The following is a 72,089-nucleotide window of genomic DNA, read 5'->3' as shown; positions in this document are numbered from 1 at the left end:
CGCTTGTGACATACCAGCGTACAATTCAGACCAATGGGGGGCTGTGTCATGACTGCCCTGCAGCCTCGGGTGCCTTACCATGCCTCCCGGGCTGTTCACAAACAGCCTTCCGGCATACAAGCCACACCCTGAGTGTCTGTGTGTATCTGCTGGCTCTCACCAAGCTTGATTATACTGCAGGTTGACCCCAACACACCCCCAGTCCCAGATTGTTCCCCAGAAATGTATGTCCTGTACTGCCCAGCCCTCTCCTGGACAGAACAAATAGATGAAGTCCATTATTCCTGTAAGGAAATCAGGGCCGGCTCTAGGTTTTTTGCCGCCCCAAGCAAAAAAAAATTTGGCTGCTCCCCGCCCCAGCCCTGGACTCTCCCCCACCACCCGCACTCCCCTGCCGCCCCAGCCTTGGGCTCTCACCCCCCGAACCGCATCCCCCTGCCGCCCCAGCCCTGGGCTCTCCCCCCCACACACACACCCTGCTGCCCCAGATCTGGGTTCCCCCTACCCCCCACCTGCACCCTCCTTCCGCCGCAGCCCTGTGTCACTGGTAACTCGCTCCCAGGGCAGGTCATTCAGCAGGAATTTTAGATGTGCACAGAACACAGACAGGATTGGTTCCCATATGGTTACAGAACTGCAGTAAAGTGGAACAATTTTCAGCTTGTGTGATTGGAGGATATCTGGATGCATATTATAAGACTGTCCTACATAAATGAGGAAAAGTTGAGGTGCATTTATTATTCTTTTGTTCCACTCTTCCTTTCTATGGGGAATTTCCCAATGCAATATCACTGTCTTCCTTTTAAACAAACAAACAAACAAACAAACAAACAAACAAACAAACAAACAAACAAACAAAAGGCAATGGCTGTTGAAAATAGCAATTCCAGTCCTAATAACCACTGGGAAGCATTTCTTGCTCAATTTTATCCTACTTTTTCTACAGCAAGTTACAGTGGATCAGTATATTTGATTTTGGAGAAATGAAGTAACAGCTGCCCATACTGAGCTTGAGCACTCCTGAATTTTGAGGTGTTCAAATCTGAAAGGCAGGTGCTGGGGGGGCGGGGGGGCCTGTGGCTCTGCAGGGGAGCACAGCAGCATGTATGCAGCAGCGTGTCTGGCGCTGCGTGAAGCCAGACACGCTGGTCTGAGTGGCACGGTAAGGAGGCTGGGGGGTTGGAGAAGGGGTAGGGGGTTCCGGGGGGGGGGGGCAGTCAAGGGACAGGGAGCAGGGGGGGTTGGATGGGGCGGAGGTTAGGGGGGGTAGTCAGGGGCAGGGAGAAGAGGGGGTTAGATGGGTCAGGGGTTTCAGGGGGGCAGTCAGGGGACAGTCAGCAGTTGGATAGGCATGGGAGTCCCAGGGGTTTGTCAGGGGACCGGTAGGGGGTGAGGTCCTAGGGGGGCAGTTGGGGGGGGGTCTCAGGAGGGGGCAGTTGGGGACAAGGACCAATGGGGCTTAGATAGGAGGTGGGGTCCTGGGGGGCAGTTGGGGCAGGGGTCCCAGGAAGGGGTGATCAGGGGACAGGGAGCAGGGGGGTTGGATGGGTTGGGGTTTCTGTGGGGGGCAGTCGGAGGGAGTGGATGGGGACTACCCTCCCTCCCCATGGAGTGTCCTATTTTTTGAATGTTAAAATATGGAATCCCTACTCACAGTGCAGCTCTCCATTCATAGCAGGCTGCAGCATGAGGTCTCAGCTTCCTCACTCCCTCCCCATCTTTCCTGTTGGTAGTGGCCAAGGCAATGCTGGAAAATGTAGTTCTTTCCCTGCTTCAGGGTTGGCTCTATAGGCAGGGAGCTAACCAAGGAACTACAGCTCCCAGGGCCCCCTGTTGGTTCTCAGCTCCCAGGCTGGATCCCTGCCGCCCCTGCAAATGGGCTGCCCCAAGCACGTGCTTGCTTTGCTGATGCCTAGAGCCGCCCCTGAAGGGAATAATAGGCCAGCTTGTTACCTTAAAACAGAGTTACCCAGACACATCAGCTTAAATACACTGGATTAGACAAAACTATAAATCAAGTTCATTAATTACAGAGGAATAGATTTTAAGTGAGTACAAATAATGAGGGATAAAATTTGGAAATGGTTACAAGAAAAATAAAGATAAAACACTTATTTGTGCCTAACTTAGCAACCTATATTAGATTTAAGCAAAGTTTGTTGCCACATGTTTCCATCAAGGCTACAGAAGAAATTCTTCAGTTCAGGAGCTCCCTGAGTCCAATGTTTGTATTCCTTTGTCTTCTTAAGTGCAGATGGAGGTGGGGGAGAGTTTCTTGGGGTGTTTGCACCTTCTTTTTTTAGTTTCAGTCCCACTCTTGAAAAACATTTTCAAATGGGAAGTAGCAGACAAAGATCTTGTGGGGAAGGATGTTCCCTGATTTTTTCCCCACCTGTTTGAGTTTACTTTTTTCCCCCTTCCTGCTTGATGACTCTATTTAGTGGTTAAATGAACATTAAGGCAAGCATACTTTCCTTTGTTTACAGCAGACCTGTTTGCTGACTTCTGCTTGGGCAGGGCTGTAGGGTGTGGAATGTGTGTTAATAACATCATACAGGGGAATCCTATAACCCTATGTAAAATGTTGTCATTCATATTTGATCAGGACAATATTTACCATCAAATTATGAGGGTTTTTTTTTCAAATGATACCTTACAAGGCCTGCCTTTTACTATTATTACAATAGTGTGTAGGGGATGAATCCAGGGGTGTATTCCATCACTGTGCAGTATAAGGGGTTCATGCAGCAGCCCTTTGTAGGCAGCTCTGTAGTCTGTGTACCCTGAAAACAGTGAGCACAGCAGTAAGGAACATCATCCCACTCCCGCCATGCATGCACACACTAATACATTTGAAAGAGACAGGATCCCGTATCAGGGAAAGGGGAGGAGAGTCAGCACTGCTGTTGACAGTCAAAGAAGCAGAGCTGTGGATTGGGAAACGGCAGGGGCTCATATATCAGGGTTTCAGGGTAGGAGTTCACTAGGTGGCTGGTAGCACACAGTGACAAAAGTGTCAAGAGGCAGCAGGTACAACATAGGAAAAGGAAGTAGCAGGAAAGGGAAGCCAAGGATCAAAAGAAGAGGCTCCCTCAGCCCATATCAAAATCTATGAACTTCAGAGTATCTGAGACTGTAATATCTTTCCTCACTGAGACACAGGTCATTCAAAGCTGCAGACTTGCCCCGAAGCCATCCAACACCATTGAAGAACTGGACCGGGAACATGAGAGACCAACACAGATTTGCTATGCCCTTTCCCTGACATTCAAAGCCTCAGCATCTATGTCACAGGGGGCTTTCAAAGGACCATCAGGGACATTAAGACGAGGCATTCCACTGCCTGCAGAGCCTAAAGGGCTTCTGAAACTGCTGTGATCTGCAGGGTCCCACTGGACCTCGACCTCTGTGCTAACTGCTCCATCATCTGCCCCAAATACTCCATATAAATATATGAAACTATGGAGAGAGAGAGAGAATCAAACATTTAAGGCCTCAGAATTCAGATCAGGAACTGAGTAAGTCCTGGAGTCTGCACTCCCCTCCAACACTTAGCAGGTGTCTCTCCAGGGCAGGTGAAAGCACATTGGTGGGCTGTGAGAGGGCAGCTCACATGGTCTCTACTCATGCTGCACATTTTCTGTGGATCAAAGAATGATTATTCCAATTCCATGGGTATCAATCTGGCACCCTCATGAGACAGCAATTTACAGAGTGAAATCTCAAATGTTGGTGCATTTCTGTAACTCTATTTCTGGACAGGGTCTGTGGGCAGGGACAGGCAGTTAGTAATGGGGAGGGATGGGGGAACTTGACTGGCAGTGTGTCAGGCAGAATGATTTATCACTCTAGGAAACTGAGCCATTATCTCAATTTGAACACTAAAATCAATTCCTATTTTAAAAAAAATTCACTTTTTTTTTTCCTTTTCAGATGAATTGCAGAGTCAAATAGGTAAGTACGCACTGATTTCTCACTCTGGGAAATTATTCTCTTAACTTGAGTGATTGTCTCAACTTGTACATTAAAATAAGTTCCTATGTTGAAAAGTTCACTTTTGTCTTTCTCAGATAAAGCACTGGGCCAAATGGGAAAATCCTCACTGATTTTTGTCTCTTCCACTCACACAGAATAACACCTTGGAAGTGATACTGTATTTAATTTCTAGTACTCCCTGTGCACTATTTCAAGTGCACACTGAATAACCTATGCTGGCTGTATGTCATGCTGACAGCAGCCCAACTTCTATAAGCCCCTTCAGTCTGTGCCTTGTGACCAAGAACTCCCAGTGGGGTTGGTGCTTGGGTGTACGTAGAACATAGATTCATAGATTCTAGGACTGGAAGGGACTTTGAGACGTCATTGAGTCCAGTCCCCTGCCCTCATGGCAGGACCAAATACTGTCTAGACCATCCCTGATAGACATTTATCTAACCTACTCTTAAATATCTCCAGAGATGGAGATTCCACCATCTCCCTAGGCAATTTATTCCAGCGCAGAGTAGAGCGGAAGAATGACTTCTCATGTCTTGCTCACAACACACCTGTTAATGCATCCCAGAATCATGTTAGCAGAGCTGGTCAGGGGAGTTGGGAAAAAGTGGAGCTGGGGAGTGCAGAAAAGATGTGTGGTGGATGGGCAGAGTTGATGGAGGATGGGACAGCTGTGCGGCTGGGAAACACAAAATGAATTGATGTGGGACTGGGAGGGAGCACAGAATTAATTATTTTGATTTTTGGGAGAAGCTGGACCATCTTTGCAGTCAGGCTGCACTTTACACCAAGTGTGAAATCTGATCTCATCTGGATATTCTGGCAAGCAGGGGACAAAATCTACTTACTCACTATAAATATATGAGAATTAACAACACTGATTGTCACCCACAAGGGTGATGGCAGGGGGAGTCCAGAAACCAGAAGACAGGCCAAAAAATGTGGTTGTTGTTTTAAACTCCTGTGAGGGTTTGGTTTTTCTTTGGTTTTTTGCCATAGGGGGTTGGAGGGTTGGTTGTGATTTTTTAATCTTTTGTGTTGGCAATGCTATATTACTTTGATATGCCTATATTATTGTGTGTAGTAATAGGGTAGCATACCTTTAAATTCTCTGTGAGCCCTCTGGTGTTTCTCACCATGTTCTATAATTTTGAAGCAACCACAGACCACTCAGAGCAGCAGTATGTATGCATCTAGACATTGCTTGCATTTTTATATTTCATAAACAGAGTTATTTGGGACCCAGCTGTGCCATGTGGTTTCTCCATACTGCAATTGTTATGCAAAGAGCAAGAGACACAGTAAATGGCAATGAGGCTGGGCTCCTAATCCAGGAACGCAGTGAAACAGAGAGTGACTGGAGAGGCCTAGTGGAAGTAGAAGTAAAAGGAAACTGGACCCACTGGGCATAAAACTGCTCAGTGGGGGGAAAACGATTAAAAATGCCTGGGTGTTTTGGGAAAAGGCAATTGTTACAGGCTCATTAAAGGACCGGTCCCCTTTATTGAAAGACTGGAAGTATATATAACGGTTAATGGTTCGAATGATGAGAAAGAGGTGGTGGTTGTACTGAGTGTCATGGGGGCTTAAGTTTATAACCTGCTGCCTACCCTAAGAGCTCATATTGAACCCAAAGACAAAACATCTGCTGCATGGAAATGTGTGAATCATGGTCAACCCAAATGTCAGTTCCAGCTAAAGAATTCATTGTTGTAAGAGGATAGATATACAGGCAAGAATATGTTGTTCACAGTTTACAGTATTTACCCAGCTCCAGTGAAGTGACAAGAAAACTATTCCTGGCTCTGACACACACTTTTTATATGACCACAGTCACATCTCTTCTGCTGTCTGTGCCTCAGTTTACACCTCTGTGAAATGAGGATATAATTTCTTACCCATCTTTATAAAAACACTATGACACTGGAAGAGCACTATTCACTGACCAAAAATTCTGTGAATGCACACAGTGTCTCGTACCATTCCATTCCATCCCATTGTCACGTGCAAACTATACTTAAACGTCTGAAAACCAGGAAATACATTTAAGGTTCACACAGAAGAACCATCCACATCATATATGGATTTTAGAGCACCTGGAAAAATCACCTTTTTTAAAAAAATTAGCTTATCTCAACCCTTAGCTATTTTGGAACCAGTGCACCTCCATAATAGGAGTGTATGGCGATAATGTTTTAATATTATTTAGTAAAAATCCCCCAAGTTCTGTAGCTTTTCATTTAGGACAATTTCTAGTTGACAAAATCAGGTTAAATTTTATAATGACATTGTTTGGATAAAGCAATGTGTTTTTTTATTTTTTTTCTAGGATCCGTCGAGAAGGAAATGAGTAAGTCTGCATGGATTTTTCAGCAGTTTAACTCAGAGAAGATCAACAGGATATGCATATATTTATTGTCTTTTTTTTAATTTTTACATCATCCTGTCCACATAAATGTCTGTAGCAGCTTACATTTGATACAGCCTAGAGTCTGATCCCATGAACAGAACCACATATGCCTTAATCGAACATAGTCGCATTGAATACAGCTCGACATTGGGTTTTAAAATCAATAACTGTGAATTTTGTTTAGAGGACTAAGGGTCAGTTTTTAAAGACATTTAGATACCTCACTCCCATTGAAATCAATGGGAGATAGGCAGTTTATTACCTTTAAAAATTTAGCCGTAAACTGCTGGTGAATCACAGGGACATATCAAACTATGGATTTTAGTGCAGCAAATCCTACAGTTTAATGAAGAAATGCTGTAAGCTTAACAATTGACAGTGTGTTATAATGGTTGATTGGGCTGGAGCTTATTTCTCAGGACATATGGATTGTAATAAAAATCATTTACATTTTGTAACTATGCAGTTTAGATAAAACAATGTGCACGTATTTAAAGAGCTGTTTTTCTTTTCCAGAATCTCTCAAGAAATTAATGAGTAAGTAACCAGGCTCTGTGTCACAATCCTCCAGAATCCCACATCGGCCAGGTTCTCCAGCCCCCTCACAGCCATCTCTTTGAGAGCATTAAGGCTGCCCCTTAATGCTCTCATGGGACAGTTGAAGAACCAAACACCACTCGTTAGAGTGGGATGAGGAGGGCATTAGCGGCAAGCGAAGTCCATGCCCCACCATCCACCCTTATCTGAGGTTATGCTCCCTCCATAAACAAATGATCAGTGAAAAGGTTCTTCACACCCTAGTACAGCCTTCATAGAGCCCAAGGCTAATCAGGATGCAGCCAGATGAGTAAGACAGTTTTTCTCTTCTCCTGTTCTCTGTCTGTTGGCTTTTTGTTGTTCCCTGGTCCCAGTGGAGGCGTGTAAGTAATGCAGTATCTCTCCCCATCCCCATTAACTTTAATTATGGATGTGCCATAGCAACTATTTAGATAAGAATGCATCAGGATTTTCCCTTTATCAGGATCTTTATGCTCCTTTCTTTTCAGGAAACACTTCCATGCAGAAAAAGAAGACCTAACTCAAGCTTAAAACGAGATATCCCAGTGTTTTTCCTGTACTTGATAGCTCATAGCAGGTTGCTTCCAATACTACTTTCCTTTGATTTTCCAAATAGCTTGTTCCATATCCAACTCCTACTTCCATAGAAAACCTTAGCTAAACCTTGTATGGACAAAAAAATTCACACACTGAAATGTTGCCTTCTTTTTGCAGAGAAAGTGAGAAAGAGAAAGAGTAAGTCTAAACTGATATTATTAAACATTATACACTGTGTTGTATAAGCCCTATACTATTTCATTTCGCCACCCATCCCTTTTTTCACATAGTACCCTGATACACCAGGATTGTTTCTAAATTTGCAATAGAATAACTGATGAATTATTTGACTGCTAGAAGAGTTAGAAGGCTGTATTTCTCAATCTTTGCAAAGGATTAGACAATAGAGAGGCCACAATTCATACCGTAATCTGAATCTACAGTTCTTGAAAGTAGATGTTTTTTTACATGGGTTAATTTTGTTACTAAGACAAACACAACCACTGTTGGACTGTAACTGTTGTTATTATTACTTTTCATTTTGACCTGAATGGTCAGCCAAAGCTTTTGGCTCTGGGGATGTACCAGATGGGAATAGAAATTGAGAATGGAGTCTGATATTTTCTTTGGTGGTATCTTGTTTATTTACAAGAAGTGCACAAAGTCCTGCTTCTCCGAATGGAGAGAGTAACAAAAAGAGGAGACAGTTCCTTTGTTTACTGTTGCCAGCCTGCCTTTCCATCCAGCACTCTGGATGGAAAAAAAGCCTTATCTCAGGGCCACTTTACTATGCTTCCGAGCTGCATTTCTTTGGCTTTCTCCCTCTGTTTTTGTCTTGCTTGCTGTGACTCTCTCTGCCTCTGCTTGTACTGTCTCTGGCTATATCTACATTAGACTTTTGTTCATCAGGAATGTGTTTTTTTCACACCCCTGACCAACAAAAGTTTTACAACAAAAAAGCGCCAGTGTGGACAGAGCTATTTCAGCGGGAGACGCTCTCCCACTGACAATGCTACTGCTGACAGTGGAGGGTAGGTTTATTTTGCTGGCAGAAAAGCTCTCTCCTGCCAGCAAAGAGTGGCTGCACTGGAGCCCTTACAGTGGCATGGCTGTAGCAGCACAGCTGTGCTGCTATAAGGTCCATAGTATACACAGAGCCTCTGTCTCACTGAGACTTGGTCTACACTGCAGAGTTAGGTCGTTATAAGGCAGCTTATGTTGCCTAACTATGTCAGTGTCTACAATAAGGCCTTCCTCCTGCCGATGTAAGTGCCCTACTCCAGCAACTAATAACTCCACCTGCACGAGAGGCATACAGCTTATGTCAGTGTAGTCAGAGAGATGCAGTGTCTGTGTAGACACTGTGTTCCTTACGATAGCTGTTGTCTGTCTTGTCAATTTCACGGCTCTGCTGGACAAGAAAACTGGCTCCCAGATCCTCAGCTGGGCTGCTGCTGGGTCTCCACTGCAAGCTGGTCTGACACCCAGGCTCCCCACTTCCTGCTGTGCTGCTCCCTGGGTCCCAGCTTCCCACTCTGGGCAAGGAGCACGACAGCTGACCAGACACTAGGTGCAAATCTACCCGCTGGGGGCAAGAAGCCCCAGCCAACTTGCCCCCCACTCTCAGCTGTGAGTGCGGAGGGGAAAACCCCCGGGGGGCAGCTGGGCTCCCAGTGGGGAGCTATGTGGAGCTGAGAGCCCTGGCTCTGAGCCCCCGCACTGCCCATCTTCAATCAGTGCAAGTGCTTCTGGTGAGGACATGCACCACTGACAGAAGGAGGGTAACGTGGACATCATGCTCTGCAGTAATTACTGTGGTGGCTGTAAGTCAACATCACATAGGTCCATTTAAGATTGTAGTGTAGACATGCCCAAAGACAGTGAATGCCCCTTCGAGGTCTCCGCCCATAAAGTCCAAATTACTGGGTAGGCTCTCATCCTCCCTTTGTTGTAGGTGGGGCTGTTTAGCTGTCTCTTGTGCCATTTTAAATGAGGGGTGCAGGTCGCACAGTTTAGAGCAGGTTTAACACAACCCACTGAACACTATGAAGCTGATAGCTTAGTACAATTTCATGTTATATAATTCTAGCCCACCTTTTGAACATTATTGGGTAATCAGACAGACACTGGAGCAAAAAAGGGACTGGAGCCTGGGTCTCCCCCTCCTAGATGAGTACTCTAACTACTGGGCTACAGAATCTTGTATTCTTGTTAGTTAACCTTTTCCTGTGTGCATAGAACCCTGGTCTGCAGATGCAGCAATTTCTAATCCAGTCAACATCCATTCTCCCTCCATGCTGTGTCTATGGCATTGCGGCCAGGCACAATAGTAACTGTCAAGACTGGAAGCCTATGATTCAGGAGGGATCTATTACTTTTTGCATGCCCTAGCCTCACCCTCAGGGACTGTACAGGATGGAGAGTGCTCAGGGGACTTTGAGAAACCTGACCCACTGCTTTGGAAAATCCCGCTCAGCACTCAACCCAGTCTTGCACCATACTGTGAGCGCACAGCTGAACATTTTTGCCCATGCAAAGTGCATTTATAAAAAGTTTGACTGTATGTATTTATTTTCCAGATAGTCCTGAGGAGGAAAAGGGTGAGTTCCTATTAATAACTGAAAGGTGGTCCATAGAGAGTGGAGTTCATGGGAAGAGTCCAGTTTATGCAGAAAAGTATTCAGCTCTCACATCAGATCCCAACCCACCACCACAACTGGCCATTTTTATATATGTAGCTATACATATACATTATATGTAAAGATAGTCAGTTACACGTAGACTCAACTCACAAGGAAGTCCAAGAGCTGAATGAGCCAGGGATTCTGTACTCCCTTCAAACTTGTTGCAGGTGTCCCCCAGGACAGGGCTAAGGCACTCCCTTGGTGGGACTGTGACAGGACAGCTTACATGTCTCTTCATTTTTGCGTTCAACTAGTTTCTCTGTAGAAAGTTAAACAGAAGCTACTAACATTAGAAAATTTCAATCAGTCAATCCAGGTAGCTTGTGTCAAAGAGTTTTAAAAGAGCTTGTTGGGAATCTCATTGGACAGTTAATGCTGATTCTGCAGCATTTCCAGTGAGGGGAGCTGGATCAGACCATGAATCAAGGGGTAAGGTAGAATGAGATGGTTAGGCAGTGGGGACTGAGAGATGCATATGCATCAATTTTTCACCCTGGGAATTGCATCTCAGTTGAAAGCAATGCTTGTGAGAAAACTGTAAATATGATTTGGTGATTTTTCTTTCAGACCCTGACCAAGAAGTGGAGGGTAAGTTTCCATTGCTTCCTGAACATTGACACCAAACAGAATAACACTCTAGGAGTGATCCTGTGTAGTTACTTTCCGTTGTCACTACTCCACACGCAGCAAGAGCCATTTGTTTTCTGCTGAGTTTTCTTTCAATCCTGATTAGTTCGCCTATAGTAAATTAGGAAGGGGTATGGCCTCCGGGATAATTATCCTGGCTGCACAGCCAGCTCTTACAACCAATGGTATAAAGGCTTTGTTGAGAGCAAGAGTGTGCATTGAGGGAGTGGCAGAGCTCACCTGTGCTCCAGCCCTATAGGGCCCCTCACCAGCTGGTGTAGGTTAGAGCAGCAATGGCTCTGAGCTAATACTGTGTAGGGTTTGACACATCATGGTCGATAAACCCAGTCTGGTTTTTGAGTCTCAGGCCTGGTCTACACTACCCGCCTGAATCGGCGGGTAGAAATCGACCTCTCGGGGATCGATTTATCGCGTCCCATCAGGACGCGACAATCGATCCCCGAATCGACGCTCTTACTCCACCAGCGAAGGTGGGAGTAAGAGCCGTCGACGGGAAGCCGCGGAGGTCGATTTTGCCGCCGTCCTCACAGCGGGGTAAGTCGGCTGCAATACGTCGAATTCAGCTACGCTATTCGCGTAGCTGAATTTGCGTATCTTAAATCGACCCCCCCCCCGTAGTGTAGATGTAGCCTCAGGTAGAGGTGCCTGGCATTTTTGGCATAGAAAAGTTGCATTTTTTCCATAGAAAAGTTCACCTCTATAGACTACATGTCCTCTGATGTATCATGGTCACCCCTCTTGGTAAGTGCAGCCTGTGCATCATGGTCTCACTGGCATCCTGGTAAATATAGTCCAGTTGGGGAATCTGGACCATATAAAAAAATGGCGACATGAGGTAACCGAATCACAACTCCCACCAATTTTCCTCCAAAATATTTCACTTTTCAGATACAACTAAATATTTTTGTTTGTTTTATGACAAATCATGTTTTCTGTGTTAAGCAGATACTCTCTGCAAAAAAAAAATAAATCATTTTGTTGGAAACCCAATCTTCCACTGGAAACCAGTTTCAAGAGAGAATTTTTGATCAACACTAATTTCAGGCTCTGGTTTCTAACTGATGCTTCCAAAATGTGTTGGAGTTCAGGAAACTGGGATGTGCATCCACCATCTATTTTGCCCCTTTCAGAACCTCCCAAAGACAGTAATTTTATTCTGTAGCATACATTTGAAAATAACAGTGTGTACAACTCTAAACATTTGGATGTTTTTTCTTTTTAAGAAATGTCTCAGATAGTTGACAGTAAGTCTGCTTTGATGTCGCACCGTTTTCTCTCACAGATGATTTTATCATTATGTCTTCCTTTTCCTGGGATAGTCTCCTTGGTCCTGCAGAGGAGACACAGTCCCATCCCTGAGGTGCTTTCAGCCTGAATTAGATGTACTGTATAGAAGACAATGTGTTTCACTTCCCCACCAGGTTGGCAAACTAGGGCTTGTCTGGATGAACAGTTAATGCATGGCAAGCTGGGGTGTAAATCGATAGTGCATTAGCTGTCCATGTGGACCCTGCTGGCACACACTAATGAGTCCCTAATATGCTTTGATGTGCTCTGCTTTGAAGCAGGAGCTGTTCAGTGTCCACTAGGGGACTGTTAGTGTGCGGCAGCAGAGTGTTACCGGACATTTAATACATGGCCGGCTATTGCACTGTGGATTTACATCCCAGCTTGCTGTGCACTAACTGTTCACCTAGACAGAACAACCATTACATGACCGAGCATGCGTCCTTCCTTCCTTCCCCCCTACACTGCATCCCCAGAGAGGACCAGGTGCATGAGTTAGCCCTTTCTTCTCCCATGGTCCCTTTGTTCTCCAAGACCTGCAGGTGTCACAAATGAGAGGGCAGTTCAGGGGTCACATTATTAGGGGCTTCTAGAACCCCCACCCTTCCCTGAGATAGTTCTTGTTTGAGGGTGGTGGGAGGGACATTACTGGAAGTAGGGGACTTTTTGTGGAGGTAGAGATGGCTTAGGGGTATGGCCGGGGAGGGTAAGAGGAGGTTGTCAACCAGTGATCTGTTAGAGGTTCACCAGATAAGGCAGCTGTGAAGCCAAATTACTAATGCCACCCCCTTGTGGTGTGGTGGACTATTTGCAACATTTGTGCATGTAGCTCCATACACATCAGCACTGAAACAATTCAGTCACAATAACTATTTTCCCCTGAAGACTGAAGGACAATTTGTGATGTTACCTAATGCACCCCACAGTGGATTGAAGCACTTTTGTGTGTGGATGTAGATCAATAGATTTGCAAGGAGACAAATTACAGTCTGGAGTCAAGCCATGGTATTGGTTTGTCTATGTTTTATTAGAAGTGATATGTGAATGTACTTAAACAGGAGGCTTTTTTGTTTTCTTTTCTAGAAGGAAAGGACAATAAGAAGAGTAAGTTTGATTTGGTATCGGGACAGTTACATTCGTAGAACTATGTGCCTTCACTATAACAATAACATTTTACTCACTTTAACAACTTGGGAGGTTTGTGACCTTTAATGGTGTCCTGTATGTAAAATGAAGGCAGGAACATACTAGGGACCTGCTAAGCATGTACCACAGGCATATGTACAGAAAAGGCTTAATGTGACTAATTGTGGCATAAGGGATCTGTGAAACTTACATGCTGGGTATACTGGAAGCAGGCAAGTTTCCATTCAGATACATAAAATAGAGTATTGCTCAGGTGAGAAGTTTTCAATCTATTGCCAAGGAAAACAATTAGTATTTGGACTTGTCTACATGGGGAGGATGACAGGCATAACTATTCCAGAACAACTCCCCATTTGGACACTTCTGTTCTGGAGGGGAAACATGCTTTTTTTCCAGGTTAGATTGCTCTATTTTGGAAGTGGATTAAGCTAAACTGGAAAAGGCCATTTTTTTCTGGAAAAGGAATGTCCATAGGGGGAGTTACCCCAGAATAGCTATAGAGCTTTAAATTCATACCTTATGTTATTCCAAGATAACTTCCATATGTAGGCAAGCCGTTATTTGGAAAGGTTTAGCCACAAGGTTTGGTAGCAAACCATTCTGCAGATGGTGCATGTGCAAGTTCTTCTTTGCTTTAGTTTCTGCCTGTTTTATTCACTTCTTTAGTGGAGGAGCTTGTAGAACATAATCCACACCCCTGAGCGACGTAGTTAAACTGACCTAGCCACTCCTGTGCACAGCACTATGTGGAGGGGAGGGATACTGCCCTCATAGGCTATGTCTACACTGACACAGCTACTGCCTGTCATAGGCTATGTCTACAATACCACTTAAGTCGGTATAACTTATGTCGCTCAGGGGTGTTGGTGTCCCCCAACATAGCTAGCACCGCTCTTTGGGGGCAGAATAATTACATCGATGGGAGAGCTCTCTCCTGTTGGCGTAGAGCGTCTACACTTGAGATCTTACAGCAGCGCAGCTGCATGGATACAGCTGAGAGCTGTAACATCTCTAGTGTAGACATAGCCTTAGGGAGGTGGATTAACTATACCCCTGTAAGAGCTCTCTGCCATCAGTCTAGAGCATCTTCATTAAAATGCTACAGCTGCAGCCTTTTAAGCGTAGACCTTTCCCTAGGCATGGAAGCTGTTTTTTGCAAGAAACACCACAGAAAGGGATGATAGCTGCTCCCTTATTACTTTTAGCCAAGTGGTTAGTGCACTCACCTGGGATGTGGGAGACCCAGGTTCAATTCTTGCTTCTGTCTAATGGTGAGAAAGGATCTTAACTGTGGACTTCTACCTTTCAGGTGAATGTTGTAACCACTGTTCTATGTGATAGTTTGCCATGGTGCTCTCTCAATCTCTCCTGAAGCAGCTGTTCCACTTTGGATAACCAATTAAATGGTCACTGAGCCACAGAGAGAGAAAATAAGACTTATTCCATAACCTGGTGGTTAGGAAAATGGGAGACCCAGAGACCAGTCCCCTTGTGCCACACAAAGAGGCTACAATAAGAAATAAACATCATGGCAGAAAAAAGGATTTCTGAATGGATTCCTCCTCAATATATTTTGCCATTGTTGTTTCTTTTTTATTGTTTTCTGTGTGTCCAAAACATTCAGCAAATGTACAGGAATCCATTTTAATTTCAGGTCTGTAAGAAATTTCCTCTGAAATCTGTGTCTCAAAGCCACCTTTCATATTCCCCTTGGTGGAAAGCCAGCCCCACCACACAACACCCCATGAAATATATGTATAAAGAGATATGAAGAACTTACTCTTAGAAATATGTTTTCTCTAATAATCTTTTTTTATTTATCTCACGGGATGTGTTTGGATTCCAGAAACAGGGAACATGTAGGATCTCTAAAGCAGTGGTAATGCTCAGGATTTCCTTTATTGTAGTAACAGGGAGTTTTACGGTTGGGAGCTGAGTCTGGTTGGGAATTTTTTAGAATGGACTTCACAAGGGTGTCAGATTGGAATTTGCCATTAATCTCTTGAATGGTTTCAAAATCAGGCACATTAGGAGAGTGTATGTGTGTGGGGATGGAGCTGAGAAGCACTTCTGTTTAACCAATGAGAAATGTTCTCTCTTTCTTTCTCTTCATATAGGTGGGAAAGAAAATGAAGAAGGTAAGGTTTCCCAGAATCTTATTTGCCCTTCAGCCAGGTCAAATCTCACTTGGTCATATGGAGACAAGAGAAAGGGGCAGGCAAATGGATATTTTGTATGCCAGTTGAAGACATCTGCCACTGCAGTGGAAGGAGGTGCTTTATGGAAATGCTGAGATTTTAACATAGTGAATCCCTCTGGAACTAGAGATTTGTCTGTTTTGCTAATTTTCAAACTATTTTGCTGGATTAGGTTGCTAATTGTAGAAAGTTGCTTTCTTCAAACACACACACAATTTAAACCTCTTTGTCAGCATTAATGTTGACAAATTGGAGAGAGTACAGGAGAGAACAACACAACTAATAGGTTTAGAAAACCTGACCCATGCGGAAAGGTTAAAAAAATTGGGTAGGTTTAGTCATGAGGGAGGACCTGATAACAGTCTTAAAATATATTATAGGTTTTTATAACGAGGACAATCTATTGTTCTCCCTGTCCACTGAAGGTAACACAAGAAGCAATGGGCTTACTTTGCAACAAGGGATATTTAGGTTCCGCATTAGGAGAAATTTTCTAACTACAAGGGTAATTAAGCTCTGGAGTAGGCTTCCAAGGGAGGTTGTGGAATTCCCATTGTTGAAGGTTTTTAAGAATAGGTTGGACAAGCACTTGTCAGGGATGGTCTAGGTTTACTTGGCCCTGCCTCAGCTGAGGGGAGCTGGACTAGATGCCCACTTGAGGTCCCTTTAAGCCCTACATTTCTATTATTCAATGATAAAATGTGGCATTAGCATGGCCTCCTATGTGACAGAGTCCTACTTTCAGGAGCACTAAGACCTCTAGGGATCTGCGGAAACTCCAGTTTATGTATCTGCTTTTTTTAAAGATAAGATCCAAATGGCTGAGGGCTGAAATCTGCAATTTGAAACTGCAGCATGTCAATATTAATTCCTTACTGTTGAGGATTGTACAGCCTTGCTCTAGAGAAGCCTGCTCTAGATTTAGCCAAGTTCTGAACTGTTGAAAATCACACACTGAGCATCCAGAGTGGGCTATTCTGTTAAAGAGAGATGCCCTGCATTGTGGGCCTCGCTTAGTTTTTAAGCGAATTAACTAGAGTAAGTGATTTACAGGATCTGTGCTATGACACAGTCTGCATACAGTCTCCTGGGAGCACCCCTTTAATGTGTCAGACCCCCCAAGGGACTATTCCACAAGGGCAGGCCACATGGCTTCGATGCCTCTGAGACTGAGCCTTCAGGCTCCAGCGCTCCTATTTCACACCGGGAGCTCTGACCACCAAGTTCAACTAAGACAGACCTCTGTCGGCACCTCAGCAGGTATTTGCAATCACACCCGCATCCTCTTCAAAACTGCATAGGGTTTATTAGTCAGCTGGAACACAACATCAGGAAATCATTAGATTAGCATAGAAAAGCAAAGGTTAAGACATCATCCAAACTGGCCAAGCCAGGGCTCCCTTGAATCATGCTGTGAAGGAATCATCTTGGTTTCCTCTCTGTATCTCTGTCCTGTTGTCTCCCAGTCTCAGATAAGCTCCTGTGTCTCTCTAAAGGTCAGGCCTTATCCTCACCTCCTGTCACCTCCTGGTTCATAGTCCTCCTCTGCAAAGCCATGCAGAGCTCACACGTACCATCTGCTGGAGTTTCCAGTTGTTAGGTGCCAGCTATTGAATCATTGGGGTTCCCCTTGTCTTCCCAGAGCCTCCATTGATATGGGTCAGTTTCAGACTGTTCTCAGTGATCCATTCATTACCACCCCAAACAGTTACATGAGACATACACCTCGCGTCTCCTGCTCTGCCCCAGGAGCAGCATGTTAACTCTTCTGCACACACTGGGTAGCAATCCGAAGTCAAATGAGGATTCCACACGTCACTTCCACACATATCAGTCATGAAAATATTACAGAAAATCCACATTAGTCACACATACTTGGCAGAATGCCTCCATACCGCCTCAGGATCATAGAATCATAAAATATCAGGGTTGGAAGGGACTTCAGGAGGTCATCTAGTCCAACCCCCTGCTCAAAGCAGGACCAATCCCCAGACAGATTTTTGCCCCAGATCCCTAAATGGCCCCCTCAAGGATTGAACTCACAACCTTGGGTTTAGCAGGCCAATGCTCAAACCACTGAGCTATCAAAAGAGATCCTCTTCCTTCATTTTCTCCCCCTATGTCCCCAATCCTGCAATGGGATCTCTGCTGTCAACATTCACACCTGTGCAGACTTCCACTGCCATCAGCTGGACTCTGCAGGGTTACAGGTCTCACCTACCTAGAACCAACTGCAGACTCAGGACCAAAACTGCCTCCCAGTGTTCTAGAGGACCATGCACAGGGCTGAGAGAGATGGGAGGACCTGCAGGACAGATGAGTTCCTGATTCAGTTGGTGGAATGATCTGGACCTAGTGAGACCACCTCTAAATCTAGTCAATGCCATGCTTCCTGCACATGCTTGTGCATCACGAGAATGAGTAAAAAGAATAAAGAGACAAGGTGGGTGAGGTAATAACTTTTATTCGACGAACCTCTATTGGGGAGAGAAACAAGCTTTTGAGCTTACACAGAGCTCTTCCTCAGGTCTGGGAAAACCACCCAGAGCGTCACAGCTAAATACAAGGTGGAACAAATTGTTTAGCATAAATGGTTAACACACACTGTAAGAGAACATTCAAAGTGAAATGGCCCATTAACATTTCTGCAGTCGATAAAAAGGGAGCTCATTAGTTTACAGATTCTTGTAATAACCCATAAATCCAGTGTCTTTATTAAGACCAGGACTTTTAGTGCCTAGTAAAGTTATGAATTTAAGCTCCCAGGCTCATCTTTTGAAAGTGTTGTGCAGGTTTCCTTTGAGGATGAGGACTGAGAGGTCAGATATGGAGGGATTGTTTAGTAAAAAATGTTCACCCACAGGTGGTAAGGTGTCTTTATGGTTATCATTTTCCTGTGTGAGAATGTAGTGATTGGTTTCACCCATACAGTTGTTGAGGCATTTAGCGCACTGGATGAGGTACCCCACATGTTGTGATAGGCATGTGTCAAAACCATTAATCTTGCTCACTCCATATCTGACCCCTCAGTCCTCAAAGGGGAGGCATAATATTCACTAACCCAAAAGAAATTAAAATGATGTCAGTATTAAAAAGTTATTTTTGCTTTGCAGATGAACTCCAGATAGAAATGGGTAAGTTTTGCACTGACTTTTCAAATGTAAATGTCAATTCAGTTCCATGCTCAAAAAAAGAGATGTAAATAGAAATTAAGTTCTCACAGTTACAAACACAGGAAGTGAATGATTTTTCTTGTTAGAATATTATATTTCTAGAATTTGCTAGGATATACATATATAGGTGCTACAGCCCTATTCCTGCTCTCATTGGGTGAAAAATCTCCCCTGTGGAATGGGTTATTCATCACTTAAATCCCAGCTAGCCCTTCAAAATAGGGCATAGGTGTGTACCTTGTGCTGCACAGGTCTAGTCCTTTTCTCTCTCCGGGGATGAATTTCACCCTAAATCATGTATTTCATAACATGTCTGTGAAACATGTCTATAGGTGGAGTGAGGTTCTGACAATGTGTCATCAATTATATGATTTGCAATTTGCCATTGACTTTAATACTGAAAGTAACAGCACATCCTTTGAGATAGTGAATGTGTGTGGGTGTCCTGCTGACAAAATATAGACCATCTAGTACTCTTTCTTGTTTTTGTTTTACTGTATCTCTCGGTTATCTCCTTTCAATCCTGCTTTGTGGTCTGGGGATGGCAAGACATATAAACATACACCTGCCAGACCTCAGGGGTGTTGGAGCCCCTGCAAGCCCTGTCACCCTGACCAGGGTGTTCCCCTGAAGGGTGCAGCAATGAATCTCTTCCTCCCACCCCCATGTGTTTGGGGGCTGGTAGTGAGAAGTGTTTCCATTACCACTCCCAGTCTATGGGGCTTGGTGGAGCAAGGGAGGGGAAATCGAGTAGCAGAGCCAACATGGATTGCCTCCTTCCTAGCATAGCACTGAGAGGAAAGGGCTGAAGGCATCATCACATTCCTTACGTGCATCATCAGAATGTGTAAAACCAGACACTCCTGCTCCTAACAAAAATGAAACGATGATGGTGGGTTGTGTTAGAAGGTGGGGACACATTCTTAACCTTTTCACCTCATGACCTCCATCCTCACCTTACAAGAGCTAGGACAAATGTTTTCAAACTTTATCAAAGTACAGCCCTTTATCAATGTATTCTCTTTTATTTTATTCTGTTAGTAGTACCGCTGGGTGGAAAATGGTTTTCCTGTCCCATTAGAATTTTCAACATTTCAAAACATTTTTCCATCCTGAATCAGGATGAACAGTTGAACTCTTGAAATGTTTCACAAACCAAAAGCCCTCTACCCCCACCCAGTTCACTTCAGGTTAATTGAAATGTCTTGTTTTGATAAATTTGAAATGATTTTTCTTTTCTTTTTTTTTAGATTTTGAAGTGTTTTCCTTTTTCAAAACCGTTTTAGTGTATATTTACTAAAATTTCTAAACAAAATAATTTTCTTTACTTTCAAATTAAAATTCAAAACTTCTCAGTACAAAAATGTTGAAATGGGATGTTTTTTAAATCTCCAACCTTCTTTTAAGATTTTTTTTTGATTGACAATTTCAGTGAACAGAACACTATTTCTCAAACAGTTTCAGTTTTGATGAATCAGCATTTTTCAACTAAAAAACATTTCATTGAAAAAATTCCCACTCAGCTCTAATTTCCTGTCTGAATTGTCCCAATTTCAACTTCAATTGGATCGTCTTATACATTTCTCTGCTAATCGGCTCTTCAATCTAATAGCGGAAGGTATAATATGGTCAGGTGGTTATAACCTGAAACTAGACAAATTCAGACTGGAAATAAGAAGTACATTTTAATGTTTAGCATAATTAAACATTGGAAACATTTACCAAGGGTTTCTAAGAATTATTTTAGGGAAGTTCTGTGGTCTGTCTTATCCCAGGGTTCAGACTATATAATCACAGTGGTCTCTTCTGGCATTGGAATCTAAGAATCCGCCGTGGTATCCAAGTATCATTTACTTTGATTCTTGCTATTTCTGTACTTACTGTATTTTATAAATTACCAAACTTTGTCTTGGTTCTGGATATTACATTATTTCTGTATGCTATGGAGACAAAACTGGAAGTACAGGGTTAAGCACGTGGTTTTCTATTTGTTTTTCTTTTTCAGGAAGACTCCAGAAAGAAAACAGTTAAGTCCCATTGACTTCTCTTGCTTTAAGGATGTCTGGATGGATAATATTTGTGGGAGATGTGGAACTATCAATACAGAAGAGATTGATGATTGTCAGTGTGTCGATGAAAAGGGACTAGCAGATGGGAGTGACGGGTTGTGAGAGCAATTTCCATGGGGAGAGAAGGAGTCAGTAGAGTTTCCCATGCTAAGAGAAGTTTGGGGATTTCCTCTTCATGGGGTGAGGTTTATTCAGAGGCCTGTCATGGCTGGGAGATAAATCTGGTTGGGTATTGGGCATAGGGACAACAGTTGGGAGTGTGTTTGACAGTGGAATATATGGGGTGTTTCATATTGAAGGCTGTGGGAGTTGTTAAAAAGTAACGTTTGTGAGTATTTGTTAACCCATTACACACACGCACTCACAAATGACTGCAAGAAGAGAAGACTATCAAAACAGAAAAAAAAGTAACTTTGAATTGGTTCTTCTTTAGTACAATTCTGTTAAACTGACTATACTGGTAAAACATCTATAAAGAGCTGTGCAGGTTCCCTGTTAGAGGTATGGGAGCAAAAATATTTTTCCTAATAATCTTTTAATTAGTCTCATGCATTGTGTTTGGACTCCAGAAAGAGGCAGTGTGCAGCACGTCTAAAGCCGTGACAATACTCAGGATTTCTTTTATTGCAGTGACAGGTTTTATTGGTACTTTTTACAGTAGGGGGATGAGTCTGGTTTGGATTCTTGCAACATAATTGGTGTGAGGTATCAGATTAGAAACTTCTGGGAAGAGGCATAATATCTGCTAGTTAACCCAACTGAAATTCACAAGGTGTGTGAATTAAAAGAATATTTTTTTCTTTGCAGATGAACTCCAAGTAGAACTGAGTAAGTGTGTGTTGATTCCTTGAATGTAAAAGTTAATTCAATTCCATGGTGGAAAAGTGATGCAAATAGAAACGAAGTTCTCACAGTTGGAAATAAGGGAACTGAAGGATCTTTGTTGTTGTTAGAATATTATTTTGATAACATTTGCTAGGATGGACAGATGAATGCTACAGACCAATTTCTGCTTCCATTGGGTGCAAATCTCACTTATGCAATGGGCTATGTGTCACTAAGTCCCTACCTATCCCTTCAAAATAGGGCATACATGAGTATCTTGTGCTGCATAATCCTAGCGCTTTCTCCATCCAGAGATTAATTTCACCCCAAATCAGTCCTTACATGTCTTTGAAAGGAGTTAGGCCCTGACAGTGTGTCTCCAATTATGTGATTTGGAATTTGCCAATGACATCAACGATGGAAGTAGAATCACACCCTTTGAGACAGTGACTGTTTGTGGGTATCCCACATTCAAAATATGAACTGTCTATTACCCTTGCTGATTTTTTGGTGTACCTGTCAATTGTGTCTTCTCCACCACCACCCTCCTGCCTCCCTTGAGGGCAAGACACACACTCCTGCCAATCTGAAGGATGTAGGAGCCCATCCAAAGCCTGTTACATTGGCCAGGCCTGAGGGGTGCACACACACATCTTTAGGGGCTGGTAGAGAGGGAATCTCTTCACTTCCACTCCTGACCTAAGGGGCTTGGTGGAGCTAGAGGGGAGAGAAGTAGCAGAGCCAATATGGATTGGCTTCTTCCTAGCAGGAACGGTGATCAAAGGGCTGAGGACTTCAGGAGCTCTTCCACCTTTTTGGTACAGGGAGATGGGAAGGGAGAAGGCTTCTTCATTTGCTGAGGGAAGAGGCTGTCTCTCAGTATGTGCATCAGGTTTGACTGGCTGCAAGCAAAGGAGTTGGGCTGGTAGCCAATCAGAGTGGGGTTACCAAACAGAAACATCTGAAAACCTATGGTTTATCGGGAAATCCCATAGACCTTGCAAATTAGGGGTCATCTGAAATCCCACAGAGCTGGCAGGTCTAAATCAATTAGACTTTGAAAGGTGACGCCCAGTTGAAATATCAGTAAGTACAGGTACAATATTATCACACAAACATCTGTTTAGTTTGGTTATCTTTGTGCAATGATATTTTTCTATCTCATCCACTCTTCCCCTCACCATCCTTAAACTCACTCCTCTCTTGGTTATTTGGAGGGAGCAGGGCTTTCTCTTGTATTCCTCTCCTATCCCCCTTGTTGCTGCAGCCCATTTTCATCTCTCTCATAGCAGGGAAGCCAGCAGCTCCAGGGAGAGACAGTGCAGTCCCCCACACTGCCAGCCTCATCGCACCTATTTCCTAGTGATCTGCTATCTCTGTCTTAAACTGAGGAGTGAGTGAAGCATGGAACAGACCTGGTGACTCCACAAGAGCCACAAATGATCCCCAAAACAGTACAATAACCACAGTGTGTGTCTGTGTGTACCATTAGTGTGCTTTACTTTCTCTTCTATGCACAAGTAAACCATTCTGTATTGTGTCTGACATCCTCAGTTATACTCAACCTGGGGCATTTCTGCTGCCCAAAGGTGGAAAATCAGCAGTATGTGCCTCTTTGAATTGAATGTCTGTTGTTTCTCACTTTCATTCCAGATTGGAGAAGGACTCACAAGTACGCAGGTAATAGAATACACATTTCTCCTGGTAACGAGAAATCATCTTCATAGTTTAAAAAAAAAACTAGAAACAGAACATATTACTATCATGGAGATGAAATCTGAGGCCCTACTCCATTTCATCTCAGGCTTTTCTCATTCAGTTTCTTCAACGAGTGTAACTTATATCAGAATCTGGCAAAATATATTTGAGTATCAATAAGATAAACATTCCAGGATCCCTTCCATTTTTGAGTCCAGTTCAATCAAATATCATATCTCTGAAATATTTCAGTGTAACCAAATTGTCAGAAAAGAACAAAACCCGTTATCAGTAGGCATTTTGCCTGAGTAAGGACAGCAGGAATTGGCCCAAAAGCCATAGCTCCCATGTTTCAGTTTATACTGAAATTAGAGATGGGTTTCTTAAATTCTGTTTTTGCAGATGACATCACTCTTAATCCAGACACAGCCCACCCCAATCTCTCCATTTCTGAGGATAAGAAGGAAATTACTCATGAAGCCCAACCTCAAAAAGTTCCACCAACTCCAGAGAGATTTGATTCGACTGTCTGTGTGCTGGGCTCTGAAGGATTCTCCTCTGAAAAGCATTACTGGGAGGTGGATGTCAGAAGCAGCAATGACTGGGACCTGGGAGTGGCCAGAAAAGTAATAGAGAGAAAAGGAAAACTTCCCTTGTCCCCTAAAGAGGGATTCTGGGTTCTGGGTTGGAGTGGGAGAGATTACTGGGCAAAAACTGATCCATGGACCCGAGTCACGGTGCAGAAAAAGCCCAAGAAAATCGGAATTTACCTTAGTTACCAAGAAAGGGGGGAGGTGACCTTTTTCAATGTAACTGACCTGTCTGTGTTGTTCACATTTAATGATTGTTCATTCTCAGGAGAGGTTTATCCATTCTTTAAAAATTCCCACAAAGAAACATCAATGAGAATTTGTTCTTTAAGAGAAGATGAATGAGTTTAAAGTGGCACTGCCACTCACTTATCCCACTGTAGCTTTGAAATCAAATTTCCCATCAATGAATTTGAATTACATTTTGCCTCTATATTAATTCGGTGGTGCCATCTCTAGAACAGCACTGTTATTCATTTTATGGCTGTGAACCTATGACACCAAGTTTCTCTCCAATAAAATGTGAACTGTAGTTTTTACTCTTTACTTTGTGAGCTGCCATTTTAATTACTTGCTTTCAACACCGATTATTTTGTTACTTCTGACAAATACTGTTATTTGACTAGGCTGTTAAGGAAAGGATATTTGTGTTGTAGATTTTTAATAGAAATCAGTTCCCATAATTAGGTTTTCAAGATTTTCAAGAGCTCAGCTGCCATTTACCCAGCATGAAAATCATTAGAAAATCTGACAAAAACTGTCACAGTGGGAGCTGCTGGGTGGATATTAATGGGAGAAAAATCCATCCTGTCTCACACATTCATTTTTCTCTTAGAGACACACCCCCACCAAACTTATAACTAATGTAGGGCTTGTGACTGGCCTGTGTAGCTACACAGCAGGGTAAGGGAATATAAAATACCCCCTATCCCTCTACACAGCCACGCAGGACTTACTGTCATAGTTACAAGGCAGTTGCACCTCTGACCCCTTCCCAGTCCCTCTGAGAGCTCCCACCCTGAGACCTCTTGCTCTCACCTGTCTCAGGGTGTCAAGTATCAGAGGGGTAGCCATGTTAGTCTGGATCTGTAAAAATCATAGAATATCAAGGTTGGAAGGGACCTGAGGAGGTCATCTAGTCCAACCTCCTGCTCAAAGCAGGACCAATCCCCAAACAGATTTTTGCCCTAGATCTCTAAGTGGCTCCCTCAAGAATTGAACTCACAACACTGGGTTTAGCAGGCCAATGCTTAAACCACTGAGCTATCCCTCCCCCCTTCGTTGGATGCACGTGGGCACCGACAAAAGCTTATGCTCCAATACATCTGTTAGTCTTAAAGGTGCCACAGGACTCTCTGTTGCTTGTCTCAGGGTGGAATCTCATGAGTCTTCAACACTTAGATGAGGATTTGACTATAGTAACTCAGCCATAAGATCCACTTACCATCCTTCAGTCCATTTTTAGACTGGGCACCTGCTTGATCCTCCATTCAGGAAACTGTGATCAATGAAACTGACCAAATACCTTTTAAAAACTAAGTGTTTTTATTTAACAGTTGTGTAGTTTGTAGAAACAGAGCAATATCCCTTTAAATAGTCTATGAGCCTTCTGTTTGTGGTCACCATAGTCTATGAACTAGAAGCTGCCAGAAACTGGTCAGAGCAGCAATATGTACATACCTAGGCTTGTGTAGATTTAGTAAACTCGTTTATTTGGAATCAGCTGTGCCTGTGTGGTTTCTTTATAGTCTTTGTAAGGAGCAGATGACACAATGACTGGTAACAAGGAGGGAAGCCCAATCCCAGAGTACAGTAGAACAGAGAATACCTGCGAGTCCTAGACTAAAAGGAAACTGCAGCCACTGGGGCTGTGAGAAAACCGATCATTCGGAGTGTGTGTGGGGGGGAAGGTTTGTAAAAGTCTGGCTGTTTGAGGAAAATTGACTTGTTTGATAAAGTGAGTCAGTCCTCCACTGAGCTGTGGTTGGAGAGTGGAACAGAGTATGACAGCTAAGGCTAATATTCTGTCACAGGTATTTTTAGTAAAAGTCAGGTACAGGTTTGGGCAATAAACAAAAATTCACAGAAGCCCACTGCCTGTCCCTGACTTTTACAAAAACATATCCCCGGGTGAGGGGGCTAACAGAGCACTGCCGGGGGCTAACCTCCAGCAGCTGCTCCAGCCGCACTGCTGCTCCTGCGGTAGGGGCTGACCACCACTGTTCCAGCCCCAAGAGGCCACTGCTTCAGCTTTGGGCCTTCTGGTCCAGGGGCCGGGGACTGCTGCTCTGTTCATCATTCCTCTGGCGAGCTGCTTCAGCGGCCTCAGGGTTGTCTCCTGGCTGCTGTTCCAGCAGCCCAGAGACCACTGTTCCAGTGGCACTGGGGCTGACCGCAGGACACTGTCAGCTGCTCCAGCCCTTCCCTGGAATAAGTCCTGGAGGTCTCGGTAAGTCACAGAATAGGTGACCTCTGTTACAGAATTGTATCCTTAGTGATAGCTAATTATATCAACGTTGAGCAAAATATATCAGTTTTACTTAGCGTAATGTGGACTAATACCTATAACCGGTTGTGAAGCCAAACAGCAAGAATTAAGATGTTTGTACACCAATGCAAGGAGCCTAGGTAACAAAATGGAGGAACTAGAGCTACTGTTGCAGGAAGTGGGTATAGGGATAACAGAAACATGGTGGAATAGTAGTCATGACTGGAGTACAGGTATTGAAGGCTATGTGCTGTTTAGGAAAGACAGAAACAAAGGCAAAGGTGGTGGAGTAGCATTGTATATCAATGATGAGGTAGACTGTAAAGAAATAAGAAGGGATGGAATGGATAAGACAGAGTCTGTCTGGGCAAAAATCACATTGGGGAAGAAAGCTACTAGAGCCTCCCCTGAGATACTGCCTGGGGTGTGCTATAGACTGCCGGGATCTGATTTGGATATGGATAGAGACCTCTTCAATGTTTTTAATGAAGTAAATACTAATGGGAATTGTGTGATCATGGGATCTAAACATGGGATCACAGTCTCTGCATTAAAATAACATTTTTTAGGCTACAAGGTCAAGCACTCAACATTTAGAAAATGAAGAGATATGGTTACCTCAATTCACCTCCCCTGCCCCCCGTGTGTGTCTGTATTATGATACAATTGTCAATGATGTGATCTCTTACTCTTTTTTCTATAAAAATATAAGAACAGCCACACTGGGTCAGACCAATGGTCCATCTGGATGAGTATCTTCACTTCCAACAATGGCCAGTGCCAGATGCTTCAAAGTGAATGATCAGAACAGGGCAATTACCAAGTGATCCATCCTCCATCATGCAGGCCCATCATTTAGCAGTCAGAGGGTTAGGGACACCCAGGCCATAGGGTTGCACCCCTGCCCAACTTGGCTAATAGCTATTGATGAACCTATTCTCCATGAACTTTGAACCCAGTTATAGTTTTGGCTTCACAACATACCCGGGCAATGAGTTCCACAGGCGGACTATGCTTTGTGTGAAGAAATACTTCCTTTTGTTTGTTTTAAACTTGCTACCTATTAATTTCACTGAGTGATCTCTTGTTCCAGTGTTATGTGAACGAGTAAATAACACTTTCTTATAAACTTTATCCACACCATTAATAATTGTAATGACTTCTATCCTACCTCCCCCTTAGTCATCTCTTTTCCAAGAAGAACAGTCCCAGTCATTTTAATCACTCATCATATGGAAGCCATTTTATACCCTTAATCATTATTGTTGCCCTCCTCTGTACCTTTTCCATTTCTAAGATATCTTTTTTGAGATGGGGCAACCAGAACTGCATGCAGTATTCAAGGTATTGGCCCACCATGGATTTATATAGTGGCATTATGATATTTTTCGTCTTATGCTCTATCCCATTTCTAATGGTTCCTAACATTCTATTAGGGTTTTTTTTGACTGCCACTGCACATTGAGTGGATGTTTTCAGAGAACTATCCACAATGACTCCAAGATCTCTTTCTTGAGTGGTAACAGTTAATTTAGATTACATCATTTTGTATGTATAGTTGGGATTATGTTTTCCATGTGCATTACTTTGCATTTATCAACACTGAATTTCATCTGCCTTTTAGTTGCCAAGTCACCCAGTTGTGTGAGATCCCTTTGTAACTCTTCGCAGCCTGCCTGGAATTTAACTATCTTGAGTTATTTTGTATCATCTGCAAACTTTGCAATATCACTGTTTACCCTTTTTCCAGATCATTTATTATCCACAGGCACCCTGTCTGATTCACTGCACAGGATGGATGCAGAAGGGGAAGAACCTAAATAACATTTATCACTATAGTTTCTGTATGTAATATAAATAGTTTTCAACTCTAAAAAGCATGGATACTAAATCTGCCTGGAACCTGGGAAACTTTGATTTATGGCCTTTAAAATTAGGGGCACGTGAAAGGGATGAAAAAGGAACAAATGAGGAGGGAGACTGACCGAGGAAGGAAGTAAAGGGGCTCTCTGAATCATAGAGCAAACTAAAGGAGCAGGAGCCATTGTGGGCTGTGCCAGATGCAAAATCCTGGGACAGTCGACAGGGCCAGGATGGAAAGGTTCTCGGGGGACTGGAGACAGCAGCAGTTGGGCGGTAGCATGTGGGATGGGCTCAACCCAACTGCCAGTGCCTCAGAGAGACAGGGACCCTGATCTGGGAGAGCCCAGCATGGACCACATTGGGGAGATGAGCCCTAGCGACAGTCAGCTCTCTTCATAGAATCATAGACTCATAGAATATCAGGATTGGAAGGGACCTCAGGAGGTCATCTAGTCCAATCCCCTGCTCAAAGCAGGACCAATCCCTAACTAAATCATCCCAGCCAAGGCTTTCTCAAGCCGGGCCTGTCAAGGTTCCTTCCCCACTCTGAACTTTAGGGTACAGATGTGGGGAACTGCATGAGAAGCTCTAAGCTTAACTACCAGCTTAGATCTGCTTTTGCTGCCACCACCCAAATAGTTTGTCATTTGGGAAACTCTGTCTTCCCCCCCAAAACCTTTCCCTCCCTGGGTAGCCTTGAGTGACTCCTCCACCAATTCCCTGGTGAACACCGATCCAAACCCCTTGGATCTTAAAACAAGGAAAAATCAATCAGGTTCTTAAAAAGAAGGCTTTTAATGAAAGAAAGAAAGCTAAAAATCATCTCTGTAAAATCAGGATGGAAAATAACTTTACAGTGTAATCAGATTCAAAGAGCCCAGAGGAACCCACTCTAGCCTTAGGTTCAACCTTACAGCAAACAGAGATGATCCCCCTAGCAAAAGGAACATTCACAAGTTGAGAAAACAAAGATAAAACTAATATGCGTTGCCTGGCTGTTTACTTACAAGTTTGAAATATGAGAGACTTCTTCAGAAAGATTTGGAGAGCATGGATAGATGTCTGGTCCCTCTTAGTCCCAAGAGCGAACAACCCCCAAAACAAAGAGCACAAACAAAAGCCTTCCCCCCACCAAGATTTAAAAGTATCTTGTCCTCTTATTGGTCCTTTGGGTCAGGTGTCAGCCAGGTTACCTGAGCTTCTTAACCCTTTACAGGTAAAAGGATTTTGGAGTCTCTGGCCAGGAGGGATTTTATAGTATTGTACACAGGAGGGCTGTTACCCTTCCCTTTATAGTTATGACAGGGCCTTAAAAATCTCTAAGGAAACAGATTCCACCAACTCCCTAGGTAATCCATTCCAGTGCTTCACCACCCTCCTAGTGAAAAAGATTTTCCTAATATCCAATGTAGACCTCCCCCACTGCCACTTCAGACCATTACTCCTTGTTATGTCATCTGGTACACTGAGAACAGTCTAGATCCATCCTCTTTGGAACCCCATTTCAAGTAGTTGAAAGCTATCAAATCCCCCTTCATTCTTCTCTCTGCAAACTAAATAATCCCAGTTGCCTCAGCCTCTCCTCATAAATCATGTGCTCCAGCCTCCTAATCATTTTTGTTGCCCTCTGCTGGACTCTTTCCAATTTTTCCACATCCTTCTTGTAGTGTGGGGCCCAAAACTGGACACAGTACTCAAGGTGAGGCCTCACCAATGCCGAATAGAGGGGAACAATCACATCCCTCGATCTGATGGCAATGCTCCTACATATACAGCCCAAAATGCCATTAGCCTTCGTTGCAACAAGGGCACACTGTTGACTCATATCCAGCTTCTCATCCACTGGAACCCCTAGGTCCTTTTCTGCAGAACTGCTGCCTAGCCACTCGGTCCCTAGTCTGTAGCAGTGCATTGGATTCTTCCGTCCTAAGTGCAGGACTCTGCAGTTGTCCTTGCTGAACCTCATCATATTTCTTTTGGCCTAATCCTGTAATTTGTCTAGGTCCCTCTGTATCCTATCCCTACCCTCCAGCATATCTACCACTCCTCCCAGTCTAGTGTTATCTTCAAAGTTGCTGAGGGTGCAATCCATGCCATCCTCCAGATCATTAATGAAGATATTGAACAAAACCGGCCCCAGGACTGACCCTTGGGGCACTCCAACTGCCAGCTAGACATGGAGCCATTGATCACTACCCGTTGCGCCCAATGATCTCGCCAGCTTTCTATCCACTTTATAGTCCATTCATCCAGCCCATACTTCTTTAACTTGTTGGCAAGAATACTGTGAGAGACCATATCAAAAGCATTGCTAAAGTCAAGGAATAAGACGTCCACTACTTTCCCCTCATCCACAGAGCCAGTTATCTCATCACAGAAGGTAATTAGGTTTGTCAGGCATGACTTGCACTTGGTGAATCCATGATGACTGTTCCTGATCACTTTCCTCTCCTCAAAGTGCTTCAAAAATTATTCCTTGAGGACCTGCTCCATAATTTTTTCAGGGACTAAGGTGAGGCTTACTAGCAGTGACCACGAGATGGTTGAGTTCAGGATCCTGACAAAGGGAAGAAAGGAGAGCAGCAGAATATGGACCTGGACTTCAGAAAAGCAGACTTTGACTCCCTCAGGGAACTGATGGGCAGGATCCCCTGGGAGAATAACATGAGGGGGAAAGGAGTCCAGGAGAGCTGGCTGTATTTTAAAAAATCCTTATGGAGGTTGCAGGAACAAACCATCCTGATGTGTAGAAAGAATAATAAATATGGCAGGTGACCAGCTTGGGTTAACAGTGAAATCCTTGCTGATCTTAAACACAAAAAAGAAGCTTACAAGAAATGGAAGCTTGGACAAATGACCAGGGAGGAGTATAAAAATATTGCTCAGGCATGCAGGAGTGAAATCAGGAAGGCCAAATCACAACTGCAGTTGCAGCTAGCAAGGGATGTTAAGAGTAACAAGAAGGGTTTCTATGTATATGTTAGCAACAAGAAGAAGGTCAGTGAAAGTGTGGGCCCCTTACTGAATGAGGGAGGCAACCTAGTGAAGGAGGAAGAGGAAAAAGCTAATGTACTCAATGATTTTTTTGCCTCAGTCTTCAAAAACAAGGTCAGCTCCCAGACTAGTGCACTGGGCAGCATAGCCTGGGGAGGAGGTGACCAGCCCTCTGTGGAGAAACAAGTGGCTCAGGACTATTTAGAAAGTCTGGACGAGCACAAGTCCATTGGGCCAGATGCACTGCATCCGAGGGTACTAAAGGAGTTGGCGGATGTGATTGCAGAGTCATTGGCCATTATATTTGAAAACTCATGGCGATCGGGGGAGGTCCCGGATGACTGGAAAAAGGCTAATGTAGTGCCCATCTTTAAAAAAGGGAAGAAGGTGGATCCAGGGAACTTTAGGCTGGTCAGCCTCACCTCAGTCCCTGAAAGCTCTCTTGCTATTGGGAGGCTGTAGGGGCATCACCCCCTCACCCCTAGGCTGTCTGGCCCTTCTCCCTGAACCAAGCAGGGGCCCCTCTGACATCCCAGTCAGCAGGGCACTTTGTGGGGCTGCTCCCGCACTGACTCTTAGTATCTCACTGCAGGGCAGGGCAGAGCAGAGAGGCAGCCAGCACCATCTGGTCATGCCCCTCGCCCTGCCGCAGCAAAATGAAAGTGAGGAAAATCCCTATTCCTCCAGTGAGAGCGATGAAGGGGCTCCTTCCCCAAAGCAAAGGAGAACAGGGAGGACAAGGAGACATCCAACCTTAATTTAAAAATTGTCAGTGATGGGGAATCCACTGCGGCCCTTGCCAATGGTTAATTACTCTCACTGTTAAGAATTTACACTTTATTTCCTACCTTCAACTTTCAGCCATTGGCTTGATTTCTACCTTTCTCTGCTAGACCAAAGAGCCCAGTATTCATCACTTCCTCACATAGGTACTTATAGACTTTAATTTTGTCATCCCATAACCTTCTCTTTGTTAAGCCAAATAAATTGAGCTGCTTGAATCTATCACTAGAAGGCATGTTTCCAACTCTTTAATCATGGCTCTTCTCTGAACACTCTCCAATTTATCAGTACCCTCAAAGAGAGTTGGAATCCTAAATATGCCCTGGAAGAAGGCACCTCTCTCCACTCCGGATTATCTGACATGTGCTGTATCTTGGAGTTAGGTCCCTGTGATGACAGTTCTCGGAGTACCCAGGACTGTGAGTTATTGTTACTGTCCCCCTACAGCCTGAGGGAATCCTCCCTTTGCCTGGCTGGATATCAGCTCTCTGACACCAGCAGCCTTTCAGTCATTCTAGCACTCTCCTCCAGGCTATGCCAGCTCCGTCTTCACCTTGCAGGTTAAAAATAGGTGGATCTCAATCCCCTTTGAGGTGTTTCCCTGAGATACCCAGCCCGACACTGACTACTCACAGAAATCCGAGATCCTCTGCTCCTGAAGGGGCAGTGTACGTGAGTTTTACCTTAATACCCCACTCTTATATAACCCACAGCACTCGTAATAAAACAGAAGTAGGTTTATTTATGAAAGGCTAGAGGTTCTACTAGAAACAGAGGTGATGGGAACAAATGGTTACAATAGAAAACAAAATATTAAAATACCAACTAAGGCCTATACTTATTAATAGTTATCTTTCCTGTGTAATATAGTAGGCTCCCCCCGCACAAAAAAAATTTATTCTGTTGTAGAGCTGATTGGAGGACTGCAGAGGAGCCAGATTCCAGTTGTTCATGAGAACACCACCCTATTCAAGATGTTTCCCCACTGAATGGATACAGAGAGCCTGTCCCCACTCTGCTATCCTGAAACCTGCTTTTATCTCTATTCACAGAAAGGGCAAACCTCTGTTTGTTGTAATGTTCTTTTTTTCATTTCCAAGTGGTTTTGACTGTGTGCAGTTGTCACTGATGGTTTTCCATTGGAAGTCTTGGGATGGAGGAAGGCTACACAACTGAGCCTTGTATTGCATCACCACCTAACTTGGGAGGGGTGACAACTCCTTGCTGCCCTAATAAGCCATCACTGAGACACATTTTCCCCTGGTGACTAGTTTTACTTAAGTTCATAAAGCAAACTTTCAATATAAATACACTGTTAGATAAATATTACGTGTACACATATCTCACAATGATAAGGAGTCTTGACAAGATACAAGCTTTCTGTAGATACCTCACATCTAACTGTTTATGGGCAAATATCCTGCAAGATATGTTTGGTGTAGTGAGTTTGTCAGGTCAGAGGTAACAGTTGTTAGCAAACAATGAGGGACCCTTGGCCAAAGAGCCTCTGTGTCATAGCACCTAAGCCAGACTAGCCCTTCCTCACAAAAAGGAAAAAAAGAAAGACGGCACCATCCCCTTGCACCCAGTATGTGGGAGAACCAGGTTCAGTTCTCCACTCAGCCTGGAGTGGAGCAGGGACTTAAAGCCAGGGCTCCACAACTCACGTGAGCACCCTAACCTGTGGGCAATGCAATATTCTGGAACAGAGCTTGCTCAGTCTCTCCTGTTGAAGCTTTTCCATTTTGTATAACTAATTGAATGGTCATTGGCACTAGGACTGGAATCTAGATAACCCCGTTTGCTGGCGAGTGCCCCGACCACTGGGCTCAAGGAGCAAACTGATATGACAAACTCATATCAGTTTGGGGCTAATATCTCTACCAGGTTTGCTGACCCTTGGGAGATTGGCACATTAAAAAAAAATCCATTTCCAAAGATTTCACAGCAGACAATAGTCCTGCTAAGGTACAACTCTGAGGGATGGATGCAAGTGGTAAGTGCATTCCCTTGGATGATTTTTTTTAAACCTGGGAGTGAGTTTCTTATGGTCGAATTTCAAGCCACGAGATTTAGTAATTTCTTCCATCCCTGCTTTGGCCTTGTGTTCAGTTGTGGATGGTCCTGCACTGATTTCTTCTCTTCTCCCGTCTTCTCAGGCTCAGGATGACAGGGAAAATGGGTCGTTGTCTCTATCCTGACAAACAGTCTGCATTGATAATTTTGTAGGGAAATCCCAGTCTCTGAGGGAGCATATGCTGAGGGGTTTCCCATTGTCTCTCCCCATATCATGACCAGGGCTGAGGAATGGATACACTTTCTCTGAATTGTCAAGAGGCATCACAAAAATATCAGCCAAGACGTTAACATTATAAAATGAAACTGTCCCTGCTTCTCTATCCAGATAAACCCCAATCACTGTCGGCCATAAATCCCATTCCCGGATTTTAGTGTTTGCCTCACTGGGGTGATATTGCCCCTCAGATCTCCGCAGGGACCAGCACCCCTCCACAGGGGGGTTCTCTAATTGTGCTGCTATCACTCTGTCCCTCACAGTCTTGCTCAGCACCCCCAGCTCCCAGTCTGGTTCATCCCCCACCTCCACCTCCCAGTACTGCCTCCCACCCACAAATCCTTCCGTCCCCACTGCGATGAGAGGTCCAGAGAGGGTGGTCTGCTCTGGAGATTCAGGTTCATGCCAGACTCTTCTCCCATCCACAGACACTTTCAGTGCAGGGTGTTTACAATCTGGATCCAGAGTGATGGGAACTGGGGAGAGAAACCAGAGCAAAGGTTAAAAAACATGGGCATGTCCAGTCTTGAGAAAAGAAGACCTGAAAAAGGTCTGTAAACATGTTAAGAACTGTTATAAAGAGGCTGGTGATCAATTGTTCTCCATGTGGAGGGGTAATGAGATGGTTTGCTGCTGACAGGCCATTAAAGGACCTGAGAAAGGATAGCCTGCTAGTTTGTGCTCAGAACATCACTTATATTTGAAGCTGAGTGAATAAATGATTCTGCTGTACGGGGGTTAACCAGAAAATTGTTTTGATAGGTTTTGAACCAAACTGAATATTCTCAGTATTTTTCAATGAAACCAAAACCAACAAGAACGGATCATTTCAGATTGAAAACTGCCAATAATGAAACAAAATGAAAACCCTGAAATATTTTTTTTTCTTTCTTTTCTTTTCCCCATTTTGTTTTGTTAAATTTTCAGTTTTTGTTTTTTTTTTATCTGAAAAAAAATGGGTTTTGGCTTTTCATTTTTTCTTTTTTTTTTTTTAAAAACATAAATATGGCTAAATTGTGAAACAGCATTTCAAAATGAAAACTCAGAATGTTTCATTTTGAAATGGTAGAACCATTTCAACTTTTTTGAAAAAAATCCATTTTTATTCCACCAAAAACTATTTGCCAAATTTGACTCAAATTCATGATTAGTTTGGTGTTCTGAAAGATGCTGTTATTTGGCAAATTTTCTATTTGCCAAACATTTTCACCCAGCTCTACTTGTACCACTAATGTCATAGAGTTTAAGGCCAGAAGGGGCCACCAGATCATCCCATCTGCATTTTAATTTAATTTTAAATGAAGCTTCTTAAACATTTTAAAAACCTTATTTACTTTACATAGAACAATAGTTTAGTTACATATTATAGACTTATAGAAAGAGACCTTCTAAAAACGTTAAAATGTATTACTGGCACGCGAAACCTTAAATTAGAGTGAATAAATGAAGACTCGGCACACCACTTCTGAAAGGTTGCCAACCCCTGGACTAATATATGCTGGCTAGTACACATATATATTGTGCTGATAATACTACCCGCAGTATATATATTCCATGCATTTAAAAATACATATTATTAAGCATTAATATAGAAGTTGTGAAGCCCAAATTGGCCTGAATCTTTATTAAAATCCTGTTAATTTATGCTAAGTATCTCATAAACCTTGCATTAGCTGAAGTAAACTTTGGCTTAAATAGGAACACTGTCAGTATCAGGACATATAATTGTTTCCATAGAGCAAAAGAAAGGGCAAAATCCTCACAAACCTATTTATCCTGGTACCAAACCTACAAGATTCATGCCCCTTAGAACCTGGAATGCATGTATCCAGAACAAAGATTAGGGTGCATAATGGGACCAGAAAAACAAGATAAAAGCTAATTGGTTGACTCTAGTTTCAAATGAGGCATATGGTACCTTTTACTGGTAAACAAATAGAGTATAAAAGGATGGCTTTTGAGGTGTAACTTTGGGAAGCACACCTTCTGCATCATGTGAACATAACATTGCTTTACAGGACCACTCTTGGGACATTGGTATCTTATAGAATCTTTTTCCTGTACCATATTAATAAACCTAACTGACACTGGTTATTTGATCTCTTAAGTACATTTCATAATGAAATAAGGAACCAAAATGTGGTCAAACAATTGACTATACAATTTATCAACAGACACATCTGGCCCCAGTCTAGAGTCAGCATTGCTTCTCAGTGCTGTCCCACTCACCCATGTAGCTTCGAGCCTTCCTGAAATCTGCAAACAAAGGAAATGAATATGTTTATAGAGGCTGGATTGCCTGGACATTTGTAGAGAGAAGTGATGTCATTCTGGAGCAGATTAGAATTTGCATGTCCATGATATGCAACATAGAAACTTATCATCTTACCTAATTCCACTGTCAGTCTCTCTGAAATGGAAAGAGATTGTGTTATTCCCTATAAATTATGCAGAGCTGGGCTGATCAATAGTCATGTGATCTCTTTAAGCATGTTTCTTCTATTCTCTCACCGCAACAGGAGAGAAGTCCCACTGAGGGGAAAAAAAAACCCATTTAACAGCTGTGAGATTGGAGGTCTCTGCTAATAACAATCATTTCCCAGTGATGGATTTGGTATTCTCTGTGTGATGCTGGGGCTTTACTCGTCTCATCAACATTAAAAAAGGGAGATTAAAGGAACCTCACAAGATTAAAATATGTTTAAAGAAAATTCCTTTTCTCCACTTCTGATCATTAGAACTGGGCAAAATTCTTCAGACAAATATTTTATTCAGCAAAAAAGGCAGTTTCAGGTCAAGCAAAACTATTTGCTAATTTGGATGGAATTCAGTGAATAGTTTCAGCTAAAAAGGGGTTTTTATTTTCAAAAAAATAAAAATGTTCCATTTTGACATTTTCGCAATGAAATGTTTTTGTTTGAAAATGATGTTTCATATTTTTAAATTTAGCTCAATTCATATAAAAAGAACAAAATAAAAAGGTTAATTAACACCCCAAAATTAAACAATCCAAACAAAAACAAATAAACAAAAAACCTGGGGAAAACAATGTTTCAGGTTGAACAAAATGTTTCATCGTTTTTTGTTTTTTTTAATTTTCCCGAGAAAAACTGAAAAAATTGCATTTGGGTTTGACAAAAACAATGTTTTTGTCAGATTTTTGGTTTGGCCACCGAAATGAAAAATCAATTATTCACTCAGCTCTACTAGTAATCCACGAGGTCATTAAAACAATGTGTTTCCACTCTAGCTGAATAGGATTTAGATTAACTTGGAAAGGAATGGTGCTTAGGGTTCAGGATCTGCTCTTGACAAGAAAGTAAGGAAACTGTTAACTTTCTCATACCCACACATGGGGAAAAGATTCCTGTAGCCGCAGGGACACCACCAGCCCTTCTCTATGGCATCACAAAAATGTGACTGATGATCTGATGCTGAAGTCAATGTGACATTTATCTATCTAGGCACGAGAGCTGGGAACCCTATGTCTGCTGGAGAAAACACGCATGCTGGGCTAGGTTTGGCTATCTCAGATTTGGCTTACACTGTTCTCAGTCCCATGACTGATCAGCACACAAAGGTTGTAGTACAGACATTTCTGTAACTACTCAGCACCATGTGCCACAGGTAACGTCTGCTCAGTGACTCTCTAATGGGGCAACAGATGCACTTACCAATCCTCTTGCTTCGATCATGCTGTTCTGGGAAGAGAAGAAAGAAACACATCATAAACTCAATGTGTGGAATTTGGATTAGAGCCATTTGAACCACAGAGCCATGTATCTCAGAACCAAAGATACATTGGGTGAGATCCACAGATGTATATAGGTGCCTCATTCCCATTGAAATCAATAACAGTTAGACACCTAAATAATTTTGAGATTCCCATTTGTTGTAGTTAATGAACAAAAAGGGGAGCACCATGTGTAACATGAAGAAAGATCTCTGTATGTCTGCAAAGTGGTTTATGTCCTTTATGGGTCTGATTTGTAGCATTGTGAGAGAGACAAGGTGAGTGAGGAAATATTGTTCTTGGACCAACTTCTGTTGGTAACAGAGAGAGACTTTCAAGCTCCACAGAGATCTAAAAGGTATTACCTCACCCACCTTGCCTTTCTCATATTCTAGGACCAACATGGCTACCACAATACTGTAACATTATGCAACGACAAGGTCTAGTTTGAAGGGGCTTGTCTATTGAGTGCTTTTGTGGGTTCCTGAACTTACCACTCATCTTTAGGTTTCACATTGAATGTCTTGATTCACTTGTGAATAGTGATTTCAGTGCATCTCTGCATAGAGCATTTCACAAAAGTCAATGCGCAGTTTGGTATGATTCATAGTCTGTTTAGTGCTCTGGGTCTGGAGATATCAGCAATCAGACCTCCTGAGGTCCCTTCCAACCCTGATATTCTATGATTCTATGATTCTATGAATTGGGGGTTGGGTTCCTTGACAGAGCTGGGAGGGAGGGAGAGGAGCCCAGGAATGAACTAATAGGGAACGTTGTTTGTGATGCATTGAAAATCATGTTAAATTGTGATCTATCACTTTAAATTCTATGGGGTTTTCATGATCCTGCCTGCAGACAGGACAAATCTGGTGATGAGAATGGGATCAGTTTCTCTGCTATGTTTCACTGCATACAAATAGAGAAAAACATAAAATACTCCTGCTGTCAGTTAATACTAACCTTATTTCTTACAATTCAGAGTCACACACCAAACCAAAGACAAAGCAGGCTGCTTCTTATGGCAGAGAGACCCAACTCACCCCACTTTGCTCTAGCTGTCTGCACACTGAGTGCTGAAAGACCCAGATCACACACTTCCCAGTCCCTACAGAGCCCACTGCCTCTAAGCAGGTAGAGGAAGCGCTCTGAGAATTTAAAGTGATAGATCCCAGTTTTAACAGTTTTCAGTACACCACCTTGCTAAACAGGAGTGAGGTACATTCGTAGAGATGGGAAGGGTGTCCAGAAAAGGAATAACACTGTGTCAGGACTGAAGTGTATTCATAGACCATCATGGAAGAAGCTTGCCGAGCCCTAGCCTGCCCTGTGTGTGGCTTTAGCTAATGCTGTACATCCCTCCTTCCCATAAACACTACACTCACTCCTCATTGCTGAGCATGTCACAGAAGACTTAGCTGCTCCATGTTCTGCTGTATATTCCTATTTCTGAGGGAGTGGGAAATGCACACAGAGATGATTAAAGATCATGCGCACAGAGAAGGGAAATTGTCTATCTAATTATAATGTGAAAACACAGACACAATTTTGCCAGGGGATTTATCAAAATACCTGATTCCAACTCCTTCTTCTGAGCTTCTGGAATAGGAGAGAGAAAAGAGTTAGCCACATTCTCTGTCATGCTTTGTACTACATACCTGTACAGGTTAGATAACAATACTCCCCTCTCCCAACCACAGTGCAGGAACCAGGAACTTGGGTAGGAGCAGTGCTGTATCAGTGTTATGCATGGCCATGCTAGCCACATAGACTGGACTCCTGGGACCAGTCAGTTGCTCCTCAGACTGGCAAAGTGGTGACTGAGAGCTTGGTAGAAGCCACACATCCAGTCCTGCACCAAACAAAGTATCTCACACTGCTTCTCAGCAATCCCTTTAGCCAGTTACAGAAGGGCAGTGATGGGATAACTAATGGAGACCCATCCAGCCTTCAGGAGGAATAGGTAGGATGGTTATTTAGTTAAGACATTAGGACAAGAAGCCAGGTCTCCAGAACTCTATTCCCAGCTCTGCCACAGAATTGCTATGTTACCTCTGGCAAGTTCATTCCCTCTCTGTAATTCCTTATATTCATCTAACAGGGTAGCCTGCCCCTTAAGGGCCAAGAGGCCTGGGGTTAGCCAGCCATGTTCAATCAGCCCCACTTGTGCCATAAATAATTGCATCTTAGCCGGAGAGGGCAGGGTTAATTGGGGTCAGGTGGCAGCTTGGAATGACAGGGTCTTGGAAAAGGGCTGAGACAATCCAGTTTGCAGGAGGCAGGGGTGGCTCTAGGCACCAGCAAAGCAAGCAGGTGCTTGGCGCAGCCCATTTGCAGGGGCGGCAGGATTCCAGCATGGGAGCTGAGAACCAACAGGGGGCCCTGGGAGCTGTAGTTCCTTGGTTAGCTCCCTGCCTATAGAGCCAGCCCTGGAGCAGGGAAAGAGCTACATTTCCCAGCATTCCCTTGGCCACTACCAACAGGAAAGAGGGGGAGGGAGTGAGGTAGCTGAGACCTCATGCTGCAGCTTGCTATGAATGGAGACCTGCACTGTGAAGTTAGGGATACCATATTTTAACATTCAAAAAATAGGACACTCCACGGGGAGGGAAAGTAGCCCCACCCTGCCACCATCCACCCCTCTGACTGCCCCCCACAGAAACCCCAACCCATCCAACCCCCCCTGCACCCTGTCCCCTGATCACCCCCTCCCGGGACCCCTGCCCCAACTGCCCCCCAGGACCCCACCCCCTATCTAAGCCTCCCTTCTCCTTGTCCCCAACTGCCCCCTCCTGAGACCCCCCCAACTTCCCCCCTAGGACTCCACCCCCTACCTGTCCCCTGACAAACCCCCGGGACTCCCATGCCTATCCAACTGCTGCCTGTCCCCTGACTGCACCCCAACCCCTGACCCATCTAACCCCCCCTTCTCTCTGCCCCGACTGCCCCCCCGAACCTCCGCCCCATCCAACTCCCAGCCCCCTTACCGTGCCACTCAGACCAGCATGTCTGGCTCCGTGCAGCACCAGACACACTGCTGCATACATGCTGCCGTGCTCCCCCGCGGAGACACAGCCCCTTTCCCCCCCACCCCTCCAGCACCTGCCTTCCAGATTTGAACACCTCAAAATTCAGGAGTGCTCAAGCTCAGTTTGGGCAGCTCTTACTTCATTTCTCCCAAATCAAATATACTGATCCACTGTAACTTGCTGTAGAAAAAGTAGGATAAAATTGAGCAAGAAATGCTTCCCAGTGGTTATTAGGTCTGGAATTGCTATTTTCAACAGCCATTGCCTTTTTCTTTGTTTGTTTGTTTGTTTGTTTGTTTGTTTGTTTGTTTGTTTGTGTAAAAGGAAGACAGTGATATTGCATTGGCAAATTCCCCATAGAAAGAAAGAATGGAAGAAAAGAATAATAAAGGCACCTCAACTTTTCCTCATTTATGGAGGACAGTCTTATAATATGCATCCAGATATCCTCCAATCACACAAGCTGAAAATTGTTCCACTTTACTGCAGTTCTGTAACCATATGGGAACCAATCCTGTCTGTGTTCTGTGCACATCCCAGGGCGGGTCATTCCTGCTGAATGACCCGCCCTGGGAGCGAGTTACCAGTGACCCAGGGCTGCGGCAGAAGGAGGGTGCAGGTGGGGGGGGGGAGAGAGCCAAGGGCTGGGGCGGCAGGAGGTGTGTGGGGGGGGTAGTGGGGGGGGAATGAGGGAGCCCAGAGCTGGGGCGGCAGGGGGGGTAGGGAGAGCCCAGGGCTGGGGCAGCAGGGGGGTGCGGCGAGAAGCCCAGGGCTGGGACGGGGGGCAGCCATAATTTTTTTTGCTTGGGGCGGCAAAAAACCTAGAGCCGGCCCTGGCAGGAGGAACTCCAGGGAGCACACAATAGCAATATAACATCACTATACTGTGTGTATATCTATCTATCTAACTTTATATATTTAATGCAGCCTTGGCATTAGAAAACAGAAAATTTGTCAAAGACAAAGTACATTCATGTTGTGCCTGAATGTACAACAGCTTGGTACAAGCTGGGGAGGTACCTTCATGGACCAGTACCAGGAATGCTTGTATCCAAAGCAAAGATAAGGAAAGGTACAGAAAAAGAAATTAAGGAACTGAGGTGAACTGGTGGGTTGGATTTTAGTGATGTGTACAGATTTTTGTAACTTGTAAAATCATCTAATAAATACTACCAGCTGAAATGTGTAACTTTCAAAGGACATCTTCTGTGTAAGGTGAATGTACAACATGGATGAAACAGCCTCCCAGAAACTGGTATTGTATTGAGCTTTTCTTCCTGTACTGTGCTATTATTTACTTTTGACTGACATTGGTTGTTTAGTCTCTTGAGTATATTTCATACCAAACAAAAGTTTGGTCAAGCTATTTAGTACACAATTTATCAACAGAACTGTTTTGGACTTTTCTTACCCAGAAGGGATCCAGAGTAGATGTGACTTAACCAGAGGTCTATGATGTGCCTTAAGAACCAATCAACAGGGGTGCTGGAGGTGAAGATGCTTGCAATGCCATGCTCTGATGCCCAGGGGTGATATGGGGGTGGGTGGAACTGCTTACAATTCTCTTAATTGTAATTCTCCCAATTCAATTCTTGATAATTAAGCCTATACATTATCAATAAATCCCCAGCCTGAGCATTAGCTAATGAGCAGGGTATCAAGAGAAACAAGAAATCTAGTATAGGTAACTGGTTAACTTAATTTACTTAACCAGTTTATGTTTTATGCCCCAGCGTTCTCACACACCACAGCCTTTTTGATTTTCTACTAACAATGTCTCACTGGCTAATGTGCAGCAAACCATAAATAAAATCAGACAGAATAAATGTTATTTTGCTGTCATCAAATCTGCTGAAACTCAAAATACATTTCAAATTCTGCAGTTGAAAATCTGAGGAGCAGGGATTTATCAGCTCACACAGACCCAACACTGGATTTCTGAGATCTTGTGATGAATTCCCCAGTGCCTGGTTCTGGTTTTAATCCACCAGGGGACTTGCCAGAAGAGGCTTTATTGGGTCAGCGCTGAATCTTAATAATTGATAAAACTACTCAGACTGGAAGGCCAGATTCTGCAGCCTTTACCCATTTTGAATGCTGTGTTGCTCCATGAACAGTCCCATTGAAATCCATAAGACAGTCAGGTACAAAGCAGTGTAAGTAAAGGCTGCAGAATTAGGCCAAGAATCATCACCACAAAGATGAGCTCCTAGCTCAATCCCACCCCCAGCCAGGAAACGGAAGCACTGACTGTCAGGTTTTCTCTGCAAAGTACACGTTTGTAAAGCTACCATAATCAATATGGGTAATGACCATGGGGAGTGAGGAAGCGACTCATTAGACAGCCCTGTTCCATTCAACACCTTAATCTATCCCAGCACTCATACAGTTCTACAGAAAGAACAAAAATAATAACAATGCAGGGAACATACCTAGAGATAATAGAGCATCCTCTTCACACCTTTTCTTCTGAGAAACCTTTTGCTTCTCTATGAGATTAAGAATTAAACATTTCATTGATAATACAAAAGCTGTCTGAAGTTATAGGGAGTATGATCAATAAAATAACATGAGATTTTCAATTACCAATGTCCAAAATTCAGTGACCCAAACATGGCTAAGTACCTGGGACCCTAAGCACAGCAAGTGAGAAGTAATGGTCTCTGGCAGAGACAGGTTACTGGGCCAGATGGATCATTGCATGAGGATTCCTGTGTTTCACTTGGAAATGGAACTGCTGAATCTCTAAAAATAAACATGGCAAAGAAGCCAGAGCTGGTATTGAAACCCCAGCCAATTAAACCTGAGGAAGTCCCGCTCTTCCAAAGCTTTCACAGGCCATAAGTCTGAGACAATCACCACACTCATCAGTATCAGACTAGGGCAGCATAAGATGACCTAGATGGAAGGGAGCACCCCTGGGGTAGATTTAATAACAGACATTCTGAAAGGCAAAGGACTGGGACCGCAGTATGTTCGGTCCCATACAAACATACATCAAAATCGGGTCCTTGTTGCACAGAGCTTACAGTTTACAACATAAGACAAGAACATATATATATATGTTCTCCCCAATGTATATATGTTCTTCCCATTCTATATACACAATGCTAATAATTCTTTGCCATTTTTCCTGATAATTATTCTCTCTAAATCTGGTATCTTTAGTTTTTTTAAATGAATCTTTTGCAGGATTGTTTTCTGAAACAAAATCATGGTAAACTATGTGAATTGTAAGACAGTCAGTCCTATGTCCTTAGCCTAGCACCCAGGGCCTGGGATTAAAAAAAAAAAAAAAAAGAATAACAGATTCCCATCACCTTTATATCCACGAAATGCCCAGGCTCCATTAGTAAGAAGAAGTAGCATAAATGATATCCAGAATGCAGCCAGCCAGGGAGAAGTACGTGGGAAAATGTCATCTGTGAAGCAAAGATATAACAGTGTATAAGGAACACAATCCCATCCCAGAGCTGGAGGAATAAGATTTTCCACCTCATTTGACTGTACAGTCATGGCTCAGTGATCCCCAGCAATTCCTAAGGATTATGCTGAATGTAGGGAAGAAGCTCCGATTATATTTTCTTTGAGCTAGATTTGTAAAGGCATTAAGGTGACTAAAGATGCAGATAGGAATCTAGTGAGATTTTCAAAAGTGCCTAGACAGATAGATGCTTTTTGAAAATCCTAGTGAGCATCTATCTGCATCTTTAGGCACCTCAAAAATTTAACAAAATTATCTTTCTCTGTTCCACCTTTACATGGAAAGAGGCAGTGCTATTAGTGAATATAAATAGCCTGTGGGTAGGGGGAAGCAGTAGGTGTGATATATCTTGATTTAATAAGGATTTTGACACAGTCCCACATGATATTCTCATAAGCACACTAGCGAAATGTGGCCTAGGTGAAATTACTATAAGGTGGGTGCACAACTGGTTGAAAGACCGTACTCAAGGAGTAGTTATCAATGGTTCACTGTCAAACTGGGAGGTCGTATCTAGTGGGGTCCCAGAGGGGTTAGTCCTAGGTCTGGTACTATTCAATATTTTCATGAATGACTTGGATAACAGAGTCAAGAATATGCTTATAATACTTGCAAATGACACCAAGCTTGGAGGAATTGCAAGCACAATTTTAGAGGACAAAATTAGAGTTCAAAACAACCTTGACAAACTGGAGAATTTCTCTGAATTCAACAAGATGAAATTAAATAAAGATAAATGCAAAGTGCTTCACTTAGGAAGAAAAAAAAGAAATGTACAACTACAAAATGGGGAATAATTGGCTAGGTGGCAGTACTGCTGAAAAGGATCTGGGGATTACAGTGGATCACAAATTGAATTTGAGTTTACAAACAAGTTGGATCAAAACCTGTCAGGGATGGTCTAGATTTACTTGGTCCTGCATCAGTGTAAGGGCTGTACTTGACTTCTCAAGGTACCTTCCAGCCCTATATTTCTATGATTCTATGACGCTATGTCTATCGCAGAGTGAGTAGCACACTCTGCAATCTGTAAGGGAGACTTAAATTTCTCCTTCATTTGTCACATGCTTTCTGCTATCTGAAATTTAAAAAGTCACATTTTGCTGTTTGTGTGTGGAAAGCCTCAGCTGCTGTAATTACTACCCCGGCTACACTGTTGGTTTTAGCACTGCTTGTGCAGAGCTAGTACAGCTATGTCTATGTGAGCAGGAATCACACCTCCAACCTCAAATGCATAACTCTGTGCCACATCCCTCAGTGCAGGCCCCAGAAATGTCTTTCCAAAGCTACAGAAACATGGCAACAACTAATTATAGTGGAGTTGGTCACAACCCCACCATTAATCTGTTACAGATTTCCTGTGGACAGTGGAAAGAATGATGAATATCTGCTGTTTTTGTGTTAATAAAAGAAAAAAAACTTAAACATGTAAAATGGAGTTTGGCTAAAGAGTCTCCCCCTGGCTTCTAGGGACACTCATGTCAGGCAGAGAGTAACACAACCTTATTTATTGTCCAGAACTATTACACACACAGTGAGTGTGTGAGACAATGAGTAATTCTGGGCTCTACCTGATTTTGGGGAAGGGATCCAGTCTCAATTCCGATTGGGCACTGTACATGCTTTAACAAAGTTTAGAGACATGACTGTGCTGGCATAGGGAGCGGAAACTGGAAGAGTCTCCCAAGAAAAATGATGGTACAGCCCCTATGACTGGTGACATAGTGAAATTCACTGGAAAACCCCTGGAGAATACACTATTGGAGACCATCCTGCACTGGCCCCAGTGGAAGGATGAGATGGGGTCTAATTCTGTTTTCCGTCCCGCACTTCTCAGATCCAGCCCCACAAAGAGTGTGAGACCATTTCTGGTCCCCCAAAAGCTCTCCCATTTTCAGCTGCGGCCATTGGTGGCGACGCTGTTCAGAAATAGCAACAAATGCAGAATTTCCCAAACAATCTGGGGAATAAGAGGCCTGGGTGATGCCAAAGGCTGTAGAGAGGAGCCTTGTACCTCTAAAGTGCTTGTTCCAGGGGGGTCAGGGAACAGGATATGGAGCCTTTCAACTCTCAGTAGCTATCTTCAATCAAGCCAAGTGCTGTAACGAACTAAGGTTGCTACCACTGGATGGCTCTTTAGTGGCCTCTTTGTGCATTTAGTTGGTGGATCTCAGTTCAGTTCTTACAGGTTAGGTGTCCACATTACAGAAACCTGCACCACCAGCGGCAGCAGCAACAAAAGGGAGAAAATTGTCAACCGTTTTTCTTCCTAAGCTACCTGAAATAGACATTAGCTGAGGTGCAAGTTCCAAATGAGGTAGGCCCACTCCTCTCTTTTATACCCCTCTCCCTGGGATGGGAGTAACTCACCTGAGAGATGAATGGCAGATTCTCGCTCTGTCTTCAGTAGGGCATTCCGCACTACGCAGCTAATCTCTGCTGGAGCCTCTCCTCCTGGGACAGTGACATGACCCAGAACATTATATAGACTTTCATTGTCCTGAGTCATTCCAATCTTGGACTCCAGTGCCAGATTCTTCCCTTTGTTTCCAACCCACTGGAGTTCAGGTTTGGGGAACCACCCTGTGGATCTGCAGGCCAGCCCGATCCCCTGACCTTGGGGACCCAGCACATCAATGAACACTGGGGCTACTGCTGCAGACAAAGAGAGAGAGAAAAAATTAGATTCTTGATAACCAACACTCTGCTGCTGACTAGTAAATAACTCTGTAACCCACTGACAAAGTGTGTGTCCAACCCTCTCCTGTGGTTGGTCTAGATGATTTCTTTATATCATGATGCTGGAATTTTCATCCCGACAAGTGGTAAGATGACGGAGTAGACAAATCAATCAATCGATCAACATTTTTTACATATCTCTAACATGTTAGCCTCAAGAATCAAAAAGGCCTTTGCCAATGTAAAGCTTTGCATATTTAAAGATCACCCACCGCTCAAGTGCAACCACTTCTGGAGCGGAAATACAATGGGGGTTGAACAGCCACACTGCAACAATACACTTCAATTTAAGTCAGAAGGTGCAGCATGCTGACCCTGCCTGTACCTCCACACTTATTTCACAGGGCACACTCCTAAATTCCCAAAATGGTGAGGACAAGTTTAATGAAAAAGGCAACACCTTCTGTAGCGCATTGCCCCAAAGACTGCACTGGGGTCAGTGCTCAGAGGGAACAGCAAACCTTACTGAGTCATTCACTCCTTTCCCTGCAGCACAGTGCCCCTTAGCACCATGTTTGGACATTGGGATTAGTTAGTACGGGGACTGGTCTTATCCCTGAAGGAGCTGGTGCTGTTGCAGAGTAGGATATTAAACTCTATGATGGAATACACTCCTGTATTCATACCCTACACACTATTGTAATAAACTCTGTACAAGGTTTGCTTTGTAAGGTATCATTTAAAAACACATAATTTGCTGGTCAGTTTTACCCTGATAAAATATGTGTGGCAACATTACATGTGAAGTTCTAAGATTTCCCATTAGGATGTGAAGAGTGTATGTTCAAAACTCACGTAGCACCAAACTGGTCAAACAGACCTGTCTTGAAGAAAGGAGTGTAAGTGTGCCTTAATTTTCATTTAAGCAGTAAACAAAGTTATCAAGAAGGAAGTGGGGGACTGAAACTGTAAAAAGAAGGGGCAAACATCCTCAAGACATCTCCCTTTCTCTCCTTGTCTGTCTCTGGCATTGCACTTAAGAAGGCAAAGAAAAACAGCCATTGGACTGTCTGTGAGAGGGCTGGACAGTGCAGGACATATATATCTGGAGGCAAGTGGGTGACTGGGAGTCTGTTGGGATAATCCCTCAGTACAACCCAGGCTGGTGAGACCCAGGGTGTGACTGGCAGGTTTCAGTTACACAAACATATAGGGGAGTAGCCTGGATGCAGCTGGCTGGTTGTGAACAGTCCAAGTTGTAGGTTACAACAGCAAGGCATTGCAAGGCACCCCAGGTTACAGGGCAGGGCAGGACACAGTCCCACATCGGTCTGGATTGTACTGCGGTATGGCACAGACCCCCAATTTCCAAATAAGCTGACCCTGAAATATCTCACCTGCAATCTGTAGCTCAGTGTTGGCTTCGTGACTCCATGTAGGAGACTTCACAAAACAGATATATGTCCCGGCATCTGTAACATGGAGCCTCTTGAGCTTCAATGATACATTCCCATTCCTAAATTCCTGCTGGAACATCTCTGTCCTTCTCTGGTAGTTGTCTCCTGAGATGTCCAGGTTAGGTTGATTTTTGTACTGATGTACGTTTACATATCCAGCTTCACTGTGTATCCCTTCAATTTTTGACCACAGCACTTCCGTGTCTACAGGCCAAGTCCTGGGCGACAGCTGGCAGGGTAACACCACATCCTGGCCAACAATCCCTACAACAGGGTAGGGTGATCCAGACAGGGAGAATTTCTCTGTAAGAAACATTCCCAAGAGTGGAGTGAAAGGGACATTCTGTTCATGGGAGGAGAGGTATTCACCAAAAATTAAATGTTCATAGATTCCAAGGCCGTAGGGGACCTTTGTGATCAAAATGAAGATATCCAGTTACAACAAGGGTGGGAATTAGACACACAAGAACACAATTGATTAGCAGTACATCACCATAACCACTCAGCCACTTCATCTGATAACCTCAGAAATGTAAGTGCTCAGAGACGTTCAGCTGACCCCAATCTGTACAAATGCGTGTGAATATTCCATCAGGTATTAACAATAGAGCTGAATGAACTGAGTTTTGTGGTTGGGTGGTTAAATCAAAAAATCTGTTTAGGTTTTTTGTTTTGTTTTTCATTTTGTTTTGTTTTTTGGTGGTATTTACACTTTTGGGGAGGTTTTCTCTTTAAAAAAAAAGAAATATAGCTACATTTCTAAACAAAATATCTTTGAAATAAAAAGTTGAAACCTTTCATTTGAAAATATTGAAACAAAACATTTTAACTTTAAAAAAAAATGTTTTTTTCTTCTTTTTGGCCCAAACAGAATTCAGGAATAATTTGGGTCGACCCAAAACTGCCTTTATGGTGACTAAACTATTTGCCAAAAGATGTTGGCCTGCTCTAATTCATCACCCCTTTCTACTCCCTTGGTCACACATTCTTCTGCAGGGGTGAATATTTAGTGATTATTTTTGGCTATTTCCAGACACACATAACCATGTGCTCTCACTTGCTGCTGTGTATGAAAATCTCCGCTGTTGATCTGATCTGATCCAGGACATCTCCCTCTCTAAAATCTATGATTAATTTTCCTCTGTCTATCACACTGGTGTCTGTGACCTGTCCCTACCCAGCTTATTAGATCCGAAAGAACCAATTAACAAGACTGGTGGATGAAGACTGACTCTGCAGCCTCTTTTCACCCAGACACCATCATTTCCCTCTATAGCCATTGCAGTTGTCAGTGGAAGAATTTGTGCTGTGAAACCCAACCCATACCAAGGCTTGTGCATTCTCACTGGATCCAAGGGGCAGAGCCTCTATGCCAAAGGAGAGAGCTCTCCCATCGGCATAATTACTCCACTTCCCTGAGTGGCGGTAGCTATGTCAGCGGGCCAGCTTCTCCTGCCTACATAGTAATGTCCACAGCATTGCTTAGGTTGGTGTAACATACTTTGCTTAGGGAGGTGGCTTTTCCATACCCCTGAGTGAGTTGTTATACTGATGGAAATGCTAGTGTGTGCAAGCTGAAAGTGTAAACTCCACTCATTCCCCCTCTAGTGGTGCCGGGGCCACAGGCAGAAGTGGATGAGACTACTGCAGCCTCAGCTATCAGAAGAGTGTCACTTAGCTCAGGAATAGCAGCTCGTGGTTTCAGAACCCAAAGTCCCAGTTCAATCCCTACTGCCAGCGAGGGACCCTAGGGTGTGTTGTTACCTAAGGAGTCAAATTCCCTTTGCAAATGGCAGCACGGTGGGGTAACCCTCCCTGAAAGGCAGCTCAGAGTGTAAAAGCTACAGGATCTAAGCTCACATTGACAAGGCTATGTCTGCTGCTCAAAAATTTTATAATGGCCTCTTCAATCAATGGCCTGTGCTATAGATTCATAGATTCTAGGACTGGAAGGGACCTTGAGAGGTCATCGAGTCCAGTCCCCTGCCCGCATGGCAGGACCAAATACTGTCTAGACCATCCCTGATAGACATTTATCTAACCTACTCTTAAATATCTCCAGAGATGGAGATTCCACAACCTCCCTAGGCAATTTATTCCAGTGTTTAACCACCCTGACAGTTAGGAACTTTTTCCTAATGTCCAACCTAGACCTCCCTTGCTGCAGTTTAAGCCCATTGCTTCTTGTTCTATCCTCAGAGGCTAAGGTGAACAAGTTTTCTCCCTCCTCCTTATGACACCCTTTTAGATACCTGAAAACTGCTATCATGTCCCCTCTCAGTCTTCTCTTTTCCAAACTAAACAAACCCAATTCTTTCAGCCTTCCTTCATAGGTCATGTTCTCAAGACCTTTAATCATTCTTGTTGCTCTTCTCTGGACCCTTTCCAATTTCTCCACATCTTTCTTGAAATGCGGTGCCCAGAACTGGACACAATACTCCAGCTGAGGCCTAACCAGAGCAGAGTAGAGCGGAAGAATGACTTCTCGTGTCTTGCTCACAACACACCTGTTAATACATCCCAGAATCATGTTTGCTTTTTTTGCAACAGCATCACACTGTTGACTCATATTTAGCTTGTGGTCCACTATAACCCCTAGATCCCTTTCTGCCGTACTCCTTCCTAGACAGTCTCTTCCCATTCTGTATGTGTGAAACTGATTTTTTCTTCCTAAGTGGAGCACTTTGCATTTGTCTTTGTTAAACTTCATCCTGTTTAACTCAGACCATTTCTCCAATTTGTCCAGATCATTTTGAATTATGACCCTGTCCTCCAAAGCAGTTGCAATCCCTCCCAGTTTGGTATCATCTGCAAACTTAATAAGCGTACTTTCTATGCCAATATCTAAGTCGTTAATGAAGATATTGAACAGAGCCGGTCCCAAAACAGACCCCTGCGGAACCCCACTCGTTATGCCTTTCCAGCAGGATTGTGAACCATTAATAACAACTCTCTGAGTACGGTTATCCAGCCAGTTATGCACCCACCTTATAGTAGCCCCATCTAAATTGTATTTGCCTAGTTTGTCGATAAGAATATCATGCGAGACCGTATCAAATGCCTTACTAAAGTCTAGGTATACCACATCCACAGCTTCTCCCTTATCCACAAGACTCGTTATCCTATCAAAGAAAGCTATCAGATTGGTTTGACATGATTTGTTCTTTACAAATCCATGCTGGCTGTTGCCTATCACCTTACCACCTTCCAAGTGTTTGCAGATGATTTCCTTAATTACTTGCTCCATTATCTTCCCTGGCACAGAAGTTAAACTAACTGGTCTGTAGTTTCCTGGGTTGTTTTTATTTCCCTTTTTATAGATGGGCACTATATTTGCCCTTTTCCAGTCTTCTGGAATCTCTCCCGTCTCCCATGATTTTCCAAAGATAATAGCTAGAGGCTCAGATACCTCCTCTATTAGCTCCTTGAGTATTCTAGGATGCATTTCATCAGGCCCTGGTGACTTGCAGGCATCTAACTTTTCTAAGTGATTTTTAACTTGTTCTTTTTTTATTTTATCTGCTAAACCTACCCCCTTCCCATTAGCATTCACTATGTTAGGCATTCCTGCAGACTTCTCGGTGAAGACCGAAACAAAGAAGTCATTAAGCATCTCTGCCATTTCCAAGTTTCCTGTTACTGTTTCTCCCTCTTCACTAAGCAGTGGGCCTACCCTGTTTTTGGTCTTCCTCTTGCTTCTAATGTATTGATAAAAAGTCTTCTTGTTCCCCTTTATTCCCGTAGCTAGTTTGAGCTCATTTTGTGCCTTTGCCTTTCTAAACTTGCCCCTGCATTCCTGTGTTGTTTGCCTATATTCATCCTTTGTAATCTGTCCTAGTTTCCATTTTTTGTATGACTCCTTTTTATTTTTTAGATCATGCAAGATCTCGTGGTTAAGCCAAGGTGGTCTTTTGCCACATTTTCTATCTTTCCTAACCAGCGGAATAGCTTGCTTTTGGGCCCTTAATAGTGTCCCTTTGAAAAACTGCCAACTCTCCTCAGTTGTTTTTCCCCTCAGTCTTGATTCCCATGGGACCTTACCTATCAGCTCTCTGAGCTTACCAAAATCCGCCTTCCTGAAACCCATTGTCTCTATTTTGCTGTTCTCCCTTCTACCCTTCCTTAGAATTGCAAACTCTATGATTTCATGATCACTTTCACCCAAGCTGCCTTCTACTTTCAAATTCTCAACGAGTTCCTCCCTATTTGTTAAAATCAAGTCTAGAACAGCTTCCCCCCTAGTAGCTTTTTCAACCTTCTGAAATAAAAAGTTGTCTGCAATGCAGTCCAAGAATTTGTTGGATAGTCTGTGCCCCGCTGTGTTATTTTCCCAACATATATCCGGATAGTTGAAGTCCCCCATCACCACCAAATCTTGGGCTTTGGATGATTTTGTTAGTTGTTTAAAAAAAGCCTCATCCACCTCTTCCACCTGGTTAGGTGGCCTGTAGTAGACTCCTAGCATAACATCACCCTTGTTTTTTACCCCTTTTAGCCTAACCCAGAGACTCTCAACACTTCCATCTCCTATGTCCATCTCTACCTCAGTCCACGTGTGTACATTTTTAATATATAAGGCAACACCTCCTCCCTTTTTCCCCTGTCTATCCTTCCTGAGCAAGCTGTATCCATCCACACCAACATTCCAATCATGTGTATTATCCCACCAAGTTTCAGTGATGCCAACAATGTCATAGTTGTATTTATTTATTAGCACTTCCAGTTCTTCCTGCTTATTACCCATACTTCTCGCATTTGTATATAGGCATCTAAGATACTGGTTTGATCTTTCCTCCCAGTTTTGTCCTGACCCTCCTTTCTCTCTGCCAATATACTATACTGGAGGTCAAACTAGATGATCATAATGGTCCCTTCTGGCCTTGGAATCTATGAATCTATGTGACTGAAGAGCCCTTTTTTAAATAGTTGTTTCCCTGCAGGTACTTACAGACTAATCAAGTTATCCCGTAACCTTCTCTTTGTTAAGAGCAAAAGACTGAGTTAATTGATTCCATCACTATAAGGCAGTTCTCTAATCCTTTAATCATCTTATGGCTCTTCTCTGAACCCTCTCCAATTTATCAACATCCTTCTTGAACTGCACACCAGAACTGGACACAGGATTTAAGGGAGACAAGGTGGGTGAGGTAATATCTTTTATTGGACCAACTTCTGTGGGTGAGAGAGACAAGCTTCTGAGCTTATACAGAGCTCTTCTTAAGCTTGTTTCTCTCACCAACAAAAGTTGGTCTAGAATCATAGAATATTAGGGTTGGAGGAGACCTCAGAAGGTCATCTAGTTCAATCCATTGCTCAAAGCAGGACCAACACCAACTAAATCATCCTAGCTAGGGCTTTGTCAAGCCAGGCCTTTAAAACCTCTGAGGATGGAGATTTCACCACCCTCCTAGTGAAATAGTGTTTCCTAATATCCAACCTAGACCTCCCCCACTGCAACTTGAGACCATTGCTTCTTGTTCTGCCATCTGCCACCACTGAGAACAGTCTAGCCCCATCCTCTTTGGAACCCCCCTTCAGGTAGTTGAAGCCTGCTATCAAATACCCCCTCACTTCTACTCTTCTGCAGACTAAATAACCTCAGTTCCCTCAGCCTCTCCTCATAAGTCTAGTAAAAGACATAACCTCACCCACCTTGTCTCTCTTTTATCCTGGGACTGACCCAGCTACAACAATACAGTATTCTAGAGTGGTTACACCAGTGCCAATAACAGAGGTAATGTAACCTCTCCACTCCTACTTGAGAGACCTCTGTTTATGAATCCAAGGATCACATTAGACCTTTTTGGCCTCAGTGTAACACTTGAAGCTCATGTTTCAGCTGATTGTCGACCAAGAACCCTAAAACTTTTTCAGAGTCTTTGCTCCCACAATAGAGTCCCCCATCCTCTAGGTACAGCCTATGGTTTTTGTTCCTAGATGTATAAATTTCCATTTACCCATTTTGTCATTTAATTCCATCCCTGCCCCTCCCCTCCCCAGAATTGCCTCTTTCTGAAGCATCCCACTCTGTCAGGAAGTTCATGGGGCCTAAGACCACAGTGTCTCCAAATCCCACCCCATGGGGGCAGGATACTGGTGTTGTGGGACACTGGTGGTGACTGTAAGCGGAGGTTGGACAGTTCTTGCTCAAGTTATGTTGTTTCTGGGTTATTTCACTTGATGCTGACAGCACTTGGTGCTCATATTAATTTACTTAAGAGTATTTTTAAATCCATTTCCCAGGGTGCCCAGGGCAATGGAGGGGCACTTTTTATTATTCTAGTTTGTGAAAGCCCAAATAGATAAGTTAAAGGGAGCAAAGTGGATTTAAAGTGGCTTTACCAGAAAGAGAATGGGTCAGCAGGAGGAGAATTCCCAGGAAGTCTGCACAGAGCTGTTGTGGAGCCATCAGGGTAGGTGGGATTCATCGGGCAGGGTCCTGAAAGGTAAAGAGCAGTGAAAATAAGACCCCACTATGGCGATACCATATGAGGGGAGCCGCAGGTCTCGTGCCCTGTATGTCTGTCTGACTCAACATGGTCTACTCAGACTCTACAATCAGAAACCAGCATTTCACCAGGGACTGAAGAGGGGATTGTCCCTTTATGCTGTTCTGGCTCTTTCTCAATTTTACCCAGCAATGAGTCCCAACAGAACCAATAGAAAACATATTCTAGCCAGAGTGCGGAGGGGGTCACATGAGCTCTTCGCATGTGAGTGTATAAATCCCTGCAGTGAAATGGACCCAGGGGCCCATCTACTCCAATATCCTATTTCTGATGCTGGCCAGCACCTGCTTATGGAAGCTGCATGAAATCCTGCAGTAAGTAGTTATGGGATAAGGTGACTATTAAAGAGCTTTATTCCCAGCCCCCATCAGTTACAGCCAAGCTCATACACTGAAGCTGGAGGACTTATAACCCCTCCAGAACCCTTGGGGTTTTTGTTTTAGTCGTTAACCCTTATTGTTATTCTTGTAATTCTTGACCCTTCTAGAGAGCCAGGGACTGCCTCCTCCATTGGTACTTTATTCCTCTCTCTAGCGAGCCCCCGCATTGTGTGGGACCCTCCCTCCAAAGAAATCTCCCTTATGCATCCTCAGTGCTGCTTCCTATGTCACCAGAGGTACATGAGGTATTCCCCTCCTCCCTCCTCCCCAGAGCTGGGCATGTGCTCTGCACACTTCTCCCAGCCCCCTGGCACAGTGACTGGTCTTTGGCTGCCCAACAGAAAGCACTTTCTGTTATCGCTCAGCAGCCCAGCCCCAGAGCAAAGGGTAAGTGTCTGCCCATGTCTACTGACAGCTTGAAACAAGAACTGTGGTGTGGGGGAGGGAACTACCCTGTGCATCTCCAGGGGGTGTTAATGCCAAGCCCCTGCTGCTGTGGGTAATCCCGCCAATGATCTCCGTGTGCGGCAGAAAGAAAGGGCTCAGCCCATCAATGTTAGTACATCCACCCAGCTGCTGGAGTAAGTACTGGGGACTCTACTGCTGCCCCCACCGAAGGAAGAGGGATGCCTGCTCCTCTCAAGTGACCCATGCTTCTTGGTCCCTGTGTACGGGTAGGAGAGCCCCCCATGTCACTGCCACTCCAAGGGGAGGCAGGACCATGGTGTCACAATATTTGAGTTCATTAAACAACAAACCAGAGAATGGGAGAGGAACAAAACTTTGCTTAAATAAACTACAGGATGTTTGTGGTGAACTCCTGTGCACAGATAGCCTGTGTTCTCCACCCCTGATTCCAGGGCATGCTGCAAAATCATTATATAGCCTCTCTAAATTATAATCTTGCACAAACATATCTCTACATCTTCCCATTTAAAAAAACAAAAAGCAAACAAACAAAACCAATTAGCTCCTACATATAAACAGCTAACAGCTATCTAATAACATGTACATTAAATTCTCAACCCAACCAGTACATTTCCATAAACCCAATGTGTCAACTACCTAGAGAGGAGAAGTTATCAGCACATAAAGCTGGAGTGAATTTTACTACTCACTTTCCTCAAATATCCCTTCTCCAGGGAAGTTAGCCAGTCTTTATGTGTCTTTCAGTACATTTAATTTCCCTCTCTGGTCTTCTCAGGATCAGCCTTTCATTACAGTGTGAGCAGAGGTGAAAGTAAGCCAGTATGGTCCGGTACGGCATACTGGCAAGAGCCGGTATGCTGTGGTGGACTAGACTGGCTTCCCCAGGCTGGCGATTTAAAGCGCCCAGAGCTCCCTGCAGCAGCCGGAGCCCCGGGCCCTTTAAAGCTCTGCCCGAGCCCCACTGCCAGAGCTCTGGGGTAGCAGCAGCAGGGCTCCGGCGGTGATTTAAAGGACCAGGGGTTCCCCACAGCGTCCAGAGCCCTGGGCCCTTTAAAGCACCACCTGAGCCCCACTTCCGGAACCCTGGGGTAGTGATGGCAGGGCTCCGGTGGTGATTTAAAGGGTCAGGGGCTCTGGCCACTGCGGGGAGCCGCGGGCCCCTTAAAGTGCCGCCCAAGCCCCGCTGCCAGAGCCCCGGGGTAGCAGGGCTCCAGCGGTGATTTAAAGGGCTACCGCAGCCCCAGACCCTTTAAATCTCATCCAGAGCCCTGGGGTAGCAGTGGCAGCTGGGAGCCCCTGGGACTCCGTTGGCGATTTAAAGGGTCCGGGTATTAAAGGCCCCGCCTCTTCTGGTTGAGGCCACGCCCCCTGCTCAGGACTCCGGCGTACCAGTAAGTCCTTTAAGTTACTTTCACCCCTGAGTGTGAGTGGTTCTCTTGTTGCTTGCCCATTTCTCCTCTGTCCTTTGATGATAAATGATGAATTGGCTGATAAATGCCAAAGTTCACATCTACTGTCAATATTCTGGAACTTACTCTTAGATCACTTCAATTACACCGAAATGTGTCCCCCTGGTCTGTCTGGACTACATAAAACCTTGGCTGCAGCTGTTCTTTAATAGTACCCCTTTGGCACCAAGTATTAGAGGTGTGATTCCTCAGGCACTCTCTGTCACCTGGGTTAAGAGATGGGAGATCACAGGCCCTTTTGCCAAAATAATATTTCTTCTTCCACTTCTGATTTTCTTTGATCTTCCATATGGTTTCATCATCATGAGATTTCAGCAAGTTATTAGTGATTGGTAAATTAGATCTGATCATTCGTCTCATTAACAGCTGAGCTGGAGAAAAGCCATTCTCCAGAGGTGTACTTCAGCAAACCAATAAAGCTTTATGAAAATCACCCTCAATGTTAGAAGTCTTTTTCATCAGGTTCTTTACCATCTGTATAGCCCTTTCCACAAGTCCATTCATTTGGGGGTAATTTGGGCATGATGTTTTGTGATGAAAATCCCAATTGATGGCAAATTGCCTAAAATCTGCACTGGAAAAAATGCGGCCCATTATCGCTAAAGACTTCATCTGGAATTCCATGTCTGGAGAACATTCCCTTTGTGACAGTTATCACTGACTTATTAATAGTGCTGTGCAGTGAGCAAATTTCCGGGCACAGAGAATAATAATCTGCAACCATTTAGTAAACATCTGATTGCCAGGGAAATCAGTCATAGAATAGAACCATAGGGTTAGAAGAGACCGCAAAGGTCATCTAGTCTAACCCCCTGCCAAGATGCAAGTTTTACCTACCTTCACCTAAGGCATTTGTGGAATTGGGTGAGGTCTCAGTGGCTCTGCCTGTTGGCATGGCTTGTATTTCAAGAATGAAAAGCAATTTTCTACCACATTAGTAACATCATGATTGATCTGTGGCCAATACAGCACCTCTCGTGCCCAATGTTTGCACTTCTCAATCACCCCATCTATCACAGTAAGTTCAGCAGTTCCAATAGTCTCTTATACTTGGACAGCAACTGCTTATTTCTCTAGGCCACACATTACATATCACTTCTTTAAAGATCCCCAATGATTAATCTTTCTCCATTTCCTCTCTTGTCTGTTGCAGTCTATTGTTAGCTATGGGAATTGACTTTGCAATCAGATCTACCTGGGCTTGCATATCTATCTCTAAAGTCTTCTCTCATTTTGTAGTCGGAGTCACCGCTCTGGAAAGTGCATCTGCAGTGACCATGCATTTTCCGGTCATGTAGGTCACAGCCAAGTCATATTTTGTAGCTTTATCATCATTCTTTGAATCCCTAGATACAGTCATTTAGCAGTTTGACAAATAATACTATCGGGCCTTGTGGTCTGTTTCAACATCCATTTCCTGGCCATATATATTTTGACTGTCTCTCTCACAGGAAAACAATATTTCTAAAAGCGCCTCAATCTGTGCATATCTGGTTTCTGCCTCTGTCAGTGATGCCTCTGTGTATGTCCTGGTGGCCAACAATCATTGTGTTTCTGTAAAATCACTGCACCTAACTGACGCTATGAAGCATATGCTGAAATTTTAATAGGCATGCCTGGGGTGTAGAACTCAACACTGCCTCTTGTATCAGTTGTTGTTTGAAACCTTCCCACAATTACTCCTGTCATGCAGCCCAATACCATTCATTTTTATTTTCTAGGAGTTTCCTCAAAGATGGTACTTTTGTAAATAAATGAGGTATTTCCAAGACAATTAGCCATTCCCAGGAACCATTGGCCATCTTTCTTTGACTGGGGATACAGCATCATTTCAATGGCTGAAACCTTCCTTTTATCAGGTTTTATGCCTTCATTGGAAAAATCAGCTCTGTAACCCCTAAAACACATTTCTCCCTGTTTAGTTTCAAGTTTGCAGCTCTAGTTAAATCCAAGACTTGTCAAAGTCTACAATCATGTTCCTCTTTAGTTGAGCCCCAGATGATGATATCATCCACTGTGGTGGTGACACCATTAATATATTCATAGATCATATTTATGGTTTTATGATAAACTTCTGGTGCTGAAGCTATGCTGAAGGTTAAATGTAAGAACTTTCCAAAAGGGGTATTAAATTTACGTAGTTCTGAGCTTAGAATCATAGAATCATAGAATATCAGGGTTGGAAGGGACCTCAGGAGGTCATCTAGTCCAACCCCCTGCTCAAAGCAGGACCAATTCCCAATTAAATCATCCCAGCCAGGGCTTTGTCAAGCCTGACCTTAAAAACTCCTAAGGAACAAGATTCCACCACTTCCCTAGGTAACCCATTCCAGTGCTTCACCACCCTCCTAGTGAAAAAGTTTTTCCTAATATCCAACCTAAACTTCTCCCACTGCAACTTGAGACCATTACTCCTTGTTCTGTCATCAGGTACCACTGAGAACAGTCTAGATCCATCCTCTTTGGAACCCCTTTTCAGGTAGTTGAAAGCAGCAGCAAATCCCCCCTCATTCTTCTCTTCTGCACACTAAACAATCCCAGTTCCCTCAGCCTCTCCTCATAAGTCATGTGCTCCAGGCCCCTAATCATTTTTGTTGCCCACTGCTGGACTGTTTCCAATTTTTCCACATCCTTCTTGTAGTGTGGGGCCCAAAACTGGACACAGTACTCCAGAGGGGAATAGAGGGGAATGATCACGTCCCTCGATTTGCTGGCAATGCCCCTACTTAAACAGTCCAAAATGCTGTTAGCCTTCTTGGCAACAAGGGCACACTGTTGACTCATAAGTTCTTGAGTTAATTTAAGCACCGAAATCCTGAGGTGGCATCCAATTACTGAAATCTTGTACATTTGCAAATTCAGTCATAATCTCTTCTCTGGCTGGCAGTTTGAAATATTCTCTTTTAATAGCCTTATTGAAGTTTCCTGGATCTAAGCATATGTGTAACTGGCAATTATTTTTCTCCACAATGACTAGGGAGCTCACCCATTCCATTGGCTCCTCAATTTTTTTTGTATTACTTGCATTGCTTCCATCCTTTCGATCTTAACCTTGAATTTATCATGAAGTGCAAATGGCCCCTTTTTACATGGATGGATATCTGGAGGGGCCTGCTTGTTTATCTGGATTATGTACACATAAAAGAAATGTGCATCTCTGAAAGGTCTCATTCCTTTTTGGTATGTAATGTTCCTCACAGTTAGTCAGTACTTGAACTTAACTTCATGCTTTCACCCTCTTCAAACTTAAAGTTGTTATAAATATCCAATGCTTCCTCCCCAACAACATGCAAAAAGATTGATGACTGCACTTTATCATTTTTCTCCTCTGTCCCTACAGCTGACAATTACAATTAAAATCTCTGTCGGATTTTTTTCCAGTTCTCTGCAACATTACCTGACAAATGTAGACTGGAGGCAGGTTCTCAAACTAGTCAAGCAGCTATTGGGCTCATAAAATACATACAAAAGCTTCTGTTTCTTCTCTGTTTTTCTCCTTCTCTGCTCCACCTGCTCCTCTTTCCTCTGCTTTCAGTTTCAAATTCAGGAGTTAACCTCAAGGTGACTGCTGCAGTCTCCTTCTCATTCAGCACTTCTGACACCATGTAATGATCTTGGGGTTCATTAAACAACAAACCGGTGAATAAGAAAGGATTAAAGCTTTGATTAAAAAACAAACTAGACAGTGTCTTTGGTGAACACTGTGCTTTGCATCCTGGCTTCCAGGGCATGGCTCAAAATTCCTATATTCATAAAACTGTCCCTTATGATGAAAGCTCTCTAAATTATAATCTTGCACAAACATATCTCTACACATGGCACAGGAATGGGGACATAGGAGTGAAGCCGCCGAGCTCCCCACCCTCCCCTTGACCCTCCTTCCCCTGCAGTGTCATGGCTGGCACGTGGCTCTGGATTGCCTTATTCCAGCCCAAACAGAACAACACACAGGGCAGCTCTCGCATCTCCAGAAGTTCCTGTTTTCTATCCCGGTCTCCCTCTCAGGACAGCAGCCCAGCTGTTGGCTCACAGAGGCCTCTTCCAGCTGGGTCCCAGAAACTCTTGCTAGTCTTTCCCCCCAAAGCCTCACAGCACCATCTGGCTGAGTCACATCTCTTATGGGTTTTGTGGTGTACTGAGGACAATGCTGGAATTATTAACTATCACTCTGAGAATGGTGGGGTTTCCTTGTCCTGCTTGCAGGTTAGAGAGCTTTGTAGGGAAGCATGCAAGTAGCATCAGTCTCAAAAGACCCAGCCTAGAGCAAAGTGGCATGAAAGGGGTCTCTCTGCCATGGGGAGCAGCCTGATTTGCCACTGTCTGGTTTTGGTTACTGGGTGTTATTGTCCTGGCTTCTAAGAATGAGCAGTGTTACAGTGCAACCTTCCAGCAATAGTATTTATGTTTTTATCTAACATCTCTCTGTGTGTGCCATGAACATAACAGGCATCACTGAGGCAGGGCTGTGATTCTTTGCTAGAAATCATGTGGCAAATCTATATGCCCTGTTACACCCCTCTATCAAAAGGTCTTGGCTTCCACTCACAAACACCACAAGGCAACATGATACAATAAGTAAATTAAGGACAGAGCAAGGAATCACACATCATTGGCGTTTGTCCCTCACTGATGATGGGAGATGGGAATGGACTGTCACACAGGTGAAAATGTTCCCAGGGACAGTTGCAGGCTGCTTGGAAAAGTGTGCAGGCCCAGAGAATGATGGAGAGGAACCTACCTCAATGTTTCAAAATGTCCCTTGAGCTGGAAGAGTCTCAATTCAGCCATCCATGAAGATAGCTCCTGTGTCACACTAAAAACCCAACGAACTGAAATGGGAACTGTGCGTGAGGAACGAAGAGTGAATGTATCTTCCACCTCCTCAACAAAGGAATTGTATCTGAACTGTGATCAGGGAAAGTGAAAGCACAAGAGAGCTGGTTACATATTAACCTTTCAGAAGGGTAGCCATGTTAGTCTGTATCAGAACAAAAAAAAACAAAGAGAAGTCCGTGTGGCACCTTAGAGGCCACATCCACCCTGACTGAATTGGCCTCCTTAGCACTACAAAAAGTAATTTTCCCTCTGTTGATATTCATCCCATCTTGTCAATTGTTGGGAATGGGCCACATCCACCCTGATTGAATTGGCCTCGTTAGCACTGACCCCCCACTTGGTAAGGCAACTCCCATCTTTTAATGTGCTGTATAACTATAGCTGCCTTCTGTATTTTTCACTCCATGCATCTGATGAAGTGGGTTATTGCCCATGAAAGCTTATGCCCAAATAAATTTGTTAGTCTCTAAGGTGACACAAGGACTCCGTGTTTTTATAGTAACCTTTATTACTAGTACATTCTCCAATAAGGGATTTTTCAGTTCAGGGGAAGAACCAAAATGTTTGGGAAAAAAATTTCTGTTCATGTTATACTGAAATGGATTTTTTTTCTTACCAGAACTAATTCATCCCAACAACCCCAACCCCATTTTTTTTAATGTAAAACACCAGAAATGAAAACTAAACAGAATGGAAAACCAAAACAAAACAAGGAGTTTTCATTTGTTTATTTATTTAAAAAAAACAAATTCAACTAATTTTCTGAACAAAATGTTTCAAAATTAAAAGTCAAAAACATTTTGAAATTATCAAAACAAACCATTTTGTTTTTATAAAAACAAAAAACATTTTTCAGACAAAATTACTTGCCTATTTGTGAATAATTTCAGTGTCCCCTAAAACAGTGGTTCTCAAAGCCTGTCCGCTGCTTGTTCAGGGAAAGCCCCTGGTGGGCTGGGCCGGTTTGTTTACCTTCTGCGTCCACAGGTTTGGCCAATCGTGGCTCCCACTGACTGTGGTTCACCACTCCAGGCTAATGGGGGCTGCAGGAAACGGTGCAGGCCAAGGGATGTGCTGGCCACTCTTGCCGCAGCCCCCATTGGCCTGGAGCGGTGAACCACAACCATTGGGAGCCGCGATCGGCTGAACCTGTGGACACGGCAGGTAAACAAACCGGCCCGGCCCGCCAGGGGCTTTCCCTGAACAAGCGGCAGACCGGCTTTGAGAACCACTGCCTTAAAATACATTTTTTTCAACTAATTTACTACCCCCCCCCCCCAAAAAAAATCCTCAGCTCTACCAGTAAAAAATAAAATAAAATAAATGTGTGATGAGGGTTAAAATTTCATCAGGATGCTTCCTATCCACCTAAAACCTAAGCACTATGGAAATAAGAAATTAAGGAAATATCAACTGCTTTCCATGCCATCTCCATATTGTCTACAACACTGGCAATAACACACTCCAGTGCCACTTATGGGTTTCACTGCCATCTCCAGCCTATAACAAAAATCTGTACTCACCCCAAGTTCATCACACTCATGAAATACCTTAATAGTAAACTCATAGGTTTCTCTATCAACATATTGTTCATCAGGGTGATCTGCTTTAACACCTAGGATAATGGAGTTACAATTAGGAGCTGGCCTGATTATTTTGGTAAATTCTTTATTGGCTGGTGAATGAAGTTTCAGTTGACCTGAAATTATACATGAAGTTGTGTCAAGTTTGCCAAATAATTTCAACCAAACCAAATCAATTAAGATGTTTCAGTAATGTTTAAAATGAAACATTTTGTTTTGACATGACTCTATTTTTTTTTAATGTTGGGTATTTTGACAAAAACAAATTCACAGAGCAGCCCATGAGAATAGTTTCCCTTTCCAGAGGTTAGGTACAGAAGCGGTCTAGGTTCACTTCCCCATCTGCCTGATGTGGAGAAAGGATTTAAAGTTCTCACATGTTAGGTGAGTTAACCAACTACCAGCTGCTACAGTCTCTTTGTGTAGAGCACTCATTATTCATAGCCATGGGACCAGCAAAAGAAAATAAAAATGTCTGTTTCGGCTCAATCCAAAATGATTTATTTAAATATTTTTTTTTTGAATTGCCAGTGGGGGGAAAACATTATTTGCACAGCTATAGTTATTGATAGTGTGTTAAATCACAAGTTAGGTTGGAAATCCATCACTCTTTGTTTCTATTTAAGAATGTAAGAATGTAAGAACAAACCTACTGGGTCAGACTGATGGTCCATCTAGCCCAGTGTCCATATAGCCCGTCTGGTACCGTCCACTTCTGACAGTGGACGGTACCAGATGCTTCAGAGGCAATGAACAGAACAGGGCAATTATTTATTGATCCATTCCCTGACATCCAGTCCCAGCTTCAGAGGCTTAGGGACACCCAGAGCATGGAGTTGCATCCCTGGACATGTTGGCTAATAGCCATTGATGGGCCTGTCCTCCATGAATGTATCTAATTATTTTTTGAACCCAGCTATTCTTTGGCCTTCACAACATCCTCTGGCAATGAATTCTACAGATTGTGCATTGTGAGAAGAAGTACTTCCTTATATTTGTTTTAAACCTGTTGCCTATTAATTTCACTGGGTGACCCCTAGTTCTTGCTGTGATGGGTTCAGTAACAGAGACCTCCTTGGGATGTGCTGAAACTAACTCTGAGCCCATTTTATTTGCCAACTTGGGACTCCAGAACCCTGTCTTATTGAGCCACACACGCTAACCTGCTGCAACACAGACCCAGGATCTGAACCATGCCCCCAAAGCTTCAGACTAAATTGAAAACAGTTCAGCAGGTACTCCTGTCTCCAGCACCCAGACACCCAGCTCCCAATGGGATCCAAACCCCAAATAAATCCGTTTTACTCGGTATAAAGCTTATACAGGGTAAACTCATAAATTGTCCGCCCACTATAACACTAATAGAGAAATATGCACAGCTGTTTGCTCCCCCAGGTATTAATCACTTACTCTGGGTTAATTAATATACAAGAGTGATTTTATTAAGTATAAAAAGTAGTATTTAAGTACTTTTAAGTAATAATAGACAGAACAAAGTAAGTTACCAAGCAAAATAAAAAAAAAACATGCAAGTCTAAGCCTAATACATTAAGAAACTGAATACAGGTAAATCTCACCCTCAGAGATGTTCCAATAAGCTTCTTTCACAGTCTAGACTCCTTTTTAGTCTGGGCCCAATCCTTTCCCCTGGTACAGACCTTGTTAGGTCTTGCTCAGGTGGTAACTCAGGGATTTCTCATGACTGGTCACCTCCTTTGTTCTGTTCGACCCCATTTTATAGCTTTGGCACAAGGGCGGAATCTTTTGTCTCTCTGGATCCCCACCCCTCCTTCTAAATGGAAAAGCACTTGGTTTAAGATGGATCCCAGTTCAGGTGACATGATCACATGTCACTTTTAGACCTTCTTCATTTCCTAACAGCTGGCCCACAGGTACATAGGAAGACTTGCAGGTAAACAAACACATTCACAGTTCATTGATTCTGAAGCACCCTTAATGGCTTCCACTTAACATGCTTACATCAGTGATACAAGTTTATATCTTATTCTCCTAACTCCAGAAATAGAAATAATACATGCTAACAAATACAATGAACACACTCAGTACATCATAAGCTTTGTAATGATACCTTACAAGAGACATTTTGCATGAAGCATATTCCAGTTACATTATATTCACACTTATTAGCATATTTCTATAAAATATATGGAGTGAAACGTCAGACTTGTGTTATGTGAAGGGATAAGTAACACTTTCCTACTCACTTTGTCCACACCAGTCATGATTTTATAGATGTGTATCTCATCCCCCTTAGGCATCTCTTTTTCTAAGCTGAAAGTCTGTCTTTTTAATTTCTTTGTTTAAAATAATTTTTTTAATCTCTTTTTTATGTTGAGGCTGATTTAGTTCAGAATCTCAATGTCCATTTTTCCATTATTTGCTTACTTTCTGTAGCTCTCACATAGCACTCCACTTTTTAATCAGTACATAAATTTAGCATCCTTGCTCCACAGATAGCTTGTGAATGTGTACAAAGACCACCACAATATCAGCAGATGCAATTGTCATTTACAGTGATAGAATCCATACTTTGTGCATGATATGTAGATAACAATAGTGTCTGTGGCTTTTTCAGACCATCTGATGTTGATGTCTGTAAATCCATCCAAGTGATCCAGTAAGGTCTGCAGAACAGTTGAGAAACAGCCCTTCCTGTTGAAATATTCTGAAGCTATGGGAGATAAGCACAAACTTGGGATATGGCTGCAAAGCACCCCACCACAGTTAGGGAATCACACCAGCTTCAATCCACCTCTTATACCTTGCACATTTCCCAGCTTGATCATCCTGTCTTGCAGTGGGGCTAGGTGAAGAATTGATTTTTTGGTTAGGTGGCATTTCTGAAAAAGACTTTTGAGGGTCTGTTCTACTACAGGGATTTGAACCTGCATCACTTACATCCCAAGAGAGCACACTACCCACTGGACTATAGATGAAAAGAGCAGGGGAGAGGGAAACTGAAGGTGGGGGAAGCAGCACTTCTTCCTTCTCCTCCTCCTCTGACTGCTTGGTGAATCTCAAATTTGCAAAGTTTCAGACCCAACAAAACTGCATTTCTCATCAAATAAACTATTCACTCAACCAATATGTCCAAAGTTCTGTCTTGCAGACCTCCATGACCGATGACTTCCCTACACCAATCTGATTCCCCAATACCAATCTGGGGTGGGAAGCTTCTATATTGTGATAACCATTAGCTTTTCCATGCCCTCACTCTTGTTGTTGGTGATCCTGAGCTGCAGAGGCTAGCTCAGTGCACAGATCCAGAAATGTGGTCTTCTAGCTCTTGAAGTTCTGGAGCCAGTGCTGGACATCATATGTCTGCATAACAATCACATCCCACCCTTGAATGCTTGTTGGATGGCCTCAGAGCATTGCTGCAGTAAGTGCAGTTGATCTGAGAACAGATCCAACAGGAACACCATCACAGCATGGGTTTTCTTCTGAGAACTCCCTCCCCTTGCAGATTCACCTAGCTGGTGCCATGGTTTCACCAGAATGACAATATCTGCTTAACTCTCATAATAATGGACAGGATCATATCAGTTTCCTGGGACCCTCCATGCTGGCAGGGAGCAGTTTGGAAATGGTATAAACACTAGGTGAGTTATGAGCAACAGCAGAAGAGACAGCGAGTGTTTGACCCTGCTCCCATAATACCCTAGGACACCAGTATATACACCACAATGCTGCACAAAATAGCCCATACATTTGTAGTGAATCTGAAGGCAGTGCAACTTACCCATGCTGCACTGTACTTAAACAGATTCAGGGTGCCCCGATGTAGACACAAGTGATGTTGTTTGTATAGCTGCATGAAGTGGGGCAGCTGCCCCACTCCATGAGGAAAAGGGCTGGAACAGGTCAGAGACGCTGCACAGACCAGCAGCCAATCAGCAAGGGCCTGTGGGGAGCCAATCAGGGCCAAGAAAGAGGCAGCCAATCAGGGTCAGCCTGAGCCCTATATAAAGGCTACAGCAGCGAGGAGAAGGCAGTCTCTCCCTGACTAGCAAGGGAGGAGGAATGGCTCCAGAGGTAAGGAGGTAGCCTCTTGGACAGAGCAGTGCTGGGCAGGCTCTAGGGAGCAGAGGAGAGCTCAGGCTCCTTACCTGCCATACTGCAGCCCCTGCTAGAAAGGGTCAAGAAGGTGTAAGGGCCAAAGGGGAAGTGGCCCAGGGACGATAGGCAGACAAGAGGAAAGAAGGATAGCAGAGAGAGGCTGCTGCTAAAGGGTCCCTGGATCAGGACCTAGAGTAGTGGGCAGGCCTGGGTTCCCCTCCCCTCCCCCATTCCCCTTTACACTGCACCAGGCCATGGAGGAGCATGGCTGATACAGACTGCAACTTGCCCCTGAGGTGAGGGGCTAGATTTTTGGGTTATGGTTGGCCACTGAGTCAGGGGCAAGCCGAAGGATGCCATTACCACCCACCCCAACCATGGAAGGGGGTGAGAATGGAGTAGTGGGCACTGCCAGTGGGCAGTGTCCTGAAAAGAACAGCCTCCTGAAGAGGACACCGTGGTCCGGAGAGCGACGCATGTCCCAGTGGTGGAGACAAACAGCAGGGCAGACAATGGGTGAGACACCACCTGCAGAGGGCGCTCCAGCGCTGGCCAGAGCTAATTCCCAGAGCAACCAGCAGGAGACACCATGGTGGTGAGCACCACCTGTTACCGTGCAATATCAGCTGTGGGAACACACAACTAAAATAGTTGTATCAATTTAATGAAACATCATTTATACCAATCCAGCTTCTATGTTTAGACAAGGCCTTTCACACAGTGTATTATGAACACACTTTTCCCAAATTCAATCACAAATTATGTCTGAGTCAACTGTAGCAAAATTGTAAGACTTAGGTAGTTCCCTTCATGTGTTTACATATGAGCTGATGGATTCATTGATTTGCATTCTCTTGATGAATTTGCATTGTTCAGATCTTACATTTGTGTGGGGTGTAAATTTAACATCTAAGGCTGCTTTCGATTGTTCATTCATTGCTTCCTTTTCTGATAAATAGAGAAAATCCTTTGCACAAGAGGTCTCTTACAGTGTAGGAAAGCTCATTTCATATTATCTGATTCATGTATCCTCGGGCAGCTTCATAGAAGGGGAAAGAATCTGTCTACATATTAAATTCTGCACAGATATCAGTTGCATTTATGTTGAAAGGCAGGGGAGGTGGTAAGTAGGGACTTGTCATCTTTCTCAAACTTCCTCACCAAACCATCACTCATACCAAACTGTAGTAGTCTTGACAATGCATAGATTCTAAGGCCGGAAGGAACACTGCGATCATCTGTCTGGCCTCCTGTATAAAACAGGCCAAAGAACTGCCCCCAAATAATTCCTGTGTGAACTAGAGCAGATCTTGTAGAAAAACACGCAATCTTGATTTTGCCAGTGATGGAGAATTCATCATAATCTTTTGGAAGTTTTTTCCAGTGGTTAAATTATCTTCATTTTCAACAACTTACACCTTATTTCCCATCTGAATTTGTCTAGCGTCAACTTCCAGCCATTGGATATCATTAGACCCTTGATTCAAGAGCCCTCTAATATAAAATTTTATGTTCCCCAAAAATGTTCCCCAGGCACTTATACACTGTAATCAAGTCACCCCTTAATCTTCTCTTTGTTACACTAAACAGATAGAGCTCCTTGAGTCTATTATTACTAGGCATGTTTTCTAATCCTTTGATCATTCTTGTGGCTCTTCTCTGAACCTGTTCCAATTTATCAACATATTTCTTGAATTATGGACACCAGAATCGGACACAGTATTCCAGCTGTGGTTGCAACAATGCCAAATATGGAAGTAGTATAACCTCCCTACTCCTACTCAGGATTCCCCTGTTTGTACACCCAAAGGATCTCCCTTTTGGCCACAGAATCACACTGGGAGCTCATGTTCCAATCATTATCCACAATGACCTCGAATTGTTTTCAGAGCTAATAATAATAATTAATGGAGATATCCCACCTCCTAGAACTGGAAGGGACCTTGAAAGGTCATGGAGTCCAGCCCCCTGCCTTCACTAGGCAGGACCAAGTACTGATTTTGCCCCAGATCCCCAAGTGGCCCCCTCAAGGATTAAACTCACAACCCTGGGTTTAGCAGGCCAATGCTCAAACCACTGAGCTATCCCTCCCCCCTAGGAAGCTAGTTCTTCCTTGGACAGAGTCCTCCATCCTGGACTCACGATTTCAGGTTTTACTGTAATTGCTTTTATTTAAACTATTACATCAAGAAGATAATGGAGGAAATTGGATTAAGTTGATTACTCAGAGTTCCCATCCTTTCTGTTTGTCTTTTTCTGGCCTGCTACCTCTCGCCTCTGCAATTTCTGTTGGACACGTTCACCAGAAATCCCAGGACCACATTTGGAGTGATAAACTTTCAGTATCCTTTACAAATGTCTAGTGTGGGTAAGTTAAGACTTCAAGGTGAAAAAATTTGAAGTGAGGGTAACTAACCTTTGGAACAACTTCCCTAGGGATGAGGTAGATTCTCCATCACTTGGAGTCCTTAAATCAAGACTAGATAGTTTTCTTAAAGGTCTGCTATTACTCAGTCACAAGGTACTGGACTTCATCCAGGGATAATTGGCTGGGATTCTCTGGTCTGTGTTATGCTGTAGGTCAGACTATATGGTCACACCAGCTCTTTCTGGCTTTAAAATCAATGAACACATTAACATACAAAGAATAGCAATTGAGGTATGTTTACATATCTGGCCAGACATATAATTGTGTTGCCAAATCATTGAAGATACTATATCTTATGTTGTATTAACACCAGCCTTCCTGCACTGCTAAATCGGGGCTGAGTCATGAGGAATGGTCACTGACTAGTGGTAGATGAAGCATCTTCACACAGAACTCTCTGCAGATGCTTGGGTGAATGAAGTTGTCACCTTATGCTATGGTTGCCTCTAAGACAGACCTCTCTCTGCAGCTATGCTGTGCACAGGGCCGGCTCCAGATACCAGCTTACCAAGCAGGTGCTTGGGGCGGCCGCTCCGGAGAGCGGTGGCACGTCCAGCTGTTCGGCGGCAATTCGGTGGTCGGTCCCTCACTCCTGCTCGGAGCAAAGGACCTCCCGCCGAATTGTCGCCGCAGATCGTGATCACGGCTTTTTTTGTTTGTTTGTTTGGCTGCTTGGGGCGGCCAAAACCCTGAAGCCGGCCCTGGCTGTGCAATCAGACTGTGTCTGCAAACAAACAGGCACCAACCAGGAAACCACTGCTTACAGGTTATTTATTATCTCCCCTTTTGCTGCCCTTTTTGGAGTTCAGCCTTTCATTGCCTTGTCTCACAGTATCTGCCTTCAGGAACTTCTTCACAGGTTTTAGCAATAACAGACCCAATTCTGCCCTGATTTCAGAGAGGTGTGAGAGAGGACAGGATTTGTCATAATTAGCCACAAGGGACATTCTCTTCTATACAAATTAAATCATCTGTGATGTAATTTCCTGGTCAGATGAGCTTGTCTAACACTTAGCCTCTTTCTGAGTCTCCTCATTTTCACACAAGAGTAAATGTCAGGCTGACTGAGATTTGGATCCATAGAATAATAGAATATCAGGGTTGGAAGGGACCTCAGGAGGTCATCTAGTCCAACCTCCTGTTCAAAGCAGGACCAACCCCAACTAAATCATCCCAGCCAGGGCTTTGTCCATCATTAAGAATAAACACAATAGGTCTGTTCTAGCGTGACACAAAAAATGCTGTTATGGTGGGAGTCAGCAGATAGTGGTCTTTTCTTTTATTCATAGTCTCACTAGTCCCATTTCTTGGCATGTGAGCAGTGAATAGTTTATGAAAAAAATATTGTATTATTAGTACCTTTGCAATGTAGTTTCTTTGGATGAGCTGTTGGTAACAGCAAGAGTTTGTTCTCTGCCTTCATCTCTCTAACTAGTGTCAAATCCTGATGCAGAACTGTGAATTGGTACTTTGGCTGAGATTTCTGAAGAAAAAAAAGTTTAGCTGCATGCTGTTTATGACCAATTCTGTTCCAGGACTGGTGTATATGGTGTAAATAAACAAATTACACTAATAAAATACCCAGACTCTGTCACTGATTTCTCCTTCAACAAGCAACTGACCTGCAAAAACCTGAAATCTGCTTCTACTCAGCATACAGGCTACATTTAAAATCACAACAGGCACCAGTTGCCCCACCCCACTCCCTTATGTGCCATCTAGCAGGGATGGCCAGGACTGAATGGGCCAAGGAGACAGA

At 43.6% G+C, this 72,089-nt stretch overlaps 1 protein-coding gene across 1 annotated transcript; it reads right to left on the bottom strand.

The window, feature by feature from the left end:
- Positions 1-34,105: 34,105 nt before the first annotated feature.
- On the bottom strand, positions 34,106-55,025 carry LOC135893250 (butyrophilin subfamily 3 member A2-like). Its single transcript, XM_065421051.1, has 10 exons — positions 54,959-55,025; positions 48,557-48,919; positions 46,851-47,135; positions 44,317-44,418; positions 43,429-43,485; positions 39,540-39,566; positions 37,912-37,938; positions 36,627-36,647; positions 36,467-36,493; positions 34,106-34,713 (listed from the first exon to the last, which is right to left on the bottom strand). Exons 1-10 carry the CDS (start codon positions 55,023-55,025, stop codon positions 34,106-34,108), a joined length of 1,584 nt encoding a protein of 527 aa, XP_065277123.1.
- Between the last annotated feature and the right edge of the window lie 17,064 nt (positions 55,026-72,089).

This window comes from Emys orbicularis, chromosome 21 (genome assembly GCF_028017835.1).
Source record: "Emys orbicularis isolate rEmyOrb1 chromosome 21, rEmyOrb1.hap1, whole genome shotgun sequence".
In the NCBI taxonomy this organism is placed as follows: domain Eukaryota; kingdom Metazoa; phylum Chordata; order Testudines; family Emydidae; genus Emys; species Emys orbicularis.
Note: the sequence above shows the minus strand (reverse complement) of the source record. Positions and strands in the feature narration are given on the sequence as shown.

What these genes read in the sequence shown, in the direction of transcription:
- LOC135893250 (XM_065421051.1), bottom strand. Translation starts at nt 55,025, where the DNA reads ATGGCTCCACAACAGCTCTGTGCAGACTTCCTGGGAATTCTCCTCCTG. An exon ending in CACTGAGCTACAGATTGCAG is followed by an intron (nt 47,136 to 48,556) that starts GTGAGATATTTC and finishes CTTTGTCTGCAG; the next exon opens with CAGTAGCCCCAGTGTTCATT. An exon ending in GAGACTGACAGTGGAATTAG is followed by an intron (nt 36,494 to 36,626) that starts GTAAGATGATAA and finishes CTTTGTTTGCAG; the next exon opens with ATTTCAGGAAGGCTCGAAGC.